This window comes from Vigna unguiculata, chromosome 1, assembly GCF_004118075.2.
Source record: "Vigna unguiculata cultivar IT97K-499-35 chromosome 1, ASM411807v1, whole genome shotgun sequence".
Lineage (NCBI taxonomy): Eukaryota > Viridiplantae > Streptophyta > Magnoliopsida > Fabales > Fabaceae > Vigna > Vigna unguiculata.
In genome coordinates, this window is record NC_040279.1 from 37,465,210 (window position 1) to 37,537,298 (window position 72,089).

General features: G+C 31.1%; 7 protein-coding genes across 10 annotated transcripts in view; 6 read left to right on the plus strand and 1 right to left on the minus strand.

Moving 5' to 3' along the window:
- Positions 1 to 1,029: 1,029 nt before the first annotated feature.
- LOC114184407 (DEAD-box ATP-dependent RNA helicase 24) lies at positions 1,030 to 5,070 on the plus strand. The gene is made up of 5 exons (XM_028071719.1): positions 1,030 to 1,780; positions 2,126 to 3,354; positions 4,174 to 4,213; positions 4,326 to 4,728; positions 4,813 to 5,070. Exons 1-5 carry the CDS (start codon positions 1,198 to 1,200, stop codon positions 4,856 to 4,858), a joined length of 2,301 nt encoding a protein of 766 aa, XP_027927520.1. The 5' UTR covers positions 1,030 to 1,197; the 3' UTR covers positions 4,859 to 5,070.
- A 4,878-nt stretch (positions 5,071 to 9,948) lies between these two features.
- On the plus strand, positions 9,949 to 25,238 carry LOC114182321 (nodal modulator 1). The gene is made up of 27 exons (XM_028069178.1): positions 9,949 to 10,199; positions 10,547 to 10,612; positions 12,147 to 12,233; positions 12,370 to 12,426; positions 12,549 to 12,613; positions 12,815 to 12,984; positions 14,697 to 14,758; positions 14,891 to 14,974; positions 15,348 to 15,507; positions 15,928 to 16,043; positions 16,899 to 17,027; positions 17,342 to 17,413; positions 17,550 to 17,645; positions 17,729 to 17,810; positions 18,497 to 18,624; positions 20,476 to 20,652; positions 20,761 to 20,964; positions 21,048 to 21,161; positions 21,287 to 21,528; positions 22,138 to 22,183; positions 22,263 to 22,511; positions 22,665 to 22,895; positions 23,278 to 23,369; positions 23,858 to 24,086; positions 24,168 to 24,521; positions 24,655 to 24,728; positions 24,830 to 25,238. The coding sequence occupies exons 1-27, from the start codon at positions 10,098 to 10,100 to the stop codon at positions 24,933 to 24,935; spliced, it is 3,594 nt and encodes a 1,197-aa protein (XP_027924979.1). The 5' UTR covers positions 9,949 to 10,097; the 3' UTR covers positions 24,936 to 25,238.
- Positions 25,239 to 28,641: 3,403 nt separating this feature from the next.
- Positions 28,642 to 30,791, plus strand: LOC114181624 (glycine-rich cell wall structural protein 1). Its single transcript, XM_028068131.1, has 2 exons — positions 28,642 to 29,462; positions 29,529 to 30,791. The coding sequence occupies exons 1-2, from the start codon at positions 28,850 to 28,852 to the stop codon at positions 29,858 to 29,860; spliced, it is 945 nt and encodes a 314-aa protein (XP_027923932.1). The 5' UTR covers positions 28,642 to 28,849; the 3' UTR covers positions 29,861 to 30,791.
- On the plus strand, positions 29,885 to 30,588 carry LOC114191069 (glycine-rich cell wall structural protein 1-like). The gene is made up of 2 exons (XM_028080230.1): positions 29,885 to 29,910; positions 29,952 to 30,588. The coding sequence occupies exons 1-2, from the start codon at positions 29,885 to 29,887 to the stop codon at positions 30,586 to 30,588; spliced, it is 663 nt and encodes a 220-aa protein (XP_027936031.1).
- Positions 30,792 to 40,471: 9,680 nt separating the features above from the next.
- LOC114183672 (stachyose synthase) lies at positions 40,472 to 44,063 on the plus strand. The gene is made up of 4 exons (XM_028070774.1): positions 40,472 to 42,430; positions 42,551 to 42,728; positions 42,835 to 43,202; positions 43,282 to 44,063. Exons 1-4 carry the CDS (start codon positions 40,967 to 40,969, stop codon positions 43,846 to 43,848), a joined length of 2,577 nt encoding a protein of 858 aa, XP_027926575.1. The 5' UTR covers positions 40,472 to 40,966; the 3' UTR covers positions 43,849 to 44,063.
- Positions 44,064 to 67,313: 23,250 nt separating this feature from the next.
- On the plus strand, positions 67,314 to 69,129 carry LOC114183609 (WRKY transcription factor 23-like). The gene is made up of 3 exons (XM_028070692.1): positions 67,314 to 67,931; positions 68,282 to 68,425; positions 68,549 to 69,129. Exons 1-3 carry the CDS (start codon positions 67,549 to 67,551, stop codon positions 68,889 to 68,891), a joined length of 870 nt encoding a protein of 289 aa, XP_027926493.1. The 5' UTR covers positions 67,314 to 67,548; the 3' UTR covers positions 68,892 to 69,129.
- A 1,577-nt stretch (positions 69,130 to 70,706) lies between these two features.
- LOC114183583 (flowering time control protein FCA) overlaps positions 70,707 to 72,089 on the minus strand; it is an 8,082-nt gene continuing 6,699 nt past the window's right edge. For all 4 annotated transcript variants that reach the window (XM_028070680.1, XM_028070667.1, XM_028070675.1 and 1 more), the window contains 3 exons: positions 71,383 to 71,547; positions 71,162 to 71,290; positions 70,707 to 71,029 (listed from right to left, as the gene is read on the minus strand). In XM_028070680.1, the coding sequence (XP_027926481.1) occupies positions 70,979 to 71,029; positions 71,162 to 71,290; positions 71,383 to 71,547 (345 nt within the window). In that variant the 3' untranslated portion in view covers positions 70,707 to 70,978. The remainder of the gene's footprint in view (positions 71,030 to 71,161; positions 71,291 to 71,382; positions 71,548 to 72,089) is intronic.

Genomic DNA, 72,089 nt, shown 5'->3' on the forward strand with positions numbered 1-72,089 from the left:
TCACCCCATAAAAGTTGAACTCCTCAAACTATTTTTCATTCAAAATATAATAAAAATTTATACACCTCTTTGTTTTTAATATTTTTCAGATTGGATGTATATTTCAAGATTCAGACAAAATCTAATAAAATATCCAATCCAAAATAATATTTCGGAAGACATTTTGGATCCGAAAATACTTTTTAAATTACTTGTTTTGGAAATTTTTTTGTATCCAAGATATAAAACAAAATCATGGAATAAGTGTTTATGAAGATATTTCCAAATTTGAAAATACATTTCTGTTTTGAAAATAATTTTTTTATAGTTTGAAACTATTGTTTTCAAAGGTATTTATAGGTCTAAAACATTCAATTCAAAACAGAAAAAAATTAAATATATTTTTAATTCTTGAATTTTAATTAAAAATTAGAATTGGTCCATGTCTAAAATTTCGATAGATTTTATTTCTTAAATTTTAAAAACGAATGAATATAATTATTTTAATCCAATTACGTTAACATATCTGAAGATGTATCAAACAATATAAACAACTCCAATTTAGGTAATTTTATTAAAATGACTATATTCATTTATTTTTTAAGTTTAAAACCTAAAATGTATCAAAATTTTGAATAGGGACGAACTCCAATCTTAAATTAAAGTTCAGAAACTAAAATATATTTAATTCTATAAAAAAAATCAAAATAAGTATTCCAAAATATATTTCTGAATGACTTCCAAAACACCCTTATAAATATAATTTGAAATATAAAATTCTATTCCAAACTGTACAAATAAAATATAAATTTATATTTTGAGTCATACATTCTAAGAGTAAATGAACAAGAATTGAAAATGAAAATCTAAACTAGAAAATGATTTTAAAATTTTAAAGTTTGCAGGGGGTGCGGGTTCAAATTATGAAGGTGTATGAAGAAACTTTCTCCCTTGAGATGACCCTGTTGCACACTTCCCAAAGGAATGGGCTTCCTCGGTTCGGGTACCCGTTCACCCATATCTTTAGATCCGTCGTCATCCCCTTCCTCCTTTAACCAGAAATCGACCACGGTGGTGTCTAAATTCACTGGTTGCAACGTTCCACTCGCGGAAGCGCCAAATTCAATACCTACATCACACCTCACTCACCCCTCTTTTCCCAATCCCAAATTCTTTCTTCCACTTTCCCTCACCAGCTAGGGTTTCCTCTTCCCCACCATGTCGAAGAGGAAGTTCGGATTCGAAGGTTTCGGCATAAACCGCCAATCCACCTACAGCTTCGAGCGATCCCAGGCCCCTCAGCGACTCTACGTCCCTCCCTCCTCCCGTCACGGCCACGACAACTACGAGGACACCGACCTCGACAACATTGACTACGACGACAACAACAACGACGAAGGGAACAAGAACAGCAACGATGGCGACGAAATTGACCCTCTCGACGCCTTCATGGAGGGGATTCACGAGGAGATGCGGGCGGCGCCACCGCCCAAGCCGAAGGAGAAGGCTGAGGACCGGTACCGGGACGACGACGACGATCCCATGGAGAGCTTCCTGAAGGCAAAGAAGGATTTAGGGCTGACTCTCGCGTCCGAGGCGCTGCACGCTGGGTACGATTCCGATGAGGAGGTTTATGCTGCTGCCAAAGCCGTGGACGCTGGTATGATTGAGTATGATTCCGACGATAACCCTATTGTTATTGACAAGAAGAAAATTGAGCCCATTCCTGCTCTCGATCACTCTTCCATTGACTACGAACCCTTCAATAAGGATTTTTATGAGGAGACACCTTCAATATCAGGTACTTCCACTATAACCCAGAAATTATATTAGGGCGTGTTTTGATTCATATTGAAATACTAGCTAGCGTGATTTTAAGTAAATATTCACATGTTTGATTATAAACAGAGGAATTGATCGAGTCCATAATTGATTTAGAATGAAAACAACTTTTGGTAGCCTTTTATGCTGAGTTTACTAATAACTTCCATTTAGAATGAAAATATTGAAACTCGATTCAGATAGATCACTTCGGAGTCAAATTTTGCAAACGCTCACACCAATGCAGCTTAATCATTGCCAGTTGGTTCATTTTTCATTTTGGCCGTGGAATGCCTTTGTTATAAGTTATTTTATTTAACTCCAGGTATGAGTGAGCAGGACGTAAGCGAATACCGGAAGAGTTTGGCTATTCGGGTATCTGGTTTTGATGTTCCTAAGCCAATAAAAGCTTTTGAGGAATGTGGGTTTTCGTCTCAGATTATGAATGCTATAAAAAAACAAGGGTACGAGAAGCCTACATCTATACAATGTCAGGCTTTCCCGGTTGTGCTCTCCGGCAGGGATATTATTGGTATAGCTAAAACTGGTTCAGGTAAAACGGCTTCTTTTGTGCTTCCTATGATTGTGCATATCATGGATCAGCCTGAGCTTCAGAAGGAAGAGGGGCCTATAGGGGTTATATGTGCACCTACCAGAGAATTGGCTCATCAGATATACCTGGAGGCCAAGAAATTTGCAAAAGCGTATGGGGTACGTGTATCTGCTGTCTATGGTGGAATGTCAAAACTTGAACAGTTCAAAGAACTCAAAGCTGGATGTGAGATAGTTGTTGCTACCCCTGGCAGACTGATAGACATGCTGAAAATGAAGGCATTGACGATGATGAGAGCAACTTACCTGGTGCTTGATGAAGCGGATCGGATGTTTGATCTTGGGTTTGAACCTCAAGTAAGGTCCATTGTTGGGCAGATTAGGCCAGACCGCCAAACATTACTCTTTTCTGCAACAATGCCTCGTAAAGTTGAAAAGTTGGCCAGGGAAATCCTTACTGATCCTATCAGAGTAACTGTTGGAGAGGTGGGGATGGCAAATGAAGATATTACTCAAGTTGTTTATGTGATTCCTTCTGATACTGAAAAGTTGCCTTGGCTTCTGGAAAAGCTACCTGAAATGATTGATCAAGGTGATACTTTAGTTTTTGCTTCAAAGAAGGCCACTGTGGATGAAATAGAATCGCAGTTGGCTCAAAGAGGCTTTAAAGTTGCTGCCCTGCATGGTGATAAAGATCAAGCTTCTCGGATGGATATTTTGCAGAAGTTTAAATCCGGTCTCTACCATGTGCTCATTGCAACTGATGTTGCAGCCCGTGGTCTTGACATCAAGTCAATTAAGTCAGTGGTAAACTTCGATATTGCAAAGGATATGGACATGCATGTCCATCGCATTGGAAGAACAGGTCGTGCTGGTGACAAGGATGGGGTTGCATACACTCTTATAACTCAGAAAGAAGCACGATTTGCAGGTGAATTGGTCAATAGCTTAGTTGCTGCTGGTCAGAATGTGTCCGTGGAGTTGATGGATCTTGCGATGAAGGTAACAACACCTTCGATTATATTCTTCTATTCATCAATCTGTATCGAGTCTTTTAACTTGTTTAATGCTTGTAGACTCTCTTATCTTTGATCGTTTCTGGTTCATGCAACTGTGGGTTTTTTAGTATCTTTTTCGTCTTCGCATGATGCTTTTGTAGATTTTGTTGGTTTGCTGTAAATATCAACATAATAATGCTCTTTTCGTGGCAAGAATTTAATTAGTAATAAGTTTTAAGCAGAGTTATATGAGCGAGTTAATGCTAGTTGAGATGGTTTAAGAGGCTGAGTACATCAGATGCCAAGGGACTGCTTGTTTCCTAATTTTGGAAACTCTTCTCTAATTTTAAAAACAAGAAGAAAAAAAATCTGAAAATTGTTTGCAAAAGTCATATCTCATTGCTAATTTTTAAACTAAAAAACTTAGAACCTCCTTGACTTGTTTTGGTTTTATAGTTTCAGTTCTCTATTATTGAAGTTCTTGCATCTTAAGATTTGCTTCCCCCTTTATATTCTCTAAAAATTAAACATATGATAAGTTTTCTTGTTTTTTCATGTTTGAAATTAGCTCGTTTTTTGCTATTAGTTTTGAAATAATTTAGTTACTTTTATATATGAAAAGTATTTTGTGAAAAATAAACGGGTAAAGCTTTTTTTTGATGAATTGCATAATAGAATTGAGTTACCTTCATTTTGCTTATGTTGTTGTTGTGAAATTTATGTTTCCAAAAACTTGCCTTTTGATATTTTAAGATGATCTAAAATAAACTCCCCTATATAGGTCTTGAATTTATTTAATGACATTTCTCTTGTAATTCAATAGGATGGGAGATTCAGGTCGAAACGTGATGCAAGAAAAGGAGGTACGAAATGCAACTTACGTTATCATGAGAAATGAAGTAGTAATTTGCTGAGATAAAAAAACTCGTTTTTGCAAGCAATTAAATCTAATCTCTAACGATGTGTACCGTGCAGGTGGGAAAAAAGGCAGAGGTAGAGGTGGTGGGGGAGGTGGCCGTGGTGTGCGTGGAGTGGATTTTGGCTTGGGCATTGGATATAATCCCGAGTCGAACAACGCACCATCTAACCCAGTTCCTACTCGATCTGCCGCAGTAAATTCTCTGCGGACCGGAATGATGTCACAATTTAGGAATAACTTTGTTGCTGCTTCATCAAACTCTCAGAATCAAGGATTCGGTAACAATACAAACATGGCTGCTAATAAGAGACCGGCACTCCCTGGTTTTGTATCTGGTGGATCAATTGGTGGTGACGTGAATACGTATCAGCACACCGCTTCACCCAGTCCTGTTTCCTCAGCGGTAAATTCCAGCACTCAAGGTTCTGGAGTAAATTCTGGTCAGAAGAGCACGAATAGGTTAGTGTTCGGAGATGTATTTGTTGCCATATTTATCTTAATACATAATTTGGTTGCTAATGTTCTAACTTTCTTTGGCTGCAGTTCTAAACCCAAAGAGAGGCGGAGGCCATCAGGTTGGGATAGATAGTCTATCTCATTGAATGACACCACTGTCAATGTATCAATGTTCTTATATTAGGTCAAGTCAAGAATTGATTTTCTTTGTATAATTAATGCTCCAGTTTTCAATCACCTATATTATTTTAGCTTCCAAGTTGTAGAAAGGTTTGAGGTTTGTTTGGTTCTATTTTTTGTTTCTGAAAGCAGTATTGCACAACAAAAAGAGCAATACTTATCACACGAAACCTGATTAATCACATGATAGATCAATCAATAGTATTTTGGGTAAAAAAACGTAGTTAAATTCTTTTTTTCGCGTTTGAATGGATCACACAAAAGGTATAACACAAGGATTTCTAAGGTGGTTATTTATCATGTTATAGATGTTAAGAATACTTTTGTTGGTCATTAATATTCATCAAATAATTTAACTAATATTTTTAGTGAATAATTCTATCTCGATTATGTTTATTTAACCATCAAACTTATTTTGGAAAATTTTAATCTAATAATGCTCTAAATCATCAGAAGGCGAGTTTATAAAAATATAATGTATAGAACGTGGAACATTATTTGAACCCGAACATAACATTTATTCAAAAGCATTATGAGCTATTATGTCATCTTATAATGAAAACATAAAAATTTTATGAACGAATTTTATTTGAACTCTTTTGTCTTTCCCTCGTGTGTGTGTGTGTGTATGAATATTCTTTTACAAAGTTTTTCATTTTTTATTGCAAACATCGACACTCATCCCTTAGGATCCCAATGATTTGTTGTTCGGTAAAATGTTTAGCTCGTAACCTAATAATGAATCGTGTCGATAGGTCGCTTAACACACATGCTATTCAATTTTAGGGCCACATCTTTTTAGCATACAAACTTTCACTCTCAGTGTCATTAGGTCTCTTTAGCACATTTGCTTTCTATTTTAGGATTGTCACACAACTTTAACACGTAGGCTTTCAATTTCAGAGACATTGAAGTTGGTTGCATGATGTTTGTTTAGAGAATCGATTTAAGCGATGTTATTTTCAGAACCAAAAACTTCGATTGACTCATGACTGTTTAGTCTCGCTGATGACTTATTTTCTTGGGTCGCATCAAACGTTCCTTGCACAATTTGTAAGGTTTTTGTGGTTGAGGATCACATGTGGAGAACGATAGGTGGGTTGATTTCAAAAGTAGAGGTTGAGCTTCTGAAGACTATTGAAAAGTCCACTATCCTTTATAGGTTAAGATCATAAAAAGGAAAAAAGGTCTTAAGGGAGTGTTTTATCCGCCACATGGTGCACATAACCAAAACTTATATGATTCTTAAAACATGTAGTTAGAACATTCAAAATCGAGTGAATTTGTTCGTATCAATAGATGTATTTTATAAGTTATAGTTAATCGTTTTCTTATTTTTGAATCTCAACTAACATTGTTAGCTTTTAGAGTTTTGTAATTTTTTTATCAGTTTCAATAATTATAAGTACATATTTTCGTAATTTTTGTCTAAGATTCTTCATAGTTTTATTACATTTTTTTTAGTAATTAAGAACTCCAACTCAAACAAATTATATTATTTTTTAAAAGATTAGTATTTATTTAATAATCAATATTCGATATTTGAAACAATCCATAACTATTAAAAAAAAGAATTAAAGCTTTTATTGAAAATTTTCATATCTTATCTTATGCATATTTAGTGAATCTAATATCATTAAACACAATTTCATATAAAGCAAAAATTTCAAATGAATTTATGTTTGGTGGTTAAAACAAATGAAAACTATTATTTATATCTTTCTTTCATTGGCATGTATATTTTCGCATTAGTAGACTATACTTTTGGGTTAAATGTCTTTTTAGTTAAACTTTGATTTTGGTCATGATATTTTAAAAGTAGATTAAATATAGTAAATTTATTTTTTATATCAAGTTTGTGATGATAAAAGACTGTCACTAAATATTAAATTTAACTATAAATATACTAAAATTATAATATAAATCTAGTCTTTTATCAGTTTTGTAATGGTAAAATTTGTTAATAAATAATGACTTCAAGTATAAAGAACAAGAAAATCTCATATTTTTTAAATTTGGAAAACTAAATTCATCAATTTAAGAAGTGTAAGAATCAAAGATAAAATGAGAAAGAAGCATGGTGAGTTCTTACTCTTTTCATTTTCTTTTATTTATCTCTTATTTGTATTTGTTACAACAATGCACATTACCTAATATTCACGCGAGTTGTTTTTCTTTTTCCTATTGCAATTGTTGAGTTACTATGTGCGTAGGTCTATAAAGATAATTTCATTATTCATGAGCCTTTTTTTTTCATTCTTTATTTTATCGAGTGATTTTACCACCTTGTTGGTTATTATTTAAGTGAATAATTGATCTCTTTTCCATTTATTTTTTATTTACACATGTGTTTTTTCACAGTATATTATTATTTTTTCATGACAACCTTTAGATTTGGTTTATGATTCTGAATTTTTTTGTCCATGTTTTTAATTTTTTTGATGCGAAAATATGACATTATTTAAAAAAAAAACACCATTGTAATTGAAAAAGTAAATTAAACACACAAAAACTTATCATGGTGCCAACTTTCTCAATGTGACCCAACTCTTTTACTTATGTCTCAAATTAAACTCTTTCCACTTTAAGAAAAAAAATTGTTTTTCCCTTCCATTTCTCCTTGCCCCAACAATAACAAAGTTATTTATCTCTCAAAAGTATTTTGTTTCCAATAACACTTCTAACACACAAAGCATAGGTGTTATTCTGTATAGTTTGTAAATCCCTTTTTTCATATTATGGATAAAGTACCAACATATACTAATTTGATTGAAGCAGAATTTGTTTTTATTTTTAAAAATTTCAAATCTCACAAATAAAGAAATATAAAAATTTTGATATAAAGATTAATTATCAATAGTTATCAATACTTTGCTTAATATAAATAGTCACGATTTGTTTTCGTTAATTATGATCCAAAATTGTTTTCAATGATATGATCACCCAAATTATTATATTCTTTATTTTTTTTATCATGAAGGCTTTAGTAATTAAATGGCCATTGCATAATATTCTCTTAAATGCTTAAAAATACATGCAACACATAAAAAAAAAGTATCCGCATCAAATACACAACAACAAAAAATTGAAATTATCGATAGAATTTTACCGACGGATATAGTTTTGTCGGTAAATTTAAATTACCGACGAATTTTATCGACGGATTCTTAAATTTTAATTATCAAAAATTCGCGGTAACACAAATTTTATTTAACGACAGAAATATCCGTCGGTAAAATCCGTCGCTAATTCAAATTTTCTTTACTGATAAATTTACCGACGAATTTTTCTGTCGGTAAAAGAAGCAGAAAATTTCCCGCCCAAATTTGAATTACCGACGGATTTTTCTGTCGGTAAATCTATCGATACTTACATAACTCAAAATTCGTCGGTAAAATTCGTCGATAATTTTTTTTTATCGACAAATTTACCGACGGATTTATCCGTCGGTAAAAGAAGGAGGAATTTTTCCACCCAAATCTCACCTTATAAGAAGACGGGAAGAAGAAGAAAAGAAGAAAAAAAATGAGAAGAAGAAGAAGAAGAAGAAGAAGAAAAGGAGAAGAAGAAGAAAGAGAAAGAGAAAGAGAAGAAGAAGGAGAAGAAGGAGAAGGAGAAGGAGAAAGAGAAGAAGAAGAAGAAGAATAAGAGGAATAAGTGGAAGAAGGAGAAGAAGAAGAGGAAGAAGGAGAAGAAGAAGAAGACGACGGCGGCGGCAGGACGGTAGCGATGATGGCAGCGGCGACGACGGTGGCAGCAACGGCAACAACAATGGCGACCATGAAAAAAAAAACGAAAAAAAAATTTAAAGAGGGAGGAGGAAGAAGATGAACAATGCAACAAATTTACCAACGAATTTTTTAGTAATTACCGACATATTTTTCGGTCGGTAATTACCGATGAATTTTTCGGTCGGTAATTACCGACAAATTTTTCGTCGGTAATTACCGATAGATTTACCGACGGATTTTTTGTCGATAATTACCGACAAATTTACCGACGGAACATGATTTCCATCGGTAAAATTTTACCGACAAGCATTTTAATGATGAATTTTTGATTGTCGATAATCTGTCGGTAATGTTGATTTAGCGACGAATTTTAACCATTACTGACGAATTTTGACCGTTGGTAATATCGATTTATAGGAGATAGGAAATGATATTGAAGATAGATATTCGCGGGTAACGAGTACGAGTATTTTTATACCCGTATGTTAATAGGACGAGGACGTGTATCATGTATCTGTACTCGTGAATATTCGTACCCGCTATACTTTAATTTATTTTTAAAAAATAGTAAAACATCATAATCTGAGTTATTTTTATCAATTAGTTTTTAAAAAATTTGTAAACTGTTTTTCAACACTATTTAAATGAGTTATTTTGTTTGAAATTTACAAGGGTTATAGTATTTCTATTTGAATTTATAGTTAAATTTGTTTATTAAATATTAAAATTTTCTTTTTTAGATATTTGCGGGTACCTGTAAATATTAAAAAATATGCAGATATCCATAAATATTAAAAAAATATGTGAGTGTCTGCATAACATGTACTTGCACAGATATAACAAATGTAAATACAAATATGAGAGAAATATTTATTCAACAAATAAAGTACGGAGAGTTAATATTGTACAAGAGCGTTGACATCCCTATTCAACCCATTTATATTTAAAGAAATAAAAGCGTATATTTAAAGAAAAAAAAGTTAGAAAGTGATATTTTAAACATTTTACTAATTTTTAATGTATATTTAGTAAATCATTATTTACTAAATAACAGATATGCGTGCATTTGTTTCGAACTTGTTTATTTGCATTTGAAGAAAAAATATTGTTCAAATTACTAGGTATATTAAAAAAATCGCAATATTTATATACATTTTTAATTAGTTACAAAATATTTCAACATATATTATTGAAAAATGTAAAAAAAAACATAATAGATAATTCTTAAATATATTTATTTTCTCAAAATTAACCATCACTCCAAATTGTTTTTTGTGATGGAAAATATTTGTTACTGTGGTCGTTTTGGTTTTTGTTTGTTCCAAAATCCCATAAACCCTCTCAGAGCTGAGAGTGAAGTGGCTGTGGCTCCATTAAATAAATAAACACAAATACTCGTATGATTCTCCAGATCTGTCCCTCTAGCTTAGGTTGAATTCATCGCCGAGCTTCAGATCCGAAATGACGATCGGAGATGCTTTTCTATGCTTACTATTCATCGCAACTTGTTGGATTTCAGCTACTTCTGCTGATTCCATCTATGGCTGCGGTGGTTTTGTCGAGGTAAAGTAATGTGCAGTTCTATCAGCCTCTGCAGTGAAAAACGCATTGGAAGAATTGAAACACCGATTTAGTCATTATTAGTATTACTATTGATGCTTAGAAACTGCGATATTGATTTTCAAGCATTTGGATTGGGAAAATAAGTGCACGGATCTGAAATTTTTGCTGTAATTCACTATGCATTGGAAGAATTGAAACGCCGATTTAGTCTGTTTCTTTGTTTCATATCTATCTCTGGTGAATTCGCTTGTTTATTTTGGTGTGATGTTTACTTCTTTTTTTTCTGCCTTTTTTTTTGTAATATTTGCTCAATGTTTATTTTTGCTTACTAAGTCTGGTTATCGCAGGCGAGCTCATCGTTGGTAAAATCGAGAAAACAAACTGATACCAAGTTGGACTATTCCGATGTCACGGTAAGTGCGTGTAATCTGCCCTACTCTTACCAAACGAATAATTTTCCCTTACAAAATGTTTGAAAAGTGTAAGGAACTCAAACTTTTATTGTGAGCAATTCCTTTCATGCCTCCTTCAATATCCAATTCCTTTCTCTTCTACCACTTTTTTCCAGGTTCTACTATCTTAGCAGCAATTTATGTTTTCCCATTGGTAATATTCACTACAAAATTGTAAAAAAAGTAGTATTACTGATAAGCTATCCTTACAATAGACAACCATAGAAAGAAGAATAAGAACATCGTGATATTTGGGTATATTGATAGCGCTTGCATAAATCTCTTGTAATCTCCAAAGCTATATTTGGCGGTCTCATCTTCTTGAAGTTGAGATATAGCTTGTCATCACCTTGTTATGCAAACTTCTCCCAAAGATGGTTTTTGAGGTGGCCATCTTCTTCAGCAACCCTTTCATAAAGACTGGAATTTGGATACCATTTTCAAAATAATCCTTTTTGCCATGACGACATCATATATTCTATTAAATTTTAGTGAACTACGGAATTTGTTCTAAACCATGCTAAACCCTACAAATGGAGTCCTCTCCTATAGTTTAGCAAGGATTGGAATCATGAAAAAGGTGTTAAGGACGCTATCATTGGTATTTATGCATTAGTGGCTAAAGGAGATGACTACACGCCGGACACAGTTATTAGGAGAAGTCTGTGTAACAAGGAGGGTGTCAAGACTGTATAACAGGTTAAGAAAGAAGAAAACTCAAAACATGAAGGTTCGGACCATATTGGAGATTCAAAGAGTTTGTGAAATCATTATCAATATAGCCAAATATCATAAGATTTGTATTAATCTGAAGTACTTATAGGAGAAAACAATAAGTATATTTTTACTTCAGCTTTTGGAAAGGTTGGATGAGACAGCTTTTATGAAAGTTGAGTGCACAAATTGATTTTAACTCATGGGAAAAATTCAATTTATTTTACTTTTCCATTTTTCTTCTAGTATAAGTGTTTGCATAGATGTTTATTCATACAAGACCTAGGTACTTGTTTGCTAAGCTTTAAGTAAACCAGGGCGTATGCCATAGATTTAACTAGGTAGGCATTTCTGCAGAAGTTTATCTTAAACTGGGCCAAAGTGTTATTCAATTAGCTCTTATTACACAAGGCCTTATGTCATCGGTTTGACCTATGAATCTAACTGGAATAAGCTAAAAAGAGATAGGAGAGCGTATGAGAGTCATATGCCATTTTCATAAACTCCAATAAGCTCCCCATAAATTCTTTCAAATGCCCCCTTTACTCTACCACCGGTCCCATTTGATTTAACTAATTATTTTGCACAATAGCTGTAATGATTTTACTGTCTTCAGTTGCTTGTTAAGTTGTTATAGAAAGACAAGACATTCATAAAAAATTCCTATGGCGTCCTTTTTGCCATATACTACACTATTATTGGGTAAAGATGTGGTGTTGCTCATCCAAGTATTCATTTCAATTTGCACCCAACAAACATTTAATTGATCCATTTGTTGTAGGTTGAGCTTCAAACTGTGGATGGACTGGTAAAGGATAGAACCCAATGCGCTCCAAATGGATATTATTTTATTCCGGTATATGACAAGGTAAAATTTACTAGAATTTGTACACATTTAGGCATGTTAGGGCAACTTCTGTCAACATAAATACGAAATAGCGTATCTATGCCATAGAGGCTTATTCACTATTCAGTTCTTCTCAATGCAATTATTTTCATCACAGGGTTCCTTTGTAATTAAAATTAATGGACCTCCAGGATGGACATGGGATCCAGAAAAGGTTAGTTATTTATAAGTTATAATCTGCATGCATGATCACTCTCTCTCTCTTTCTCAATCTTGATGTAATGAGATTATTTTTATGATTCTGACAGTTATTTGTTTCCCCCCTTTGTCCTACAGGTTCCTGTGGTGGTTGACAATAATGGTTGCAATGGCAATGAAGATATAAATTTTCGTTTCACAGGGTAGGCTATTATTCTGATTTTTTAACTTCACATGGTTTTTTATTTCGAAGCATATTATTAAAAATGAAAGGAGTGTCAGGGTGAATGTAACCAATTTCTAGTTGAATTAGGCTATCGTTATTGTTGTTGTATGTCCTGTGCATGCCATGCTTGCTTATGCTCTATATTTTGAAATTATCTTCGAAGTTTTTTATATTTTAGGTTCACTATATCTGGTAGAGTTGTGGGAGCTGTAGGGGGAGAAAGCTGTTCAATTAAAAATGGAGGCCCATCAAATGTAAATGTTGAATTATTGTCCCTTTCTGGGGATCTTGTCTCTTCCGTCTCAACTTCATCATCAGGGAGTTACTTGTTTACAAATATCATTCCAGGTAGGGGAGTCTTTTTAGTTGTTTACTTTGGTTGGAAAGTTATTAGCTTTCAATTCTTTTATTATGTAGGGAGCCTTTCACTAATGGAAATTAATATCATTACTACATATATATAAGTAGTTGTCCAAGACTCATCTATATAGGATTAATATTTATGTGGCATGAAGATATGGTTGTGTTAAAAATATAAACGGTTACTGATATGCAGAATTGGTTTCAAATTTCCACACAAAAAGTATGATTTCATTGGAGGTGAGAACAATTGATGGAGAACTAGTCCAGGATGAACCAGATGAGCTGGTGGTGAATGAGATTGTCTAATTAATATTACGTGATCAGAATTATTTTGAATCCAAAAAAATGAATGAAATTTTAGCTGGGTAATTATGTTTAATGTTTACAAATTATCTATTTCGGCACTTTGAAATGAGTGGTGTTGGAAATAGAGCATTTAATGATTGTTACTAACTACCTTAGACATCGTGTTTACGGAAGTTCTTATCTTTTTGTTGCGTTAAAAGACAAAAAGGAGAGGCACAAAGCTGTTGAATTTGTGTTATTATACATCAGAGTTGATTTGTATAGGTTTATTACAAGAAATACTGATAGTGTGATATAAGAGTCTTGAGATATAAGAGTCCTATGTTTTCTTTTCTCTATCCTATTTTGTTCACTTCTACAACTTCCACGAAAGATCTCTTTGGGTATCTTGTTTGTCCTTGAATAAAACGGGTAAACTTGATCCTATAACTTTAAAGGAAATGATTGGATTGTTAGTGTATGTAGGTGATACTATGGTTATCAGTGATGAGATTGGAAGGAATAAGTCTTGAGTCAACATCTAGCAAAGGATTTTAGGACAAAAATACTTGGGAGGCTGAAACATTTTTTGTGAATTGTAGTGTCTCCCTCTAGGAAGGGTATTTTCATGTCTCAACACAAATATATCACAAATTTGATCTATAAGATAAGTGGGGCAATTTGTATTTGTAAATACTCCCGTCAATTCACCTATATGCAAATGATAGTGCAATAATGGACAAGGAGATATATTAGCATTTAGTTGGAAATTAAATTACCTGGTTTGACACAAGGCGAAATGTTACACTTGTTGCAAGTTTGGTTAGCAAATTTATGCATTGTCCGAGAGAAAGCCACTTGCAATACCTTGTATTTGGATTGAGAATTTTAAAATTTAAGCTTGAAATGCCTGAAATTTTAGCTGATCTGATTTAAATTCCTTATATTTTCAAAATGCTTTGTTAGACCATTAACAATTTTAGATGAAAAATGATTTTTTGTTGATCCAAAATTAATCAATAATAAAAAAGTGATTAATATATCCTTGGATGTAGTGATATTTATACCATTTGTTGGGTGCAGTAGGTCACTCCGTATGCACCCTCCTAAGGCCAGCTTGCAGATATCCATTGTAAATTTTTCGTAGGAAGTAGTGATATTTTAATTGTTCGATTGAAAATCATTGTATTTGTCTTTGTTAACATTATTATTATTATACTGCTTGAGCGAATTCTTAAATAAAATCTCATTATCTCTTCTCACAAGTAATGGTACTGCCTGACCAGAGAGTCCAATTGACTTGTCCATCAGTTTTGTTCAGAATCAATTGTTCTTGCTATTGTTTCATTATTTTCTATTCTTCATCTCCAAATTGTTCAAACAAATGGGCAACACTCTTGATGTGATTGCAGGAAAATATACACTACGTGCTTCAAATCCTGATATGGAAGTTGAAGTTAAAGGTTCAACACAGGTTGGATATTGTATTTGCTTTCAGTGTTTTCCTTCTGTTCCAACCCATTTCTTGGGTGTCACATTTTATTCTCATGATACATTTAATGAGCTAGCATAATGTGCTTACTATTTTTCCGATATTGTGTTACAGATTGAATTGGGCTTTGGAAATGGGGTAGTTGATGATGTTTTCTTTGTCCCTGGATATAGTATCAGTGGATTTGTTGTTGCTCAGGTAATGTTTGTTGAAGGGACAAATCATTTTCAATATTACACTTCCCTTTTGTAATTGTTATATAATATAATTTTCTTTGTAAAATTATTGTATAATCTAGTGAAAAGATCTATGTATCTCAATAACATACGATAACAATAGCAACAAAGCCTTCTCCCACTTTGTGACTGTCTGTGACACAGAGCTAAACAAATATTCTTGTTTGCATTGCTTGCTTCATCTGTTCACATTTTTATGAGTGTTGAAGGATGTTTATGTTCTCAATCAGTTTTTACCTCCAAAACAGTTTAACGTGGTTTATAACTTCACAGTTTAATTGAAACCTTTCTCAATCATATATATATGCTTTCCAATTCGGTTCGTCTGTTTCCAGGGAAATCCGATTGTTGGAGTCCATATTTTCTTATATTCAGATGATGTTTCTGAGGTAGAATGTTTGCAAGGCATTGTTACTGGTCCACGACAAGAAAGAGCTCTCTGTCACGCTACATCAGATGCTGATGGAAAGTTCACATTCAATTCAATACCTTGTGGTAATTACACATTTGCGTTCTTATTCTGTCATATACTCCCTCTTGATGTTTCCATAGGGAGTGTTGAATTTCTGGTGCCTATACATTGATGAAAGGAATATTCTTTCCTGGTGTGTTTTTGTCAGCTTGTTTGTAGTTTGTGCATTTTAATTTTTTAAACAAACACCGATGACTTGCAATTATAGGTGTGCAACTGTGTTTTCAAAATACCTGGAACTTCACCCCTAACATACATACGACAATTAGTCTCCTGGTCATTAATCATATTAAATTTCACTCCAAAATATTTCTTGTATTTACTCTACAGTTGCTATTCCTTTTTGGCGAATTATGTTCTTGCTTTGCTCGAAAATTGCTACTACATGCTGCTAGAACCTATTTTTCTTAATTCAGTGCTTGTACTTTTTTATCAACATGCAGGGAGTTATGAACTTGTTCCCTACTATAAGGGTGAAAATACAGTATTTGATGTTTCGCCACCCAGCGTCTCAGTTAATATCAAGCATCAGCACGTAACAGTGCCTCAAAAATTTCAGGTAGACTATATGGATAAAATGTTTAATATGCTAACCCTCACCACTTTCTGTTTCCTGTGGCATTCAGAAAAATACTAGTGCTACCAATGTGGGGTAAATAAGAAGATTGAATTATGTATTACTATTCAGTTCACGACTGCATGCCTTGTGAATTTTTCATTAAATGAAATAAATGTAAATGCTAGATTATGTTCCAGTATTTCCAAAAATCTTTTATAAATAACTGCTTTTTCACTCCTGTTTCCACATAATTGTTGTATTATTGAACATATGCCATTATGTTCATAGGCATGCTAGCTAAGCTCTATTGCATATTCATCTAGCGCATATCCATTTTTTAAAATTTTAAATAAGGTCACCCTTTCAGAGTGTCCTATTATTTATGTGAAGTACAAATGATGACGATGATGATTATACTTTACTTTTTGATATTTTGGCATCAAACTAACCAAGGATAGCTTAGTCACTGTTTGCCAAAACAGTTAACTGTTGGGTGATGATGGCTTTTGTTAGCGGCTGCAAATGCTGGTGGAAGGAAAACTTTTTTCTGCTAGTTGCATATAGTTCTGGTTATCACTTAATTTATTAAAAATTAGAAGCAAATCTTACAACGGAAAATATACGTAAAACAGTTCTAGAAGAAATTGGAAATTAAGATTGGAATTCCATAATATTTAGGTACCAAATATAGATATGAGTGTTTTGAAAAGTTATAATATTTCCCATTTTGTATGTTGAGAAATGTTTGGTTCAGTCATAACAATTGCACTGTAATTTTACCATATCAATCTATTATTGGGGTTATGTGTATGCTATTTTCTCTCAAGTATGTGCTATCAATGTTAATTCTCTCAGGTAACTGGATTTTCTGTTGGAGGCCGTGTGGTTGATGGAAATGGCATGGGAGTGGAGGGTGTCAAAATCATAGTTGATGGCCATGAAAGGTCTATTACTGATAATCAAGGATACTACAAACTTGATCAGGTATTGGAATTAATATGGGTAAATGATGGAGTTAGGTTGTTCATTGGCAAGAGATTCTATTTTGTTTTAGTTTAAGACACATCTATTTTCTTGTTTATTTGTTGAGTTTGTTTTTTCTATCAATCTGAGTAAGTTTTTTCAATCTACCTGGATTGTGGATATCAATTAGAGCCTAGGCCAGCATACTTTTACCTTTTCTTTATCTTATTTTAGACTGTGCTGATAATTTCTTTCAGTTTATTGTAGTTCCATTCCATCTACGTTTACATTTACATTTTTGTTTTACTCTTTCTTTTCTATGTTATATTTATTAGGTTACATCCAAGCACTATACCATAGAAGCCCAAAAAGAGCATTACAAATTCAAGAATTTGGAGAATTATATGGTAAAACATATTATGACAATCTTATTAGAATTTAAGTTTATTATACTGCTCTCTTAGTAGGATGATGAAAATTCGTAGGTGGTGTAAAAATGCTGCTGTGTGTGTCTCTTGTTTCAAAGTTTGTTTTCTTACTCAGGTATTGCCAAATATGGCTTCAATAGAAGACATCAATGCCATTTCATACAATCTCTGTGGTTTGGTTAGGATGGCTAATGGTGGTCTGAAAGCAAAGGTACGCATATTCTGTACTTTTAATTTTTTTGTAACATTTTCATGTTAAAGTTAATGTTGATCTTTTGGTATCTGTACTACTAGGTAGCTTTGACTCATGGACCTGATAATGTGAAACCACAAAAGAAGCAAACAGATGAAAATGGAAACTTCTGCTTTGAGGTATGTTAGCTTGGTGATAATAAATCAATAAGTTTTTTTCCTTTTCGTAATGTTAACAGTGTCTTAATATAATGTGAATACAAGTAGCTTGCACAGAAAGAGAAGAGGTGGTGTATTTAGATTTTAAATAACAGATTCAACCTTATGCTCTAGTAGTGTTAGCTTATATAAAAAGCAGCATGTTACCATCAAATCTATCTAATTTTATTGTCCTTTTTTATCTGTTGGTGGCAAGCATTGGGAGGACAGTTCTAACCTTTAAACTATTAAATTTGTGACACATTTATGTTTGGTGTTGCTAGTTCTTTTATGAATTGAATTTAGGATCCTAAAATGCATTAACCATACACTAGCAAAAATTGAAACTTGTTGCAGCTTCAAAGCCTATGGTATAATATTTCTCAGGTAGTCTTCTTTAAACAGCTGGAGTGTTATTAAGGAAGGGATTTTCAGTATTTTATATTGAATATTTTTTGTTGAAATGTCAAAAAGGGGCCAATTTTCAGCATCTGCAGTTCATAGGAGAACTTGTGTTTGAAGATGGTTCATAGCTACTGTCCAAATCATGTCTCAAATTATTGTTAAAATAATTTTATTGCTTTTTTCTTTAATGATGTTTATAGAGTATCTGCTGAAATTTGTTTGTTCATTTCTCATTAGTGATATACAGATTGTTTGCTTTATGTCTAGGTTCTTCCCGGGAATATCGCTTGTCAGCCATTGCTGCAACTCCTGAGAATGCTGCTGGACTCATGTTTACTCCATCTTATATCGATGTTGTGGTCAAAAGTCCCCTGTTGAATATTGAATTTTCACAAGTAATTTTTCACCCATATTAGCTATAGGTTATCTTGTATTTTTCTTCTTTTCCCTTTTTTCCTTCAGTTTTTCCTGCATCATGCATGCTGAATTCTGTCAGGGAATCAAAATTGGAGTTCTATATTGATGTAGTCATGGTAGTCAAAATTGAGATCTTACACAAGATCATGAAAGTAAATGTAGATTGTTAATCAAGAGATTGGTACATTATTTGTAATATCCTGCAAAATTATGAAAAGAATGGGTGGGGGAAGCAAAGGAGCGTTTGTAAGATCCTACAGAATTATTAAAGAGATGAAAGCGAGTGTAATATTGAAACAAAAGGGAAAAGAGGGAGTGTTGAAAGGTACAAGAGGAGTATTGGAAGAGACAGTTGAAACTGAAAAAAATAAAAGATGAAATTAAGGAGGTTACTGCTTCTGTGCCCCTCCTTTAAAACATGTTTTAAAACCCTCCTGATGTGTCTCCATTTATAGGTTGCCATTTGGAATTATTTTACACATCATTCTCTTTATTTAATTATCTTTCATAAGGACCCAAATGTAATTAAAGGAGGGGCACAAAAGTAATCGTCAATTTGTTGTGGTTGCTCAAAGGTAACTTTTGGGAAGCTATTTGGTAAGGAAAAAAGAGGGCCGGTAACAAGGCTCTCAGGGGTGGTAAAAGGGGGTTTTATGAGAGGTAACATAGGTTTTTTGGATGGTAAAAGAGGGTTATATGAGAAGTGCATAGGTTTATTTTGGGGTGGCAAAAGGGGGCAGTTACAGAGGTGCTTTGGGTTTAGTTTGGGCGGTAGATGAAACAAAAAAGAGGGCACAGTAAAGTTGTTACTTTTGGGCCTAAAAGTTTGCAGATTATAATATTTAAGAAACTGAAATTTAAGCCTAACTTATGAGGTGAGGTTTGCAATAAATGTGAGCTTGCAATAAGAAAGAGAGCCTAACTTATAAGAAAGTGAGCCTGCAATAAATGTAAAAAAGTAGAAGCAGACAAAGGGATGCGGCTGTGTAGAACCTGTGTAGAACTTGCTGATTCTGCATAGGCCTCAATTTGATTCACTTACCTAGTCTATCAGAAACTTGCTTAGGCAGTTATTTTACTGTTAGCACCACTCAGAGAGATTCGGAATTTGTATCACTATATATAGCACTACCTAAAACAAACATTGCGGAGAACAATGATGTGCAACAGAGTATCAAATGCTTTGATACCTGAATTTTATGAATATTGTGTCTGATGCATTTTCTCTGTATTTCTGCAAAGAGAGATGTCAATACAAGGAAAAGTTATATCCATGACACTGAACCCTTAGGCTAGGTACATACACCCAAAAAGCACCTTTATGGAAGCTGTACAATACAATAACAGTCATAATTTTAACAAGCAACAAAGAAAGAAATGTCATCTTAGGCCTATATTTATTACATATTTGAAAAACTGTGTCTGATTGTGTGCTGTAAATGTAAAAACAGTAGAAGCAGCCAAAGGGATCCAATCATTAGTAATATCTATTGTTGAATATGGAGATTGTAGAACTTTCTTTTTAATTTTATACCAAGAAAGCGATGAAGCCAGGTAGCTCTTACCTCTTGAGAAGATAATTGTCCTAGTTTTTATCATATTCTGGTCATATTGTTGATATGGAATCTCAACATAATGGAATAAATTTTTTAACTTGGATTTTATTTATTTACAGATTTTCTATACTGTTGAGTTATTGTTTGGTTCCTCTAAATATATTTTTCTTTATTTTCTTTAGGAATCCTTTTGACCTTGTCCCCACAAAGACCAGGATAGAGTGGCACTGATTTTATATTGTTGTATTCTGACTATATTCCTTATAATTGTAGGCTCTGGTCAATATTCATGGTGCTGTATCCTGCAAGGAGAAATGTGGTCCATTTGTATATGTTACCCTGGTGAGACAGGTTGAGAAACATAGTGGAGACAGAAAAACAATTAGCTTGACCACTGAAAGTGGTCAATTTCAGTTTTCAAATGTTATTCCTGGAAAATACAGGCTTGAGGTTGATATTTTTTTTGCTTTCCCATTTCATTTGTGGTCCAATGTCAGTTTTTTTCTGGAAAGTTCTGATTCATGTGTGTTTTGGCCACTGTAATAATATTTGTTTTAGGTCAAACACAGTTCCCCTGAATCAGTCACGTTGGAAGATAATTGGTGCTGGGAACAGAACTTCATAGATGTAAATGTTGGTGCTGAGGACGTAGAAGGAATCCTTTTTGTTCAAAAAGGCTACTGGGTCAATGTTATCTCGACTCACAATGTTGATGGTTACCTGACTCAACCAGATGGGTCAATAGTGAATTTGAAAATTCAGGTACAACAAATATCACATCCAAAGATGCCAGTAAGTTGAGGCTTCATAAAATTTCATTTCTGTTCCTTTTTGTCTTTCTGCAGAAAGGTTCCCAGCATATATGTGTAGAACATCCTGGTGTACACGAATTTAGTTTTGTTGACTCGTGTATCTTCTTTGGGAGTTCATCGGTGAAATTTAATACATCTACTCAATTGGTATGGAGCATTCAGATATCCGTGATTACATTCTTCAGTTTTATCCGTGATTACATTCTTCAGTTTTTCATGTATCATATTTGGTTCTTTTTAGGATTTTCTTCCATAATTTTCTTTTTCTGTAGCCCATTCGCCTTACTGGAGAAAAGTATCTTCTTAAAGGACAGATAAATGTGCAGTCTGGCACACTTGATGCATTGCCTGAGAAAATAGTTGTTGATATTAAACATGACGGAGCTGGTGTTATTGATCAAGCCACAGCCACACTGAAGTCCCATGCGAAAGATCAAACAGATACCGCCATATTTGAGTATTCTGTTTGGGCCAATCTAGGAGAAAAACTTACCTTTGTTCCTTGGGACTCTAGGTACATATATTTAATCTAACTGGTTGTTCAAACAATTTCAATGAAATGTCTATTTTAGTTTTAATCGCTTGTGTAGAAGCAGATTGGATCAAGAAAGAAAATTGATGGCATGAATACATAATAGCAACTATCTCATTACATCTTTGCCTATTTATCCGAAAGGATTGACTGTGTATTGCTTGTAAAATAATTCAGTAAAGAGGATTTATAGCATTTTATGCTAACTAGTAATTCCTTTCAAACTATTCAAAAGCTTTATTTTTTACCATTTTTAATTTATGTAGTCACATCCAATATCTTGAAAAAGAAATGATAAATCTTAAAATTGTATTATTTGTGTCCAGTTTTTCTCAAAGGTAAACACTTAAATTAACTTACCTATTTTTTATGATTTCGTGGTGTTTATTAGTGTATTGTGCATATAATGCACACAATTCTGTGATTCTGGGAGGTTGCGTGTAGTTTTCTTGTTTTTTTTAATACTTCAATTACTCATTTCATTTCTCCTTCCTATCCTTTCCCTCCTCTCTGTAGCTTTTGAAATCAAACTTATTCGAGCACTTCTATCTACCCAATTGATACTATTGACTTGTTCTTTTTCGGTTACAGGAATGATGGGCAGAAGAAACTTTTATTTTATCCTAGGGAACATCAAGTAAGTATCAAAATATTAGTTTTTCTACTGATTTTTTATGTGACTAACTGAGTTTTATTTGCAAAATTCTTTTACGTAGGTATCAGTGACAGATGATAATTGTCAAGCTTATATTCCTACATTTTCTTGTGAAGTCGGTGCATACATTGAAGGATCAGTTTCACCTCCTCTTTCTGGCGTCCATATCAGAGTTTTTGCGGCTGGAGACAGCAGCATTACTACACTTAAAAATGGCGAACTAGTTCTTGAAACAACCACTGGTACTGATGGTTCCTATGTGGCAGGACCTCTGCACAATGATATCGGTTACAATGTCGAGGCTTCAAAGGTAGTCTCTTTTCTCTGAACAAACTAAGTAAAATTAATGCTTTATTTAAAGAATATACTAGAATAGATTCATTTTCTCTTCTTATCTTTGGTGTTTCTGTTGCCATCTTGGTTTCTTACATTGTTTGATTATTGTTTTTGTTTATACTTGCAGCCTGGATATCATTTAAAAAAAGTTGCGCCTCATTCCTTTACTTGTCAGAAGCTTAGTCAAATTTTAGTACACATACATCACAAAGATGATGCTGAAGAGCCCATTCCTTCTGTTCTCTTATCTTTGAGTGGTGACAATGGTTATAGAAACAACTCGGTATCAGGGACTGGAGGGACATTCCAGTTTGATAATTTGTTTCCTGGAATGTTCTATTTGCGTCCTGTTTTGAAGGTAATAATACTGTAACTGGAGTACTGGACATAATTGCTATGATGTTGTATACTACTTGTCATGTCCTTCACATGCAACTTTTTATCAATCAACTCCAGTTCACGTGTTACTGCACTTGCAGTTAACGATATACTTGATTTGATTATGAATCCAAAATATCCCTGACTAAATTATTGCGTTTTGTTTGTGTATTCATATAACAATTCTCTGTGAGTAATTTTCTGCTTGTGAGCTATCTAACAAACTTAAGAATAAGAAGTTGCAGTGTTTGTAAATATCAGGCTTATTTAGAAGTTGATGATTAAAATTATACTGGTCATTTCTGAAAGCTACATCTTTGTCCACTTCCTTATTCTGTGTATACTATTGTCTTATTTTCTAGGAGTATGCTTTCTCACCTCCAGCACAGGCAATAGAGCTTGGAGCAGGGGAGTCCAGAGAAGTTATTTTCCAGGCCACGCGTGTAGCCTACAGGTTTTACTTTTTTATTTTCTCGAATGCTGACTTGTTTCTTTAATTCCATTTGATTGGTAGTTTATTTAAGAGATCTATTTCAAGTATGCATGACTTAAGTGTAATGTAGATTGAATCTTATCTATCAAGCGTGTATGATTTAAGTTTAAGGCTCTAAGCGACATTGCATCCGGCTTCAAATGCAAATCAATGCAAGGTGATGTAAAACATGCAGTTTTCCTTGTATATGAAACGACTTAAAACAAATAAATTATGCTGGTGAGTAGGACAGACAATATAGAACTATTATCAGTGTAATCACATACAACCAAACTGCAGAGCAAATTGTGAATCAACATGTTACTTCTTTTTTATTTTATATTTTATTACCAAGTAATTATATTCAATTGCTGTACATGCCATAGCCTTCTCTTTCTTTTTCTGGCTTGCACTTTTCTGCTTGGGCATACATTACTCTGGAAGATGCTGAAGTAAATAAACTCTTACAGTGCTACTGGTGTTGTCACTTTGTTGTCTGGACAACCCAAAGGAGAAGTTTCAGTTGAAGCCCGGTCAGAGTCAAAAGGCTATTTTGAGGAAACAGTGACAGATTCCAATGGAAATTATCGTCTGAGAGGACTACAGCCTGATACTGTCTATGTTGTCAAAGTGGCTAGAAGGGATGCTGTAGGCAGTTCTAATATAGAACGTGCATCTCCAGATTCAATTGCTGTGAAGGTTAGTTTTCGGTAGCTATGGGGTTTAGATTTGTTGTCATTGTTGTGATCCTGTAGTAAGCTTGTTGGTTGATGTTCTCAGGTTGGAACAGAAGATATCAAGGGTTTGGATTTTATAGTTTTCGAGGAGCCGGAAATGACAATTATAAGTTGCCACGTTGAAGGAAACGGTACAAATGAACTACGTAAACATCTGATGGTAGAAATTAGGTCAGCCAGTGACCTTAACAAGATAGAGTCAGTCTTCCCCCTTCCAATTTCTAACTTCTTCCAAGTGAAGGGCTTATCAAAGGGAAGACACCTTCTACAGCTTCAATCTGGTCTCCCACAAAGCTCGCTTAAGTTTGAATCTGATATCATTGAGGTCGACTTGGAAAAAAATGTTCAAATCCATGTGGGTCCGCTGATATACAGGATCGAAGATCAACTGAAACAGGTTTTTTCTTGTCTCCACTCTTTCTATTTTTGCCTGCCTTTGCTTTTCAAAGCTTGTCGTTAACTATTTTCTGTTTTCTTATGTTGCTTTTGTGTGGTACATATTTTTAATTTTAATTTCTTATACAATGCAGGAGTTGACCCCTGCACCAGTATTCCCTCTTATAGTTGGATTCCTAGTTGTTTCACTGTTTATTAGCATGCCAAGGTAAGATTGATATTGTCCCTTTTCACCTTAACTACAACTAGTTTGGAATTTGTATGGTCATGTATCCTTATTTGATCTCATTCCCCTATCACTATATGAAGATTGAAGGATTTGTATCAAGCCACAGTAGACATACCCACTCCAGGACTCAATGCGGCTTCAAGAAAAGACGTGAAGAAGCCAATGTTGCGAAAGAAGACTTATTAAAGCTCCTGTCCCTGTCCGATCATTGACGCATATGGTAGTATAACTGCTCTTTTAGAGTCTTTTTTAGAGTCTTAGTTAGGTTACTTTATTAGCATTCACGTTCACTGATAGGTTTGGATGCTTTTCTTTATGATCCCGGTGGGGGAAAATGCAAAATAGAGTGTATAATAAATTTTTCCTTTTTTTGTTAGTATAATAGTATTATTTTTGGCTGAAGCAGCTCGAATTTGTTGCTTCTGAATTTTTGTTATTTTATTTTTTCAGCCAATGCATCGAGCTCGAATGTTTCGACCCTTGTTGGAACTGTCTGATTTGTTTATCATATGGTTCTGTTCGGTTATAGGAAAAAGTTTTAGTTTGTCGGTTAAACATAGAATGGTATTACAATCTAGTTCTACCTTTGGTCACGATTGGGGGTGGAAGCATGGATCTATGGAATGAATAAGTGGGATGAGATTTAAAATGACTAAATAAACTTCCATTCTAATTTGTGAGACTGCACGCTGAGTTTTTATTTATTAAATGACGCCACTTTTACTATAAGTTAATTATTTTTGTTGCAAGATTATAAGTTTAAGATGAAAGTCTTAAAAAAAATTTATTGAAATATGTTTATATTATAAGAAGAAAATACTTTTTTATTTTAGGAACATTAATAACCAAATAAAATATTAACGTGGGAGGTTTTATTTATTTGTTTTTTATGAAAGTTAACTGTAAGAAATTTTAGTAAATGTTATGTAAGATAAATCAAAATCTCGTAATAAATGCTGTAACAAGAAATTTCCAACGAGTATTGATTACTTTAGTTCTTGAATAACAATATTTTATTTTAGTAGATGATTTAATAAAAAGAAGCAATTTATTTCTATCTATTAAATTATACAATCTATTATAAATTTTTTAATGAAATATTTTTATTTCTAAATAACTACCTTGCAAATAGAAGAGTATAACTTGTACAGTCCCTTATTCACTTAAGCCGTTTTATTTTCTTAAATAAGATTAAATCAATGCACTTTGTGCACACAGTCTAGCAAGCAGAGAACATGTTTTTTACACTCCATTTTCATTGCTTTGAAGAAGCAAAAATGTAGTCATTTTCTGGTCAAAATTAAAATTTTAGTAAGATTTTATTTTAAAGTTTTTTTAATTATACCAAACTGAATAACTAAAATTGTAATTTTGTTAGACATAAAGTGAAAAATAGGTCTTGCTCCTAACTTACTTTTTCAAAGCTTTTAACTATTTTCTTTCTTCTATTGTTAAGGTCAATGTTGACACCTGTTTTTCATTGCATTTTGTTGGTTTGCAGGTGTCGAAAGTAGGGTTGATATATCATTCCTAGAACCTTCCAGTTATGTGCCTACAATGCTTATTCCAGTATTGTATAAGACGAAGTGGACGATATAGTGCGAACCAAAGTATAAATCAATCATTACGTCTTTAGTTGATTCGTTATTTGTACCACAAATTTAATTCTGTAACCTTTCACATTAAAACATGAATAAAGTAAAATACAATAAAATAAGAAATATTATGTATATTAAATGTTCTTATTATAATAGTTATAGTACATGAATATCACTTAAGAGATTTTAAACCATTTTATAATTATAATTTTTATTTAATTAGTAAAAGTAATATTAAGTTTGTTTTACATTCTTATTTTGATCCCTAATCAATTGCATACCATTAATTGATTAATTAATTAATTAAAAATTAAGAAATTAAAATAAGCATAAAAAGAATAAAATTGAGAGTTCAAAATAATAGACTTAATGTCATCACATGTTCACGTTCTTGTTATAAAGTAGTGTTCTCAAAAAAACCTCTTGTATAATATTAATGACTAAAAGTATAAAATTATTAACACGCTTGATTAAAAAAAGGAGCATACTTTAAAATGAAAAAAATAAAAATAAAAATTACCAAAGTTTACAACTTATAAAATCAAACAATGAAGTGTCCCTTCAAATCAAACTTTAGTGTTGTGTTTGCTTTGAAGGATTTATTGTTCAGAGTGAGTAGACACAGAAAGATTGTGGTTCCATATGATTATATGACATTAGTCTTACACACTTATAAGACATTTGACACCAAAACCTTATGGGTCTTTATTCTTATATAGTGTTTAACTTTGTCTTTTCTATCCAATGTCCCTTCAAGTGTATGAGTGACCCCTTTTTGGTTATGGTTATGCAGTAGTCACTCCGAACCATCGACTCTGATACCATTGATGAGTTTATATTTATAGTCATGGTTATTGAGAGATTGTGGTCATATATGGTTATATGACATTAGTCTTACACTTATAAGACATTTGACATCAGTTTTACACCAAAACCTTAAGGCAATAGTGTTATGGGTCTTTATTCTTATATAGTGTTTAACTTTGTCTTTTCTATCAAATGTAGGACTTTTTGACTCACACTTGGACTATTTCTAACAAGAGTGACTATCGTGTTCGGTTCCTAGGATTTGTTCCTAGAATTTGAGAACAAATGAAAGAAAAAAATTGCAGAATTACGCTATGTCCCGTCTATGCTCATATGAAATGATTTGATGATAATTCATAATAAAAGATGCATGTAATTTGGACTGATTTTCACTTTTAAAATTACGCTTTTAATAATAATTAATATCCCAAATTTTTAAAATGTTTATAAAAAAAATTTCGATATATAAATATATTGTATTTATAATATTTATTTATTAAAATAATTATTTTTTCAATTTATTCATTTAAATATTTTTTATAAAATAAATTTAACTTATCTGAATATGATTTTAGATTCCTTCATTTAATTAAACTGAGAGTATAAAATAATTTTAAACCGTCATTTAATTACATAATTATCGTTGGTATATAATTATATATGTTAATAAACTAATTATACTCGTTTTTATTTTGCATTTGAATGATAATGTATAACTTCTTTTTGAGTAGTTTTTTCTTTGTATTAGTTTTTTTAATATATTCCCTTTTAATATTTAAAGAAATATTAGTTTAAAATGTTAATCATTGAAATTAAAGCAAACACGTAACTAAATATATATTTCAACAGAAAACTATTTAAATATGTATTAATATCAGTAGTTGTTTATATATAACTTGATAAATATTTACATAGTATATGGTTAGAAATTTTATTTTGATCAATAAAGATATTTTAAGACAATAGAGGAGGTATTGTGGAAAGTCTCAATAAGCAAGATATCATCATTTACATCTTGTACAATTTTGCATGTTGCCAGATATTGTATGAATAAGTTTATATTATAAATATTAAAAAGTATTTTTTAAACAATAGTAAAGCTTCAAATAAGTGTTAATGAAGAGTTTTAAACTATTTCATTAAAAGTTAAAAAACTAAAAGAAAATAAAGTTTAAAATTACATTAGTGATAATTTAATTTTTAATTCTTGAATAAGTGGTGTTGAATTACCATAAACAAATCCTTATTTCTAAAGAAAGAAAAAGATAATAGGAGGGTGAACGTTTTATTTGGTAATTTGCTGAAGCTTATAGTGGAGAAATAAGATTCGTAATCAAGGGCATGAAAGAATGAGTTAAAAATTTATGCAGAGATAAAGCAGAAGCAACTATACATGCATAGTTAAGGGCGTATTTACACGTATTTTTTTGGTGTGGCGGCAGATGCACTATGTCTGGTTCAGAATCTTTGTGCAATGAGAGATACCACGCGTGGCCATCAACAATATTCATAAAGGAAAGTAGAAATTTCGGGCATCTTTAGTGGTAGTAGCCACATCATTAACATCTTATTCCAAACTCATGCTATAAATACACTGAAACTAACCCATATCCAACTACAACCTTTAATCAAACTGCATATTTTCTTTTCTCCCAGCGAACATAAGCACTCTCATATTTTCACCGTTGAACAATTATGGCCATATTTTCACGTAAAGTTATAATGCGTATCATTTTACTCGTTATAATAATCATTGGGACAGTCGACGGGCGAAAAGTTCAAAATTGTGGTGGTTTTGGAAATGGTCGATCAGCAGATGGAGGTTTCGGAAGTGCAGGTACCGGCACGGGAAGCAATATAGGTAGTGGTGGAGGAGCCAAAATTGGTGAAGGAGGCAGCATAGGTGCCGGTGCCGGAGGTGGTGTTGGTGCAAGTGGAGGTGCAAGTGGAAGCAATAATGTTGGCGGTGGAGGCAACATAGGTGGTGGTGTAGGTGGAGGAGGTAGTATAGGTGCACCTGCAGGAGGTGGTGTAGTTGTTGGTGGTGGTGCAAGTGGAGGAGGTAATATAGGTGGTGGTGTTGGAGGAGGTGGAAGTGTTGGTGTAGGTGGAGGAGGTAACATAGGTGGTGATGGGAATGTTGGTGCAGGTGGACGAGGTAGCATAGGTGGTGGTATAGGAGGCGGAGGTGCAGGTGGAAGCAGTAATGTTGGAGGAGGAGGCAACATAGGTGGTGGTTCAGGAAGAGGTGGAAATGTTGGTGTGGGTGGAACAGGTAGCGTAGGTGCAGGAGGTGGGGTAGGTGTTGGTGGTGGTGCAAGTGGAGGAGCCAATGTAGGTGGTGGTATCGGAGGAGGTGGAAGTGTTGGCATAGGTGGTGGTGCAGCTGGAGATGGAAATGTTGGTGGAGGTGGAGGAGGAAGTGTAGGTGCGGGAGGTGGTGGAGTAAGTGGAGGAGGTAATATAGGCAGTGGTGTGGCTGCTGGTGGAAATGTTGGTGCTGGTGGAAGTGGTAGCATAGGTGGTGTTGGTGGAGGTGGAGGCAGTAATGTTGGGGGAGGAGGCAGCATAGGTGGTGGTGCAGGAGGTAGTGTAGGTGTTGGTGGTAGTGCAAGTGGAAGAGGTAATGTAGGTGGTGGTATTGGAGGTGGTGGTGCAACTGGAGGTGGAGGTGGAAGCAGTAACGTTGGGGAGGAGGTAGCATAGGGGGTGGTGCAAGAGGAGGTGGGAATGTTGGGGTTGGTGGAGGAGGTAATGTAGGTGCGGGAGGTGGTGTAGGTGTTGGTGGTGGAGCAAGTGGAAAAGGTAATGTAGGTGGTGGTGCAGCTGCAGGTGGAAATGTTGGTGCTGGTGGAAGTGGTAGCATAAGTGGTGGTGTTGGTGGAGTTGGAGGTGCAAGTGAAAGCGGTAATGTTGGGGGAGGAGGTAGCATAGGTGGTGGTGCAGGAGGAAGTGGAAATGTTGGTATTGGTGGAGGAGGTAGTGTAGGTGTTGGTGGTGGTGGTGGTATTGGAGGAGGCAATGTAGGTGGTGGTATTGGAGGAGGTGGAAATGTTGGTGGTGGTGGAGGTGTAGGTGGAAGCGATAACGTTGGGGGAGGAGGTAGCATAAGGGGTGGTGTAGGAGGAGGTGGAAATGTTGGTGTTGGTGGAAGAGGTAGTGTAGGTGCGAGAGGTGGTGGAGATGTTGGTGGTGGAGCAAGTGGAGGAGGTAATATAGGTGGTGGTGCAGCTGGAGGTGGAAATGTTGATGCAGGTGGAAGAGGTAGTCTAGGTAATGATGTCGGTGGAAGTGCAGGAGGTAATGCAGGTGGTGGTGTTGAAGGAGGTGGAAGTGTTGGCATAGGTAGAGGGGGTAAGGTAGGTTGTGGTCCAAGTGGAAGAGGTAACATGGGTGGTAGTGGTGATGTTGGTGGAAGTAAGTGGAGGAAGTAAGATAAGTGGTGGTGGGAGAGATAATGCAGACATTGATATACTAGTATTATAAGAAGGTAGCATAAGAAATTATGTTAAATAAGGAGGTAGTATAAGTAATGGTCATTAGAAAAATAATACACTAAGAGTAAGTTATACTAGTATTATAATTCTAGTGATTGAAAGAAGGAATGGATGTGCTATAACTATTCCTATATGTATAATAGTAATGGCAATTACTTGTAACTTTTCACACTTAAAGTTTTAGTATTTATGTACAAGAGAAATAAAATTATGTCATGATATATTAAATGAAATGTTATGTATATTATATCTATTGAATCATAAAAATAATTTCAGCGTGATTTTATATTTAATGAAGTGTCATATTGTTTATATATATATATATATATATATATATATATATATATAAGCAATGTAATAAGGCAAATATGTAAGGGTGGAAAAAAATTTGATTAATGCAATTTTGATTGAACTCATCCATTAAAATTTTATTTTTTAAAATATGTTTTCTTGATAAAATATATATTTCACAATTTTTTAGATCAAATTTCTATTTTATTTATATGATCTTAAAATCCGGATAATCCAAATCTCAAATCTATATTATGTTTATATCCAAACATTATTTGAACTGATTCAATCCCAAAGTCTCAATTAACTAAACCCTAAATCTTCTCCCCTCTTTTTCCTTATAATTGATTCAAGGTAAATCCAAATACTATTACGAATAGATCCGATTCTCCTTTCTTTCCTTCTTCGAGTTTGAAATTTTTATTATTATAATACTATGATTGTAATAATTTTTTTATTATAATTTTCATATATTTCAAAACGATTATAATTATTTCGAAAATATTTTTTCTAATATGCATATTTCAAATATTTTTATAATATGCATATTTCAAATATTATAATTTTTAGTTATAATTAAATTATTTCAAATGCATATTTCAAATATTATCATTATTTTGAAAATATTTTTTCAAATATTTAATTTTAATATTTCGAATGCATATTTTAAATATTATTATAATTTAAATTTTATTATAATATGCATATTTAAAAACAATATTTCTTTATATTTTGAAATATGCATTTGAAAATAAATTATTAAACGATTATAATTATAATGAAATGATTAAAAAAATAAAAAAACATATTTAAAAATTATAATAAAAATATATTTGAAATATGCATAAAGATATATGTTAACTAATTAGTTGTTAACTTGTAAGTTTTGAGATGATAACTTAGTTTAATGGATTAGAAATATTTTAATAAAGAGTGAATGTAATTTGTGTTTTTAAGTAAAAATATATCATTATGAAATAATAATTTTAAATATTTTTAAATAATGAAATTCATCTTAACGATTTTAATACTTTTACTTGTTTTTAAAATTATATATATTTTTCATCTGAACAAGATATTTTATTTAAATGAATTAATTTAATGAATATCAATTAAATTTAAATTTTATTTATTTATTAAAAAAATTATTTTACATTTTTCAATTTAAATTGTTGATACATTGAATTTGCTAATTACTATTTTATTTTGATCAATTTTCAAATATCATAATCTAATGTTACTTCAATTGTGATGTCAAATATTTTTAATTTGAATTGCATGATAAATTAACAAAAAAAAAATAAGATAGATCAAAAATTAATTATCTTCATAATATTTCAATAGAGTTAATAAAAAATATATTAAAATATAAGAGATAAGATTAAAAAGTAAATAAATAAACTGCAAGTTATAAACTACAAAGTACTTTGAAATAACTTATAGTTTATACACTAGAAATTTTTTAAAGTAAATTATTTTGAATTCCTTTTAAATGTTTTTGTATTTGTCAAATTAAGGCATAAGCTAGTCAGATAAACTAATAATTAACTTATTAACCGTATCTAATCAACTCATAATATGTTTATATTGTGTAGATAATCTATCTATAACAATAAAAGAGATTCCTCTTTTTTGTCTACTGTATCTAATCAACTCATAATATGTTTATATTGTGTAGATAATCTATCTATAATAATAAAGGAGATTCCTCTTTTTTGTCTACATTTCATAATACCCATTTTACCCTTAGTTATACCCGTTTTATCTTTAGTTATTTTAAAAATTAATTATTTTTTAAATAATTTACTTTTAATTATTTTTCTACACATCTTTTTTGTCTTAAATCATTATTTAAATTTTCTATTTATATATATATTTTATAATTTTTTATTTAACAATTATTTTAAAAAATTTCTTAAAAATTAAAAAATGCGAATACATCAGCGCATGTGTATTCGCTAGTAATAATAATAATAATAATAAATACATAAATAATAGTAATTAATTAAAAGCCAACTTAAATTTTGTTAAATTTGGGAAATTATTTCGGTGAATTCTAAACTTATTGCGTGTAATAATATGGAAAGAGTTATGAATAATTAAGAGACCAATATTTCACTCATTTAAATGACAAAAAATCCAAATAATAAATAATTGAAATATTATTCCCTGATTTTGGTGATACATGAAGTCTATACTTGCTGATAAGAAAAGGGTTTATGTTTATATTCCCTAAAGTTATTCTGATTTTAGTATGTTTTTAATTTTAGGGTTAAATATGTTTTTATCTCTTAACTTTCAGTAAATTTTGGAATTAGTCCATTTTGAAACTTTGGACCAATTTAGTCATTCATCTTTCGAAATACTTAGATTTAGTTCTTTTAATCAAATTTTGTTAAGTTTATTTGATGTTTCGTACGCATTTCAGGAATTGTTTATATTGTTTGACACATTTTTGCTTTAATGTTAAGTCAAATATTATTGTGAAACGCGCTTAAAATTTATAATATGGAATTTAACACGTTTTTCATTTTACATAAAAGTTGTATAAGTTAGATGGATATATTATTATTATTATTATTATGAAATATCTTTGGTTTTAAAAGAGTGTTAGGAATATCATGCTGGACAACTTCAGTCCTACAGATTGTTAAGTTAAATGTGTATTGTATAAGACTTTAAAATCGTTAATTTTTATTTTAAGAAAACATGATTTTACCGTACTGATACGTTGATGTAAATATAAATATAATATATATATATATATATATATATATATATATATATATATATATATATATATATATATATATATATATATATATATATTAATACAAACTAATGAGGTGAGAAGATAGAGAGAAAATATAAAATAATCAATTATACAAAATGACTTATTGTGATGATTATTGGTCAACAAGAAAAAAAACATTTTAATTATTGAAGAAATCGGTTGTTAAAGGAGTCAAATTGAGGACTAACATATTTAGTCGTTGAATTAGCATTGAACATAAACAGTAACGAAAATTTTAATTGCAAAATAATTAATTATCAATTTAAAAATTAGTAGTTAAAGAGTCACCAAAATTGTAATTGTTAATCGATTTTTAAAAATTTGGTCAGCTTAAAATATTAGAGATTAATCTAATTCAATCATAAATAAGAACTCATTTTAATTTAACAAAATAATTTTAATCGCTAATCAATCATAAATAAGTAAGTTTTTTAATTTAATTAAAATAGAATCGATGGTAAAATCAATAACTAAATCAACAGTTAAATTGTTGACTAAATCAACTTGGTTTTATTCAATTTTCTACATATCTATAAGTACTACATTTTTAGTTATACTAAATAACAAAAAATTCTAATATATAATAATATAGTAAAATATAGCTTAATACATGATATGATCCAACATAAAATAAAAATGAAATTTATTCTAAATATATATATATAAATTTTAAAAATCATCACAAAATGGAGTCTTACTAAGGTTAACGTGGATTACCATATTAGTGTTAAGTGAAAACACCACATATAATTAATTATATTTATATTTAACTTAATTTCACTTGGCAGGACAATAGTTAAAGATGCGTTTAAACTTATGCTTGGATAACGAGTGTAGGATTTATCAGTGAAAATGGTGCAAGTTTGGCTTGTATGACGTTTTGGTGGAGCGTGAATGATGGTTTATATCATCATATTTCACCAAAATCGTTACAGTGTCGGATAAATATATTTGAAAATTTTGGTTTTGAATATATATAAATATATATATATATATATATATATATTAAATAATTAATTTTTTAATTTTTTCCTATTTTAAATAAATTTTAATTTTTTATATAAAATTGAATATTATTTTTATATTAGTTTTTTATTTTGAAATAATATCAATAAAATAAATTAAATTTATATAACAGTGTAAAATTATATTAAAATTTTAATTATTTTTTAAATTTTTTCAATATTTTTATAATTTATTATATTATTTAATTAATTAAATCTATTATAACTTTTCAATCCAAATAATTTTATTTTTCAGTCATTTCTTTCTCCATTCCTTTGTTTCGCTCATTCCGGTGACAAGCTTAAACATAGGATTGGCTCCTTCGTGAACTCCTATTTATGAGTGGGCTTTCTTTGCCGTAACTCACTTCACTTGGGCCAAAGTTGTAACCTCAAGGTTATTGCTTCTTATACTTCTTCAATTATTAACTGCACTCTTAGAAAAATATTCAAATACCTCCTACCACTGCACATCATTCTCATTGTTGCAGTTACCACTTCTACCATTACGGCCACTGGAGAGAAAAAAAGAAAAATAAAAAGAGGAAGGAGATAACGCTGTAATGGAAAAGAAAAAATTACGAGAAATGAAACTCTTCCTCCTGAAAATTATTTTCAGAATATATTTGAGCGTATTTTGGAAGTCTCTTTTCCAAATATATTTTATTTAGGAGTGTTTTGAAAACTTTTCTTTCTGAATCATATTTAAAAAAAAACTATCTAATTAATATTTATAATTTTTTAAAATAATTTAATTGAGTTAATTCTTTAAAAATAGAAATTCAATTGAAACAAAAATAAAAGAATTAAAACAAAAAGTTAAATAGAGATCGATTTAAAATTTTATAACTAAAATTGGAACCAACCGAACAATTAAATCTTGATTAAACTAAATTTCCATTTAGACCTTTGATAGATGTAAATTTTATTAAGAACAAAAAGGAAGAATCTAGCTAGTTCGGAATATTCTTCCTTGAATAAACTAGATTTATGTGGAACCTCGGTAGGTAGAGAAAGTAAAGAAGAACTTTTGGTGTAACAAACGCGTCAACATTGGGCCCTTAAAAGGAACTTTAAAACTATAATCATAACCGTCATAGAAAAACTGATCCACTTACAACTATAGTGATTGGCCCATCTGTAAATTGCTCATTTCTTTCCTTAATTAACAATACAACACTTTCCACACACACAAAAAGGATCAAAGTTTATCTCTTTCAATATTATCTCTACTTCCAGAACAAATGAAATAGTTTAAGAGTTTATTAGGATTTTTCTTTTGTTAAACACTTACTATCAAACATGACAAATCACAAAATCATAAACTAAAATTAATATCTAACTTAATTCTTAAGACTTATCTCATTATATGTTTCAAAAAATGTTAACTTTTCTTTTTATAAAAAAAAAATTTAAAGAAAAATTCTAGATAACATTATATATAAAGAAGAATTAAATTATATTATTGCATCCTTAATAATTTTGTATAAGTGTTAAACTTTATTAATTAATTTTCTATTTTGATATATTATTTATTATGGTTATTTTCATCCAATATAAAATTGGTATACTAATTTTCATCCAATAATATAAGAGATCTATAAATATAGGATTTATAATATCGATAAAATGCTCAATAATTGATCAACTATATCTATAGCATATTATATATAATGTTATGACATGGATACACTTCATTATATGGTGACTTTTTTTCTTCTCCATATACATGTATGTAGTACTTTTGGCTACCTATAATTTTCTATGTTAACCTATTCAAGACTTTCAACTTAAGCAACCATAATAAATCAATCAATTATTTATTCTTTAGTTGTTGATCACCAATATACCAAAACACTTCGAATTACAGTGTTAATAATATATTTATTTGCAATAATATTTTAACATTACTACTAATTTTACACATTTATTAATATAAATTAAGTTATTTTATAGTAATAAAATAAATTTAACAAATCTTTTACCTTGATATATATTTTTTAATTTTAATTTTACTTTTAAATTCTTCATCTGTATTTCAAATATTATTTTTTGTATTTAAAATTAGTATTTTTCGCATCTAAATATATACATAAATTTGTAATTATATACTCGTTTAAGATAAGTTTTAATCAATCATTTAAAAATTAATAAATTTTAAATAATTACATAAATAGTTATAATTTATTTATTAATAATTACTTTATACTTTAAAATACTTAATACAACTTTATGTGTGAAGCACATGCATTAAATTTTGTTTAACATCTTATATAAAATGTATAAATCACATTTATTAATAAAAATAATAATAATCATAATGACATTATTGTCTATGAGTTAGAAAGCTTTTTGGTCAGACAATGTTACTAATTATAATTTGGTAACTCTAAATTACTTATACGATACTACTATTCATACACAGAATTACGTTTGAATGTGATCATTCGATCAATTTTTCAGTAATGAATTATTTCTAATTTCCTATAAATGAATATTTATGTGAATAACTTCCTGACACCAACCTATATCTATTTTGTTACCCAAAAATATTTATTCTCAAGAAAGAAGCAACACAACAAAATTTATCTTTTAAACCTCAACAATTTGATTAAAATTTCAATGATTGTCAAATTTTGAAATAAAAATAAATATACATAAATATTTTGAAATAAAAATAAATGTTGATGTTCGGAAAATGATTTTTGTTGGTTTAAGACAAGATAATGCTCACTAATTATCTTCACTTGAAAATGGAAAGGAAAAACTATACTATTTGCTCGTATAATATGACAAAGAAAAGAAATGATTGTTCATATTTTTCAAGTTTCTAGAGTCATTTTCAATTACAGGTATATGATAATTATATTTTGTTTTATTGCATAATTTATCTGTTGTACATGTCTTTTAATATTTGTTTAAATAATTAACTTTATTAAATTAAGTTTCATATTAATTAATAAAACAATTAATTACACAAAAATTCAAATTACAGTAATAATCTTAAATTAATTTTAAATCTACACACTTAAAATTAACACTTTCACGAAATTTAAATTTTAGTCGAATAATTAATTATTTATATATATTTTTTTAACTATTCTCTTTTTCATTTTTTTTAAAACCTCCTTTTTAAAAAAAGAAAAATCGGCTCACGATTCCATTTCTGATTGAGTAATTTGAGGTTCATATTTTGGACCAAGGACTCGAATTATGACCGAGATAATATGGAAAAAAATTGTATGGATGACCCGAAAAAGGACAGGGGAGAAAAATGAAGAAAACCCATTAATAAAGTAGTTTCCATGTTCACGTCAAATTTATTTTGTAATTGATTTATTTAACTTTTGTTGTTATTGTGTTATTTATGCGATCGATAGTATAATTTATAGTCATATTTTTCATCATAATCTTTCGATCCTTGCATGAATAGTTAAATTTTTCACCTTTTCGATAGTCAACTATTTTGATGGTTGACATGTTTTTTATTTGGCTTAATTATTCGGATCATGCCCATTTTGGTTCAAAAATTTTAAAATGATACTCACTTTGAACTTTGTCTCAATTTAGTACCCAATTTTGATTATTGCATCAATGTAGTACTCTCCGTTAAGTCTTCACAAACGGCGTTAACTACCTTGTCACGTGTCAGCCTCTGGATTTTTTAATTTTTTTTATTTTTATTTTTAATTTTTTTAATTTTTAATTTTTTTTAACTTTTTTTTAGAATTTGTCACGTGTCAAATCCTTGATGTGACACGTGATATCGCCACGTGTCAAGGTACCTGACAAGTGTCATTATCTTCATTTCAACTTAGTCCCCACATGTATCTATTTGTTTCAATTTAGTACCCATATATATTTATTGGTTTCAATTTAGTACCCAATTTATTTATTTTAATTTTGTCTGAATATTTTTTTACAAAATAGAGAAATATTATGTCTCCTGAAGACCAAATTTATTATTTATATAAATGTTATATTTATATTTGTTATTAAAAATGACTTACAAATATAAATTTCAATAAGCCCTTAATTTTATAACTCATTTTTAGTAACAAATATCAATATAATATTTATATAAATAATAAATTTTGTCTTAAAAGAGATACAATATTTCTCCATTTTTTTAAAAAAAAATATTTGAATAAAATTCAAACAAATAAATTGGGTACTAAATTGAAACAAATAAACATATATGGGTACTAAATTGAAACAAATAGACACATGTGGAGACTAAGTTGAGATGAAGACAATGACACTTGCCAAGTACCTTGACACGTGGCGATACCTTGCCACGTGTCACTGACAATGTCATATGTCACATCAAGGGATTTGACACGTGGCAATTTTTTTTAAATTAAAAAAAATTAAAAAAAATTAAAAAATCCAGAGGCTAACACGTGGCAATGTAGTTAATGCCGTTTGTGAAGACTTAACGGAGAATACTACATTGATGCAATAATCAAAATTGGGTACTAAATTGAGACAAAGTTCAAAGTGGGTACCATTTTGAAATTTTCGAACCAAAATGGGTATGATCCGAGTAATTAACCCTTTTTATTTTTACATTGACAAACTTGTTATTTGTTTTTTCTTTTATTTTGCTCTGGTTCTCTGCCTCAAGTGTTTTGAGTCTTTTCTTTCATTTGGAATATTGATTAAGTGACTCATCCTTTTTCTTCTTATGTTGCTCGTGAGACTCACGGAATCTAACAACTCTTCAATTAAGTTATCAAGTCTTTGGATTTCTTAATCGCGCAACACATTGTCAAAGTCTATGGTTAGCAACCTCAAGATCTTATTCACAACTCGGCTAGCGGACAACATCTCTCCATTTTTATTGGGTTGGTTCACTACGATTTCAACCTGAGTTATGTACAGAGGCCCTTCTTTAGTTTCCTTCATATTCATGTTCTCCAACTCTCCCCGAATATTTGAAGCCAAACCAACTTCACTCCATCATTCCCCTTATACACCTTATGTAATATATTTCACATCTCTTTTAAAGAAAACCTGACTCATCAAGAACTTGGTATAATTTTTAAAGAAATGCCTTGTCCTTTATGCACAGTACTTTCAATGCATTATTTTAGACATTGGTAAAATCATGAATGCTTTTGAAAAATTATCTCTGATAATTTTTTTTTTTTACAAATTTGACAAAGTTTCTATAAATAAAATTAAAATAAATTATTTTATTATTTTTTAACTAAAATAAAGTAATAAGTAGTACTTTTATTTTTACCTAAATAGATAATTTATCAAAATTTGTAAAAAAGAAAACTTCATTAACCTATCATTTTCCGATACATTTTGGTTCTACAAAGTCATCCTCAACTACTCTCAATTCTTTTGGACACCAAAAAAAGCTTTCATTTCATTTCAAGATTTCAATCGACATAATTGACAACTTATGTCACCAAATCGGTCATCTCATTCAAACTTCTCAAAAAATACTCAAACATTCAAACTCTCTATGTGAATGTCGATTTATAATAGAAAACAAATTTAGTTTGTGAATTAACTGATTCACATATGTTATTAATGTGTAATTCATATAATACTCACAATTAAGATTATTCCAAACCCGACAATGAGAACTATCAGAATGTGTACTTAATAATTTTTTGTTATCTGGTAAGATAGAATTTTTGTAGCGGCGAAGATAAATAGTGCTACGAATGAAAGACGTTATCAGGTTGAGAAAATGAGTCACGGGAAGAAGGAAACAAAAAGAACAAAAAGGAATAGAGATTAGACAAGAACTTTGAACTCACACTCCACCACTCCCCACGACCCCACTTACAGCTATTATTCTCTGCCTCTTCCTGTTATTGCTGAATGCACTCCTTCTTTCGGTGCCACACTTCAAATCAAATGTTGCTTACTGCACTATATACTAACCATCTCAGACACTCTCCATTCAACAACTTCCCACAATTACTCTCATCTTCTTCGTATCTTCTTCAATCTCTCACCTCTGTATCCAAAAGCCTAAAGTCTCTTTCTCTTCTTGCCTCTAATCTCTCAACCATCACTTATTATTTCTCTTTTTCATTCCTTTGATTGTGTCTTCAGTCACCAAATTGGTATATATATGCTACTAGTTAGCTAGCTTTCTTCTCTAATTCTCAAAGTAAGGTTTCTTGTCTTTGTTTTTTTTAGTTTTGAATCATTTTGTCCTCTGTTCTTCTTCTTTCTTGTTGTTCGTTGTTCATTCTCCATGGCTCCTCCGAACGATCCAGTGAATGCCACGTTAGGACTGGAGCCACCGGAAAAAGTTTTCGACTTGTCTGACGGGAAACTCTCCGTGGGAGGTGTGCCGTTACTCTCTCAAGTACCCGAGAACGTCACGTTCAATTCCTTCTCCTCAATCTGTGAACCTCGTGATGCCCCACCTTCCATCCTTCAACGTGTCATTGCCGTGTCACACAAAGGTGGCTTCCTAGGATTCTCCCATGTTTCACCCTCCGACAGATTGTTAAACTCCCTGGGAAGTTTCAGCGGTAGAAACTTCCTTAGCATCTTCAGGTTCAAAACATGGTGGTCTACCCAGTGGGTGGGAAATTCCGGTTCAGACTTACAAATGGAAACCCAGTGGGTCCTCTTAGAGGTCCCCGAAACAGAATCCTATGTCGTAATCATTCCCATTATAGAAAAAAGTTTCAGGTCCGCACTTCACCCTGGCTCTGATGACCATGTCATGATTTGCGCGGAGAGCGGTTCTACTCAAGTGAGAGCATCGAGTTTCGGTGCAATTGCATATGTCCACGTGGCTGAAAACCCTTACAACTTGATGAGAGAGGCCTATAGTGCTCTCAGGGTCCACCTTAACTCGTTTAGGTTGTTGGAGGAGAAAACGGTGCCAAGAATTGTTGATAAATTCGGGTGGTGCACATGGGATGCGTTTTACTTAACAGTGAACCCCGTTGGGGTTTGGCATGGGCTTAAGGATTTCAGTGAGGGTGGCGTGGCTCCGAGGTATGTTATCATCGATGATGGTTGGCAAAGTGTGAATTTTGATGATGAGGACCCCAACGAGGATGCTAAGAATCTTGTTCTTGGTGGGGAACAAATGACCGCGAGGCTTCATAGGTTTGAAGAAGGTGAGAAGTTTAGAAAATACCAAAAGGGGCTTCTTTTGGGTCCTAATGCTCCTTCTTTCAACCCGGAGACGGTAAAGCAGTTGATTTCGAAGGGGATTGAAGCTGAGCATTTGGGGAAGAAACGTGCTGCAGCTATTTCAGCTGGGGGTTCGGATTTGGCCGAGATAGAGTTGATGATTGTGAAGGTGAGAAAGGAAATTGATGATCTCTTTGGAGGGAAGGGAAAGGAGAGCAACGAAAGTGGAGGGTGTTGTTGCAAAGCATCGGAGTGTGGTGGGATGAAGGATTTCACAAGGGATTTGAGGACTGAATTCAAAGGTTTGGATGATGTTTATGTGTGGCATGCGCTCTGTGGCGGATGGGGTGGTGTGAGGCCAGGAACTACACATCTTGATTCGAAAATAATACCATGCAAACTCTCTCCTGGTCTTGATGGGACAATGCAGGATCTTGCAGTGGATAAACTAGTGGAAGGTTCCATAGGGCTTGTTCATCCTCATCAAGCTAACGACTTCTACGATTCCATGCACTCTTATCTTGCTCAAGCCGGTGTTACTGGAGTTAAAATTGACGTCATTCACGTGAGTTTGCTTTTTCTATTTTTAGTCTATTTTAACTTTGACTCTTTTAGCTTATTAAGGAGGGTGGTGTTTAGCATGACTCTTTTATCAATTACTCGTTAACTTTGACTCTACATGCAGAGTCTTGAATACGTATGCGAGGAATATGGAGGCAGAGTGGAGATTGCCAAGGCTTATTACGATGGGGTGGGAAACTCCATTATCAAGAACTTCAATGGAAGCGGAATCATCGCTAGCATGCAACAGTGCAACGATTTCTTCTTCCTTGGAACTAAACAAATTCCCTTTGGAAGAGTTGGTAAGCGTTATTCTATCTACTTTTGATGATTTTTATCGCTCTATTCACAAGATATGCAAGGAAAATGAAATTAAACGAGTTTTAAGAGAAAAAAAATTGACTACAGGGGATGACTTTTGGTTCCAAGATCCCAATGGGGACCCAATGGGAGTGTTCTGGTTACAGGGGGTGCACATGATTCACTGTTCCTACAACAGCTTATGGATGGGACAGATAATTCAACCCGATTGGGACATGTTTCAATCGGATCATGAGTGTGCCAAATTTCACGCTGGTTCAAGGGCTATTTGTGGTGGTCCTGTCTATGTGAGTGATAGAGTTGGCTCTCATGATTTTGATCTCATTAAGAAGCTTGTCTTCCCTGATGGCACCGTGCCCAGATGCATTTATTTTCCCCTTCCAACAAGAGACTGCCTTTTTAGGAACCCTCTCTTTGACCAAAAAACCGTTCTCAAAATTTGGAACTTCAATAAGGTATGCATTTTTTTACATTGCATTTGCATCATTTAGTATTATAAGGTATAATCTAACAACAATTTTGTTCATTTAATAGTATGGAGGAGTTATTGGTGCTTTCAACTGTCAAGGAGCTGGTTGGGACCCAAAGGCGAAGAAATTCAAGGGTTTCCCAGAGTGTTACAAACCAATATCATGCACTGTTCATGTAACTGAGGTTGAGTGGGATCAAAAGAAAGAAGCAGCACGTATGGGTAAGGCAGAGGAGTATGTTGTGTACCTCAATCAGGCTGAGGTACTGCATTTCATGACCCCCATGTCTGAACCACTGCAATTAACTATTCAACCTTCCACATTTGAGCTTTACAACTTTGTCCCAGTTGAAAAGCTTGGTAGTAGCAACATAAAATTTGCACCCATTGGGCTGACAAACATGTTTAACAGTGGAGGGACAATTCAAGAATTGGAGTATACTGAGAAGGGTGTTAAGGTTAAGGTTAAGGGTGGTGGGAGATTCCTTGCTTACTCAAGTGAATCTCCAAAGAAGTTCCAACTGAATGGTTCTGATGCTGCTTTCCAGTGGCTGCCTGATGGCAAACTGGTTCTCGACCTCGCTTGGGTTGAAGAGAATGGCGGGGTTTCTGATTTGGCAATTTTTTTCTAGGTTTAATCTTGTGTTTCTCATGTTCGTAGGCTTCAATGTTGTGTAACATCAATGTTGTGTAACCTAAAGTGATTTCCCTTAAAATGCTGATCGTATTACAAACTGTTCTCCATCATCTCAGTTTACTACTGTATTTAAAGATGTGATTGTAATTTTAGCAGAGAAAATGTTTCATAAATGTGTAAATACACTCGAGTGCATTGATTTTTAAAATATCGTGTGGTTATGATTAACATAATTGAACCTGTCAAACTGTACATAAGTGGTCTGGTTTTGTTTTCCACACTAGCATAGATAAAACTGTGATTTCACATGCGAATGCTTTGATTCAGAATCTTATTTAGCATTAAATGATCCAAGTGATTCCATCTCAGGCATTCCAACTTGGAATGAGAGTGACCGTACAACTACAATATATTTATTATATTTTTACGACCAAGATGAATTGAGACAGAAAACAAGAGTACTAGGAAAAATGGGACAGCTTCATTGATCTGTTGCCAATTGTCATGGTGATTGGACTACGTGTTGCAGTGAGATAGCAGATAGAAGTGCCATGCAAGTTCGAGAGTATTGTGGAAATCTCCTCTAAGTCTGGTTTCTTGTAGTTCACGACGATTTGATATTTGAAGCAAGCAACACCTGTGACTTTATAGTGATGTGGACAATAATAGGTGTGTGGATGAACCGATTTTGAAAAAAGTTTTATATTTGTCGGTGCATTTGTCTCCAATGTTCCCCAGAGGAAGCAACCAGAAGGCCTTATAAGACTTGTTCTTCTAAAGTTGCAATTATGTTATTAAAATACCTATTACTCTGTTTTCCACTCCCCCAACCCCTACCACCAACTATTGAATGGAAAAGAAACCAATTGATTTATTAAAGGTAAGATACTAATCCCAACTAGTTTATTTAATACATTTTTAATTGTAACTTTAAAATAAATATATGTTTGTTTATGTAAAATTGAATATATATATATATATATATATATATATATATATATAATAGTAGATAAAAATATAAATTAATTAATTAAAATATTGGGAACGGTAATTAAAGAAAATTAAATATTACGCATTATGACAAGTTAACTGGAATAACATATGACTAAAATTCAAAAATTGTTAAAATAAAAAATTTTAAGCTAGCTTAATAAAACAATTTATAAATATCAAACTAATTGATAAAGTAGTTGAATAAATTAGTAATAATAAACATATATCAAATAATTGTTTTAAAACAGTTTAATTCATAAAATGACTGTAATTGGATGAAGAAACAACAAAGCCCTTGAGCCTATAGAATAAGGGTTGGGCCTGATGTAAGGCCTGCGCCTGGATTTTCAGGTAACTAAAAACTTCCAGGCAACTAAAAACGGGCTCTTTCTTCCTGCACCCCCATCATTTTCAGTATTTTCATTTTTACCCAACAATTTTTTTAATGAAATTGTGCTGCACTTCCATCCTATACTTCCTCATATCATTCTCGAGGTAGGGGCACACATCTCCCCCAATCTTCTTTTCCAATTCTTCTCTTGCCGAAAGTTTTACCTCTGCCAAGTAAAATAGACAAAAACTAACATATTTGCAGGAACCTATGCTCTGCAGATAATTCTTGGATCTAAATTTAAAACATAATTTAATAATTTTTTATAATTTAGATGTGACATTGAAATAATTTATTGCCAAAATATTATGAATATAATCTTATAAAATAAATATGTTTACCATGTACAAACTAAAATTTACATGTTAAATGGAAAAAATGGAAGCTGGGTAGTACAAGTGCACATGCATGCTTTTCTAAAAAGATGACACTAAGACCATTGGCCTCAACTGATGTCAGAAGAAGATATCAAGTTTGTTGAATTTCTTGTTGTCAAAGCATTTGTCTGACACGCGTACGTTCGTACAGCACAGCCAAATGTTAATTTAAATTTAATAATATAGAAAAATTTATTTTTAAATACCTGTATACCATAAGTTTTAGAATAGTGATATATGTTTCAAGAAACTTGTACTTTTTTTTATAAAGAAAGTATTAAACAAAAATAAATAATATTAATATCTTAAAAATATAAAATATACTCCATGTTTGCTAATGTACAAAGAAAACAAATAAATGTTATGAAACATTTAATTAAAATTTTCTCACTGTCCCCTACGTGACTGCATCAACCTGTCTATGGTCATAGTTTGAGAAAATTGTAAAATATATTATTCTTTTTATTTCTTTTTCTGTAGGCTGGTAAAACAGTTCGGTCTTACTCGTTTCGTTCTGATTTAGTGTGTCAATTTTTCTTTTTAAACTTTTTTTCAAATTTTGTAGTTTTTAAAATTTATATATATATGTATATATATAAATATTAAAAATATATTTAATTGGTGAATATTTTTAATAAATAAATTAAAATAATTATTATATTAATATATTAATTAAAATTTAATTTGTAAATATTAATAATTTAAATTACAATACTATTATATATTTATATCTTTAAAAATATAATATAAAATATTAACTTTTTTATTATATTAATTTTACTTTATTTTTATAAACAGATCCATAGATTAGACTGATCCATATTTTGATCATAAACTAATAAATTGGACATATCAAATTAAATAGATTGAGAAATTAAAATCTTCAACATAATGTATCCTTTTAACATAAACTATTAAATTCACATGTAAGATTCAACTCATTTTATCGCTCCAAAATTCCACAACAAGCACAAATAATGGATTATATGGAACAGACAAAGCAACTGTGATCAAATTTAAATGAGAAAATATACCGACACACTTTTACATTTGTTTGAAACATTAACTTTCACTCCTCTTTTATTAAAGGCCATGTCAAATAAATGTATGTGTGTCAACCTGTCATTGCCCAGATTAAATATCTACTTAAATATTTTACAGTGCATCAGCATTTAGTATTTCATTAGGAGCTCAAAGTGCTTTAGCCAACACTGATAACTCAATATTTTAATACTTACCTCGCTGACCACTATTCTATTACTATTATTCAAGAAACTTTTTTATTTTTGTGTTAAAAACATTTAACATAAAATGTAAAGAATAATATTTATCCATGGAATAAAATATTAATTCATTTGTGCGACAACTATTTTAGTTGTGCCTCTCCTTGAGATCTGAATATTATATTATCTATGCCATTTCGTATTATATATAATTTATTTATTATTTAAATCCAGACCTTTTGTAACCAAATAATTGAAAACTCTTTTTTTTTTTTTCTCATGCATAACATTAGTCTTTAAGTTTCTTTTACCGAATTAACATTTGTTTACACAGACACTTTGTATTGGTAATTTTTAAGTCATGTCGGAGACGTTTATTTGGTTGACATATGCTGTAATTGTTTAATATAAAGTTGATCTTAGCCCAATGAATGTATTAGCTTCATAATATTGATACGAGTATTATAAGAGTGCTTGCATTTCACTAAATATTTAAACTATCTTTTAACTTTTAGTAATATTGATAATAATTTTCACATTTTTTTACTAAGTTAAAATCTTTAAAGTCCAATTGACTTCAAATTTATCATTCAATATAACGTGTATATTCGATTTTTTAAGTCTAAAGTACGAGAAGTATATATTATTTAAATTATCATTAATTTAACATGGAATTTTAGGATATATATGATATTATTTTAAAAATATTTTTTTAAATATTAAGTAAGAGTGATTATATTAATTTTTAGAAAAATTGTTCGTGCTCTTATGATATTTGCATATTTAAATTGGTTTGATTTTTTTTATTTTGACATAATAAGGTTATATTTTATTCGTTTAGTCTGAAGAAGTAACTTTTCTTCTACGTGGAATAATAATTTCTTTCATTTGTTTTGTTTTTTTATTGTTTTATTGCTATATAATCGTAGGAAAAGAATGAGATTTAAAAGATTTGTAATTTTTTTTAAAAAAAATTTGATTGTCATTAACAATAATTAATTTATTCTAATGATAATATCTCCACTAGTTACTTCCGATTTTTAAATATACTCATTACAGGAAAAAGTGAAAAAAAAAAAGTTATTTTTTTCCAATAAGTAATTAAATGAAACCAAGAGAGACATGGGAATGACAATGTCACATGAATTTGTGTCCATCTCTCCGTGATGAATGTTAGTGTGTTAGAATTGTCTAATCTGTGACTAATATTGGAACATTTCCAACGCCATTTCACATTTCAAGTGGGACTCATATGTACCACACAATTCAATCACAAGTCAAACCAATCAATCACCTGAATCAACTTATTACATGTTCTTTTGTGCCATCAAAATAAGACATAAGAACATTACATATATTTCTACACTTCTAGTCAATAATTACAAAGTTAGTTAAAAACGAAAAACTATTAAAAACAAAAAGTTCAATTAAATGGTGCATGTAATAGAAGGATATAAAACAAATAAATGTAACATATTTATTGAAAAAATATTCCAAATTAAAATTTAATGATATTTAAAAAAATGCTAAGTACATGCTTATAATTTATTAAAATTGAGGGTAATAATTAAGAGATGATAAAAAGTTGTCATTTTTTATATTCACTAACGCAACTTTGATTAAAATATGTGTAATTCGTGACTTATAAGTTCTACGTTTTTTTTTTGTCTATTACTATAAGAAATTTTTTAAATATTAATTAATTTTAATAGAAAAAAAATAGTTTATAGTGATAAAATTAGATATTAATTTATAAATTAAAAATTATTGATAATTAAAATAATAATTTATAAATTGATATCTAAATTAATTATTATGGTGATTAATTATTTTTATTATTAAAATTAATTATTACTTAGAGATTTTTTTAGTGATATATGAGCTAACAACCTTTTCTTTTAAAGAAAACCGATGAAATACAGTGCCTTCCTATTATTAGTCAATTAGTATGTGGTCTAAGTTTATTTGTCTTGAAAATTAATTATTTCAATTTGGAAGTTCTTTTTGGACAAAAATTAAAATACATTATCCGTTAGTTCTTGTTGGCATAGCGAACTTTAGGGTACGTAGCATTTTTGTTTAAATGATTTTTAATTCTTAAAGTTGGAGGTATTGTTTTTTTTTTATCAAATATTTATCTTTAGTATTTTTTATTTTGTGCAATGTTATTTTTAGTTTTACGGATTAGATAATGTTAATAACATTGATCATATGGTAAAAGTGGTCAACTCAACATTTACGAAATGAATTTGATTCAATAATATGATTTTTTTTCAAAATTTATTGAAGATTTAAATATATATTCTTAGCTATAAGTACATGACTTTACTTTGGTCTTCTGATTAAAAATTTTCATTTTTTAATCTTTGTAATTAGATGACATCAATAATGATAAAAAAAAGTTATAATAGTAATAATAATAATTGTTAAATGATAATAATAATAATAATTTTAGAAATTTTAAAAAAATCATATTAATTAAAAATGAGTAAAATTATTAAGATCACCGGTTTATAGGAAGACGTTTCAAAGTATAAAAATGATACCACTGATAGGTTATAATCATGTGTTATATGGTTATTGAGAGATTGTGATTCTATATATATGACATTAGTATTACACACATAAGGTATTTAACACCACTTTTATCCCAAAACCTTAAAACAATAGTATTATGAGTCTTTATTCTTCTATACTATTTATACTATTAGGGTTGCCTTTCAAATTTCAAAGAAGACAGTTCCCGATTTCCTTATGCTTTGCAATGACAATTAACAAAAGTCAAGGACAAACACTTTCTAGAGTGGGCCTTTATCTTCCACAACCTGTCTCACACATGGACAACTATATGTTGCTATTTCTAGAGTGAAAACCAAAAGAGGATTGAAAATACTTATACTGGATGAAGATGGAAATGTCACCAACACAACTAAAAACGTTGTGTACAAAGAAATTTTTGAAACTCTTTGACAAAGAAGACATAATAGGTATGTAATTTATAATTTTGTTTTAATTTGAAAGTTTGTATAAATATAGATGGACTTATTTATGTTATGTTCTGCAATGCAGGATCTATTGCCTAAAATCCAAGACTTACAAGGAACATCATGCTAAAACAAAGGTTGAATTAAGAAGTAATAAAAGTTGTATACAAAAAGAATTTATGAAGTTGATTAACAAAAAAGACATTATAGGTATATAATTTAGACTTCTTTTATTGTTATTTTTTTAAAGACATTATATTATCATCATATAGATTATTAAATATCCCAAAACCACTTGTTATTACCAAAAATATTACATTTAACAAAACTCGTGCGTTGTACGGGTAGAAAAAGACTAGTATTTTATCATATGTGAAACTTTTTAATTCACACATGATCTATTCTGAATACCCATGGTTCATAATGAGGACTATATGGAAGTGTAAAATTTACCACCAAAGTGAATACATATTCTAATAGTATCTTCACATTCCTTTCGAACAGTTAAAAATGGAACTCTAATGTAAAATGCTTATGCAATTTCACATAACGTAAACATTACATTGTTATGTAATAAAAGGTGTGATATTGTTAAAAGTCTTTTTTTTTTTTGACTTGTGTATTAGAATCTATCTATCGACAAAGAAAACGAACGAATGAAATTTGAACGAGCTTGGTTTTTCCACTAGAAGAAGGTTGGTATAGAGGGTGGATACGATGATCCTGTGGCTAATTCCAAATTGGTTTTGGTAAGATTTTCCAAGCCACGCGGAAGGGAAGAACGATGGTGGCGTGTGATGATTCCATTTCAAATATTTAATAAGAAATAAGATATAATAATGTTGGGATGTTTGTTTTATTCTATCTGACTCCCACCAAGGACTCACCGTTTACAAAATAGACATTTAGTATTGTATTAATGGGTTGAGATATGTGTGTAGTACAAATTTGAACACGTACACACACCAAACAAATGCTTTCTCTCTATGTTCTTGCTGTCATCTCCATGTGCAGCTAGCGTCCTCGTTTCAACTTTATTATTAGCTTTGGAATATTATCATTCAAAGCCCAATGGGGTGACCAAATCATTATTCACAACAAACCCTCAAAAACATCAATTTTTCATTTATGCTAAGTGTCGTGGTTTCTGCTCCCTTAATTTGTGCCAATCTTCTAGAACCTTTTCCCATGATCTGAGACAATGGAACACAGGATTTAAAACCGTTGTTAAAAGAGTGTAAATCAAAATCACACATCGAATAAAAAAAATAAAATTAAATATTATACAAATTTAAAAAATTCATAATTTTATTACTTTAAAATTTTAAATTAAAAATATTGTTAATTGTGTTATATATATATATAAAATCACAAACTCTCAATAACTCTAATATGAAATATATATATATATATATATATATATATATATATATATATATATATATATATAAACCCAACAAAAACATCATTATATTTAAGAACAATCTTAATAATAATATACTTTGTAATCACTTTTCTTTAATTCAGGCATTAAATGGTTAGGCGGGGTAAGAAATATCGTAGAAAATATTTAAAATAAATAACCATTCAATAATATGGTTAAGGAATACGTACAATAGTGAGGTTACTAAAAAAACATGAATATGAAATGTGTACGCTACTTTTACATATTGTGGAAGATTAACTAATGCCAAACACAGTGATTTACACTATGATTAGCTATAACTAGACCAGACATTGCATATTTGACAAATTCAAAATCAAGTTCAATAACGTTTATAGATGACCAAGTCAATGTTTTTCTTTTTCAAGTTTTGCTTTTTCTCAAAAAAGTGAACATAATATGTGTTTAATAAACTAAATCATAGAACAATAATGGTGATGTAGGTGTGGTTATTGACAACACAAACTTGGTTGTCCATTCTGATTTGTTTTGGTTAATTAATTAATATTAATATATACACGAGTTATTATGAACTAGTGATAGGAGCGGATTTGCTTCATGATTGATTAGGTGTCCAATTTTATCCAAACAACAATAAATAGAGCATTATTATGTAGAACAAAGAAATTGTATTTTAAACCCTCCATGCTATAGTGTTTTAATATACGGGTAAAATTAAATTTATTTGAGTAATTTTCTTAAGTATAGTTTATTTATGAAAAAAAAAATAGAGAGGACGGGCGATAAACTAAAGTAAATCTGATTTTTCAAATATTGGTTTCGTATTTACTTAAACACTTTTTCTTCTTTTTTTAAAATTTTTTTACATGATACACGTAGCAAGAGATGACAAACGTTTCTTTAAAATAAAATAGAAAAGTATTTGAAATAAATAAATAAATAAAATTGACCATACGATCAGAGGCAGAAATAACGGATAAGGAGCGTGGACTGGACGCAGGTCAATTCTTGGGGCGCGGGACCCATGTAAAGTTGGATTTGTACACATATGACGACGACGTTTCGTATCAAGACAAAACAAACACACCTTTTCCATTTTTTAAGGGAGAAAGCTTTGCCTAGCATGAAACTGTTCTATATTAACTCAAAATTAATTATTAATTTTAAAAGTAAAAAAAGTTTTTATTGAATTAAACCGTTTTATTACATAATTACATAATTGCAACGATTGAATCTATAATAAGCTTCAATAAAGAAACAATACCAAAAATCGATTAAGAGGCATGAGCTCTTCCGATAAAAGTGAAAATATGATTAAGAATCTTTAAACTACTGCGATTTTAATTTGAGACAATTTTATGAATCGTATTTCACAATTAATTATTAATTTACAATAACAAAATGGAGACAAAAAAGGTCAAGGTCAATGACTGCAATAGTTTAGATTAAAAATTATATATTTTTGTAGAGAGACTAACGTGGCTTATTGTTCTTTTAGGAGATTCGTGGTTTTATTTTTAAATGTCGTGTGAAGTAAAATTCGAAAGATATCTCACTGGTAAATGGAAAACAGATCCCCCAAAATAGGGTTGAAAAAAAATTCAAGACTCATGATCTTAATTTAAAAAAAAAAAAAAGTCTTCTTTTCTGGCTTTCAGCGTTTTTAATGGCCATGCATGTCTTAAGAAATAGAGCAAGCTGAAAGTTCCAACCATTCAAAAAGTTATGATCGTGTGCAGGTAAAGTTTGAAAAACTCACACCATATTCAACAAAAGAAAAAAAAAACTCTTATATTGAATTGAGCTTATTCCTATATTACTTTTATTAGATTTTCGGTCTCATAAATTCAAGTTGAATTAAGTTAAATTAACTAGTCACAAGTTTTTAAAATAATTGCTGATTGTAGTTTTAAAAATCATTATTAGATCTTTCAAAAAATGTATGTAATTATATAAGTAATTAATTACTTAGATTGGGTCGGATTCAACAACCCATCACATTATTATTGTTATAATATGATTAGAAAGTTCAGATTAGATTGAATGCAAGCAAAACTTTATCTAATTTATTTGAGTTGGATTAAGTTGAATTGGATTATTACTGTTTGATTCATAAATAAAAAAGAACATAAATATTAATTTTGTTATTTTTTTCCTTCAAGTACATCTATTGAATTGTATTACGGTGAGATTGTTTTCATATAAACTTGCAAATTAAATTGTATTATGACTATATATTACTTGTTACAAAAGGTGGAAAATTAAATTGATTCTTTTATGTCAGAAAAAATAAATTTAATTAAATAAAGGTTATGGAATGTAAAAGAGGCCGCCTTACTTGAAGAAATGAGAAGTTAATGCAACAGCATATCAAAATTCAATGCTTTTGGCTTCACTGATAAGCTTTCACATATGCTTTCTTACTTTGTTATTATGATTATATTTTAATATCTTATTGATAAATTTTGCTAAATAAGGACAGTAATCTGCGTGAGGTTATTCTTTTAATTTAATTATCTGTATTTTTTTTTTTACTGAAAAGACTTTGGAATTTTCCTTTGACAAAAATGTTATTTTTCAGAATTTATGAAAAAATCTATTATATATTTTCTAAGCTGGTAGCTGTTAAAAAAATATTTTATAGTTTTAAATTTATTATGCTAAATTATTTTTAATATTTCTTTTAACTTCTACTTAATATAAAGATTATAAGAATCGAAAATATGTTTCCAAGACTCAACCTTTGAAGTTTTTTTTGTTTTAATTTCATTGTATAAATTCTTAAGAATGGAATTATAATTATTTTTTTCGGTATTCAAGTGATACATCTTCCTTTATATCATAGTATTTTAGATATAGTTGAGAAATGATTATGGTTTTAGTCAAAAGCGCATTAGAGTCTTTAAATTAGAGTATTCAATATCTTAGTATTATTTTTTATGAGCATTATTTGTTTGGTTTAAAGTTTCTACTTATAACTCATGGTTACAATTAATTTTCAAAATTGAAAGTTTGTATTATTTAATTTGTTCTTTTTGTTTTACTACTATATTTATTTAACTACTTTTAAAATTAGTGTATTAAACGATGTTATGGTAACATTTACTAATAAATAAGAATTTGCATAATTATACAGAAAATAGAGAGAAATGACTCAAAAATTCATAATTATTTTTTTATAGTGGTGAAAAGTCTATTCATCATATTTATAATATATTAATTGATACACAATTACCTAATTTTAAGTATAATCGAGTATTGAATCATTTTAACCATCAAAGTTATTAAGAATGTCCACCTTGGATATTGTTAGGCAATAATGGAGATTACCGATTTAAAATAGATCAACTATAAGAGAGCAGTAAGCTCTATATTGACCATTGAGAATATTAGATTATACTAAGATTATATTAGTATCTTGTATTTCAAACTGTAGGATACGTGGAATTTTCCTCTTAATTTTCTTTTTTGACGGAGAGGAAAAGAAAAGAACATGAATAAATGTACGTGTTGTGCTCACTATCATAATCTTTATGTAACTTCTGTCAATTATTTATTTAATAATGTCTATAATTTGACCCTTCATAAATTAAAATATTATTGATATCCTTGCAGTCAATATATATATATATATATATATATATATATATATATATATATATATATACTCAAATTGCTATCGAATAAAAATTGAGGACTCACAAAAATAAATATATTTATATAACTCATGCATTAAATAATAATATGATGATACTATAGTAAAATATTATCTGAAAATAAACTCAAATTCTGCATTACTACTATATGTTTCCTTCAATGATATTGACAAAAAAATTGGTTAATTAATTTTTTTAAACTTTTGTTTGTTAAGAGAACATGACAATGAGCAAATACAAAGTAAAAACTAAAGAATCCAAAATTTAAATGATAATGACATGGTTGATAACTGTGATACTAATGATTGTTTGATAAACCATTATTTCAGAACTTGCAATAAATAATAAAAGAAACATTTTTATCACAATCAAATTAACAACACATATACGAGATGAAAACATTAGTATAAATAAAAAATACTTTTGCAAACGAGAGAAACTAAAACATGCTACATTAGGATCATGATACATTCACACGTAATAAATTTTTATATAAACTTTATATTCACTATTTTATTTTTATTTTTTTATAAATACAATAGGTTTTCAAATAGTTGATGGAGTGTAAAAGATCATTTTTCATCAAGATATTACAACTATAATATTTAGACAAGCAAAAGTATAATTAAGTACAAAAGTGGAAAATAAACAATAATAAATCATATAAAATCAATAAACAACACTAATACACAATCATTCTTTCTTGAAATAAAAGTTAAATTTAGTTCAAAGAGTAAGTATTATTATTTTTTTTTCGAAAAAAAAGAAGAAAATACTATTCAAAATTGTGCTAATACTTAGTTATAATATTCGACCAAACCGTACTAACACAAAAAAGTCCTATAACGTCACCCATATAACGTCTGTCCAGAAAAAGTTCCACGTTAAAAATGACCGGTGGCATTTTTGTAAATTATTTGACTTTTTTAACGTCTGCCCATTCCAACACAGACGTAATTTAACGTCTGACCCACAGTACCCCGACGTTATGTAAAAATTAACGTTTGAGCTCTCTGCCCCCGACTTAATTTAACGTCTGACCCACTCTGCCCCGACTTAATTTAACGTCTGACCCCCTCTGCACCGACGTTAAGTAACGTCTGACCACGCAACCCCGATGTCAATTTTTTGGTTTTCTCTACGCGAAACGCATAAACCCTAATTGTTTCATCGCGCCACCAATTTTTCGCGAAGCTTCTCCGTCGACAACCACCATTTTGAGCTCCTTCAGATAATTTTTGAACGTTTTTCACCACCAAACTTGTTGGGATTTGATTATGGATTGATTTTAGGCGCTTTGAACCGAATATTTTCCGTTTTCATCCTCATTTGCAGTGTTTCGCGATCCTTCCCGTCGGTGACCATTATTCCGACCTCCTCTAGGTGAGTTTCGAACATTTTTCACCACCAAACTAGTTGGTATTTGATTGTGGATTGATTTTAGGCGTTTTCAACCGAATATTATGTGTTTTCATCCCTATTTGCATCGTTTTGAGATTATTTTGCTTGTTATCTCTTTTTCATTGTATGTATGTAATTGATTGTATTTTTTTTATTTGCAATTATAATTTTTATCTTAGACTATTTTTGTTTAGTTTTTTTGGCCTATTTCTTTTTTTAATTGAATTTTTATAATAATATTTGTAAAATTACGAAATAAAAATATATTTATTTTTATTTGTAAAATTGGACTAATTGTATTTGATTTTTTAATATTATTGTTGCATTAATTTTTATTTTATGTATGTAGATTTATTATAGATTCATTGTGGACCAAGGTCGATCTTCCGTATATGGATTCATTGAACCTCAAACCATTCAACCTTCGGGAAACTCACATGACCACATCAAACTTTATTTGCAAACATGGATGGTTGAGTCAAATAGAGAGATCTACTTTGCGCCATACATTGATGCTTATGTTTTTTTTCTAGTAATATTTTATGAAGTATTATTAATTATTTCTGCTAAGTACTTGTGATTGACGGTAGGTATCATTGACAATTATGTGTCATCATTCCAAGACAATGCACAGTTGTATGGTTTTATTTATGCCATAGGAAGATTCCATCTACTTTGAAAAACATGTTACAAGAGTAAGTATTAATTTTTTTCAATCATAACCTATGTATCTACTTAGTTATAAAAACTAACATATGTTTTATGTTTCCAAAATTTCATTAGAATTGTGAGTAAGCCTAGAGGCCAACAACTTAAAGTATTATATTCAAAGGTTAGAACTCATTTCGTTTAAAGATATTAATTTTTGTATGTCAACTTATGACTTTGATATGTGTTTATTTTATTTGTAATGTTTAGTGTAACAAGCAAGAAGATTAATGGGAATTGTGTATATTAGTTTAGAATATATGTTGAAACTTAAGTGTTATTAGATATAACTGTAACTCTATAATTGTGCTGAAATTATTATGAAACTGTTCTGGGAATTTGCTGATTTTCAGGTGTGGGAATGTTGTAAAAACTACCAAATTAAAAAAAAAAACAGAGCAGATTGACGTCTGGTGGTGCTCTGACAGACGTTATTTAACGTCTGAGCTTACTGTGGCTGACATTATTTAACGTCTGTCAGAGCCCAACAGAAGTCAAATTGCTCTGTTTTTTTGTTCCATTTAGCGCGAAAATTGACGTCTACTGCTTTTGGCCCTAACGTTAAGTGACGTCTGTTTTGTTTTCCGACATTATTTTAACGTCACCCCGTACGACGTCGGTGTTTAGACAGACATCAAAAGTCGAAAACATCGGACGTTAAAAGACTTTTTTATGTTAGTATAAGTATAATGGTCTTATTATACAAAGAATATTATGAAAGTAAAAGGAAATTCCATTCTTGTATGACTGATATAGTTAAAACTATTGTTGAATTTACCTCCTTGACATCATTAGTTGCATAATTAATAACACAGCCATAGAGTAATAGTATCTTGGTAATGACAATTTAGGGTGCTAATTATATTTTAAGCTTAAATTTTTTTTTGATAATAACAGGTGCCAGATTGGATCACTTGTGGACTTGTAGACAAGCAACAATATGTTTGATTGGATGAATTAGTTCCAAAACCCAAACAAAGTTGGCAAGATGTCACTGTTTTTAGGTTTGTCAAACTTGCCACACGATGTGCATAATTAATGGCCAGGGCTATCTCATTTAAGTTAAATGAATAAAACTACGACAGTAAGTCTTGTTTAACACATTTAATTACGATTATAGTATGCAGGCTTCTTAATTTCAAACTAAAAAATATATATTTATTACTCGCATTTTAAAAGATAAATTTTAAAATCTGAATTCAAATTACAAGGAGATCTTCTTAGTTTAATTACTTTAACGAGATTAGTCGACCCAAATTAATATAAGGATTAAAATTTTTTTCTCCGATTTTAGTGAAAATTATAATTAATAAGTTATTTTTCGAAATTTTTATTCAATTTAGTCTCCTAACTTTAGAATTGTGTAAATTTAGTTCTTTCAATCAAATTTTGTTAAGTTTATTTAATGTTTCAAATGTATTTTATGGTAACATTTGAGTTATTTACACATGTATGACACATTTTAGTTTTAATGTTAACTAACGAGCTATCATGAAACGCATTTAAAACGTTAAATAAATTTAATAAATTTTGATTAAAAAAATTAAAATCACATCATTTTAAAATTAGAAGACTAAATGGAGTTAAAGTTTAAAAAAAAACTAATTTCAGTTTTTCTTGAAAATTGAGAGACCAAAATATTCAACCCTTAATATAACGTAGGAAGTTAATTACATAGGTAGAAATACAAGTGTAACTTACTAGTGTCTTAATTTTCTTTTTACAAGAACAATATATTACAATTAAATATTTTAAACATACAACTGTTATCGTAAAATACAAAACTAGATATTAAAAAAATTAAAATTGTAAAAAAATATACAAAATAGAATTTTCTTTATTAACTTGTTATAAATAGCTAAAAACTTAAAAGTGGAACTTCTTTACAAAAATTACGGAGTCCTTAGAAGAAATAACATGATTTTTCAAGTCATAAGAACAAAAGCATCTATTCTTCAAAATATAAGACAAAAGCACATACAAATATAAATGACATTTTTTTTTGTCTTAAACTTTTAGTATAAAGTAATAATAATATTGAGTATAGCCATTTTACTGTTTCAATGTTTTTTACCATGTCGTACTTTTTCAGAAAAAATTGACTGGTTGATATTATTTACCCATAAACATTAATGGCGTTAGATGAAAGGAGACACTCGGCATTTCCTTTCTTATAGGCAAGATTTGTCCAACTTTTTTAAATGAAAAATAATATAAGTAGTTAGTTTTTCGGAAAAGAAAAAATAAAAAACTGGAATTATATACTATGTATAATATATCGGTATTTGTTCTTCCAATCAAATAAAAACAGTAATTAATACGATTTAAAAGAAGTTAGGCAACCAAATCCTATTTACTACAGTTGAGGAAATTTCTTGTAAAGCACCTGCTATTACAATAAATAAAAATGATATCATAAATATGATATATATATATTTATGGTGGGCTAAAATAGGCAATAAATTTTGATGCAGATCATGAACCCACCTTTAATAGCACAATTGTTTTTCCTTTTTTTTTTCTTTTCTTTTTCTGGTGTCACTGTCATTTTCAATATTTTTAAAAAGATCTTTATAGGTGTGAACGTGCATGACCAGAGGGGGACCCATAAGGTTAATGAATTCGAAACAGGGGACCATATGGTGAGGCTATTTTTCCGGCCTTTTACACACACCAGGTACCACTCTCGTTCCTATGTGAGGTTACTTCCTTATTTTATCAACCAATTTTATTTTTTCAAAAAACTATATATTTATAACATCATGGCAATTCTATTATTTTCTTAAATAAATTTTTAAATTACTAAATTATACATCAAATAAATGATATGAAGCTTCCTTCCACCGACTGCCCCAAAAAAGTGTTCCACGAAAAAGAGAAGTTAGATAGCCTAAAAAAAAGTGCAGAGTACGAGCCTAACCAAGACAATAAATAAAGAGAGAAAATATTCCTCGGTTTACGAGTTTTTTTCATTTTTGTATATACGTATTTTTTGCTACGAAAATAAATGCGTATTACCCGTGTATTTATACATGTATCGTAATAAATTAGTAACGAAATTATTGAAGGGTACTAGCCAGTAGCAAATAGCAAAGTACCAGATCAAGTCTTGCACGGAACTACGTGTGTCAGCATGCATCACGTGGCTCGCTAAAAACCACACGTGCATGAATGTGTCATTCCTTTGGCATGAAATTGCGGAAAAGGTAGCACAGAACAGAACATTAACCTTGTATGTTGTTTTCTTTGCAGTGTTAAAGGTTTTAATTCCATGGTGATTTCAGTGGTGTGATGTGTGTAGGTGGCATTGACGAAGAAACGTACGTATCTAGGAATGTAATCTGACAGAGAAGTGATTAAAAAAAGGAAACTCTTCACCGACTCCAGATTGTGCTAGATTTGGTGTGTAATTCACGGTTTAAAACTAACTATTTTAGACGCTAATTATTTTGATGTTGGTACGATTGATGGAAAATAATTTAATTGTTGTGTTTAATTTCTGTAAATTAATAGGAGCTAGAAAATGAGAGTGGAGAATACAGGAAAAAAAACAGTAGGAGGCACAGTTTTTGGTGTGAATTTAACATGTGAATTGAAAGAAGAAATATGAAAAATGTGTTGACGCAAATGCATCCATGAGCAATGAATCTAAGACAAGGATGAAGCAACTTTTCAATAATAAAAACATTGGCTGCTCAATAGAATCTCTATTTCGACAATTTTTGTCCAGCTGTAACTTAACTGTCATTTTTGTAAAGCCCCTTTTAGTACAACCCCATTTTCATATTACCCATATTAAATATATAATTTGATGTTTTATTTTATACTTTTTAATTAATTTTTTTTATTGTGGAGTTAAATATTAATATTTCTTAATGGAGAATCATGTCCAAATTTTTAAAAAATTTCATTACATATCGATTTTAAATTTAAGACTTAGCGCCTTAAATGAAATCATTAAAAATAAATTTATTTTTATTAAAAAATTAACTCTTACAATACTATGTAAAAAAATCATTCACAATATGAATAATGAATGATAAAGTTAGAATTAAACAAAATTTTATAAAATTCCTATATTACATAAAAAGCAAATTTGTGATAAAAATAAAATAAGATAATGATATCTATGAAACTTAAAAGTAAAACCTGGATTGAAAAATACCTTAATATTATAAATAATTATTGTGGCTTGTGTAGAACTGCAATTGATTAAATTGATTATGTAGTGTAAATCAGTGTGCGTTTCACTTTTATTAAAAATATAAAGTTTAAATATCATCTATTCAGCTCAGACATTTTTTTAAGGTCTGACCTAATTTGTATGAAAGTCCAACTTTTTTTTAAGGTCTAATTATCAATGTGTTATGAAGTATTAAGATATTTAAAAATACATGTGAGTTTAGTTTATTACTCAGTTAATTATTTTTTATTAATAATTAAAATTTTATACTCTTATGTAATATATGTATGAATAGGGATGTCAACGGGACGGGGTAGGGTACGGGTAGTAGCTCCCTCGTACCCTACCCGCTTGATAAATATTCGTCCCGTATCAGTATCTATATCCGTTATGCGGGTACCTGCCTATTTTTTTCATATTTGCGAGTATCCACGGGTACCCGCGGGTATTTACAAAAATATTTTAAAAAATAAATATTTAACCCTAATTATTGTTTGGATCAACAAGTCTCCTTTCTCCGATTGATTATTGAAAAACAAACAAATAAAAAATCACTGACAATTTATATTGTAATTTATTTTTGAATAAAATATTAAATAAATTACTAACTTCATCAATGTCCATCTCTTGCAACATTGTCTAAAGTTTCATGTTGTCCAATTTTAATTTAGAAGAGCCTGAAAACACAAGAAGTTCATTAAAAATTTCTAACAATCACTTAATTAAAATATCTAAGTACAAGTATTAATTTCATTTCCTTCCATGTTGGTTCATAACCAGTATTAGAGACACATCAATGCCTCTACAGTATCTAGAAGTAATCTACTCCGTTGTGGAATAAGAATCCGATCACCATTATTGAATGAAGACTCATAATGTTTTTTACTAATATATATATATATATATGGGTATTTTTCTGAATTAAAGTTTAGCGAGTATGGATATCCATGAATACGAATACTATGATACCCGTACTCGCCCCGTTAACATGCGGGTATAAAAAATACTCGTACCCGCGGGTACCAGATATCCATTTTTATATCCATTTCCTATCCGTTGTGGGTTTAATCCATGAATATCCACAAATACAAATTTTTTTGACATTCCTATAAATATACATTGTATCAGAATACATTAATTATTTAAAAGCTATAATTTACTAAGATTTATAAACAGAGTATAAAATCGTATTTTATTGGTTTTATACATTTGACTTTTTTGCCTCAGTCAAAATGCTTTCCTTTTTCACGTAGGTAGGCCAACGAGTATAATAATCAAGAAAGACAAATAAATTTGTAAGTTTTATATATTTTAAAAGAAATATAACTTAAAAAATGCTTTTAATCCTTTGAATTTGATTTTTTTTTTTACTTTTATAATTTAGAAGTTGTTTTTTCTGTACCAAAATTTCAGATATTACTCTTCTTTTCCCTTGTCATTATGTACATTACACCGGAATGACAACGCTATATCATAAAGATATTTCAGCAACTAAAATAATTAAGTGGAAAATAATTTTTTAACCTTTTTTATTAAAACACGGTTTTAAGTAGGATAGCAAAAATATCTATGCTTCATAGTATAAAAAGATAGAATCTCTAATGGATAATTAATATTCACAAATATTTATTATCTGTAAATAATAAGTAACCAATATTTTAATATCTTTTATAGACAGATTGAATATGAATATTATATTATCTGTATATGGTATAGATTATCTGTAAAAAGTTTAATTTATAATTTATTAAACTAAATTTAATTAAAATTGAAATTAAAAATATAATTTATTAGATTAAATTTAATTAAAATTATATTTTAATATATATTTATTTTATTTAAATATTCGTGGATATCCACGATTATCTGTGAGTTTTAAAATACTCGTATGTGTTGACGAGTAAACCAACATGTTACAAATAATTTTTTTGTTACAAGTCAAATTAGAAGTAACATTATCTATGTCCTACTATCATGTTATCATCCTTAGTTTTAAGTTCATGGAAGTTAAATTTTATTTCTGTTTCTGAATTTAAAATTGATTTATAGTTCCTCAAATTTAAAATTGATTTTTTAATTTCAGAAACTGAAAATATTTTTTATTCGTTCTGATCTAAATGTAATCTTTTAGTCCCCTCTTAAATTTAATCATTATTTCCCTTTAATTTACTAAAACTACTGAGGATTTTAATTGATATTGATTCATTATTTCTAATTTAAAAATTTCAATTTAATTGATTCATTAAAACTAATAAAATTGTAAAAAATAAAGAAAAGTTAATTACAATTTGACTTACACACACCGTAAGATCCTAGAAAATGGCGTTTTAAAAGTGATAGTGGTTTAAAAATAGTGAGACTCGATTATTTTAATATTAAAAGGTTTTAGTATAAATAGAATTGTTATAAACGAGTTTCATTATTTTAAAACACACCATCTCTCTAGAAACTACTTTTCTAGAGTTCTCTGACTTCTCTTTAGAGGTTTTGTCTCTCTGGTCATCTGATTGAAGAACCGAGACCGTAGGATTGATCCTCTCGGCAAGCTCTTCAAATTGGACCAATCAGTTTCTCCGTTCGCGTAAGTTGAGTTTCCGCTCTCTTTTTAGTCTTTTTTTGTTTTCTGTTGCATGTAAGCCCTCTTCCGCTTGCATGCGACGTTTTAATTATCAGTATGAGTCTCTGTTGATCAGTGATGTTTCTATGTGTAGATAGAGCATCCTGTGGAGTTAGAGGTGTTGACGTTTTTAAGGCGTTGACGTTTATAAAGCTGTCTAAACATGATAACAGGTAACGGAAGCTAACCACTCTTCTTAATTTGAATAGAAAATTCGTAGATGAGCTTGAATTACGTGTTTGATAGATGAATTAGTGTTTGAATTGCATGATTTGGTGAATAATTGCTTTGTGCTTGAGGCAAACTGATCCACTGCATGTGGGAACAGGTTCGTGACCTGGTATTTTTGCCTAGGCGAGTGACGCTCGCCTGAGCGAAAACACTAGGAGACGCACTTCTGTTCCTGCGCGAAGTCTCGCCTAGGCGAGTTGGGGTCGCTTGAGCGAGAGACGATCTCGCCTAGGCGGACCAGCCTAGCCTGAGCGAGAGTTCGCCCAGGTTTTCTCTTTTTGCCACTGTTAGTGTCTCGCCTAGGCGAGACTGGCTCGCCTGAGCGAGATGACCTATCGCCTAGGCTAGACTTTTTAGCCTGAGCGAGAGCTACTGTAGTAGTAGTGCTCTAATTCTGTTTTCTTTGGTGGAAATGTATGTTTTTATGTATCCTTGTGCAACTTAGGCCCTGTATGGTTGGAATGCTACCATTGATGTATCGTATGATTAAATTGGATGGATACAAATTATGAGAAGATGAGGTTGAAATGGAATTTCAAGGGAAATCCAAGTGGAATTGTAGTGTGTGTAAGGATGTAAGGAATCTATAATGGTTGGTATCCTGAAACTCCAATAATCATTCAAGCTCATATAGAGCAGAATGGATTATGTCGTGAGGAGTAGCAGGAGGTCCTCGTCGTTGGACTTGATCCAGTCTAGACGTGGAGGGGACTTACCCTGGGAACGGTCGGGTGAATACTCCATGTGTCCAAACTCTGCAGAGTTTGGGAACCGTCACAGGTGCAAGCCACCAAGAGATCCGATGTCGCTTACATAATCCGGATATTGAGTCTAGAGTCATGTATATGTGTTGTGGTGGTCTATATGATTCTGGTGATAATGAGAAAGATTGCATGGTCTCTGTTTATAAATGAACTGCATGATTCCTTAATCAGATTAACTTACCCTTGCTTTTTGTGTTCCTGTCTTGTGTTGTATGTTTCCTTTTGCGATGATCACCTATTTCGGTGGGAGCAGATGTGGTTGCAGTGTCAAAGGCACTTCTGGAGGATGAAGAGCCATCGTGTTAGTGTTGAAGAGGAGGTTTCCAGTGGGAGCTTTAGCAGTGGTCAGTAGTACAGAGTTTATTAGTTTAGTTTAAGTGTATAAGTGATATATTTTTATAGTCATACCTTTTGTAAGACTGTATTAATATATTGTGTACACTGGATTATCTGTTTTGGAACTATTATGAAACTTCCTATTTTTATTAGTTTTAAGCTGCTAAAATTGGGATGTTACACACACACACACACACATATATATATATATATATATATATATATATATATATATATATATATATATATATTTCTGACAACAACAAAAAACTATAAGAAAACCATTCTTTCTTACTTCTGGCTTGATTGGGTTAAATTGATTAAAAACAATCTTGATGTGTTCACTAAATTAGTATCTGTTAAGAAAGGCAAAGTAATTAGTTTGTGTTTTATTATATCATTCCCTACACTTATAGCATGTAATTCTAGAAATAAGAATTTACCTCACTTTCAACATTCGAACATACTTTAAGAGATTGATTGATTCCTTATTTATCTAAGTGGCAAATCTTTTCCAAACCGAAAAATCCTCCAAACAATTCTACCCTACCTCGGATATGGTCGGTTTACCAAGAAAACTCCTTTCTCTTCAAAATTAACTCTCTCTTTCATTGTCAATTATATTCATCTAATTGCTTCTTAAATTAAACATAAACAAATGTACTATTCTCAATTTTTTTTATTTTCAAGTTTAAGAAAATGTGAAGTCCCAGTTACAGTAATAGAAACATTTTTGCAGACACATTAAAAAGCAGAAGACTTTCAATATATTCTCTTGCTTCTAGATCGGTAATAGGGTATAATCTCATTTACTTGTGAACCCTCGCTTTGGTATAAATTCTCGGTTTAACCAGAAACGAATCACTCAATTTGTATCTGATTGTCGTATTCCTTCTATGCATGTCGTTCCAAGAGTTGGTTTAACTTTTTTTTTTCTCATTATTTTTAATATTTTTACTTGTAAATATGCATTTTATCTATTAATCTGTTTTCTCTCTTCATTTTTAAATCTGAAATTTTAGGTTGAGATCACCAATTTAGATATTGCTTTTTTATGATAATTTTCAAGATTTTCTTTAAGATATATATAATTGAAATACGTTAAAAAAAATATAAAGATGTATACGTTTTTTAATCACGTTTTTACAAAAAATTAACTATGATAACACACGTGCATCCTTCTTTTTCCCTTCATTAACTTTGTACAGTCATTTTTCCTTTAAAGATCGTAAAGCTCAAAAAGAAAAAAGAATACTAAAGAAATAGGACTTAGGAGGATGTAGCTAGTTCACTTTATATATACACACTAGACCAAAACTATGTGGTGTTTAATTTGCATAACACCGTCGCAGACGTGTGCGTATGTAGATTCTTTAATTATATACTTCGTATTATCCAATTTAATTAACTTTATCTCTACACTATGTCTTAATCTCACCGTATAATCCAAATATAAAATAACGTGTCTTTATATACATGTAAATTAAAGGTAGTTTTATAGTTTTAAAAGACAAAGCAAGAATACTTTCTCTATCATTTGCAAAAAAAAAAAAAAAATTATTATCTTAGGCACAAAAATACTCCTTTTTTGGCAAGGGGGGGAGGGGAGGGAGTAACAAAAGTGTCAAGCATTTTCGAAAATCAATTTGTGGTTGCTAGTATGAACTTTTTATACTGTTATTGAATTAAAATTAAAATTTATCTTAAGTGCTTAAGTAATAAAATTCCACATTAATTAATATAAACATTTACATGAACTAGTTAGATTGTAATAAACTCAGTAGTTAATTACAGCCTTAATCTTTCACATTATAATATGCGAATGAAAATGTTAGTCCAGAAGAGCAAAATGAATAAGAAAAAGAAAAGAAGTGTTTTTGTTTTGAGTATTTTGCACCGAAATTTTGTAGTTACGTCCTTTCCCCCGTAAAGAGGATTAGAATCCATAACGTGTTTGGTTCCGTAAGAGAAGGAGGTAGCGTAACCCCGTTCACACACAGAAACAGAAAACACGCCCACAATGAATCAATGATGCGCTACGTATGAAAACGTCGACCATGCATTGAATGCCACCGGCTGCCACGTTGTCCGTACCACCCACTAACCTACAATTGCCGGTGACCTCTTTGGTGTCACTGTTTTTGGCTTTAACTATGGAACTTATGTATGTATATGTATTCATATTCATTCATTACTACTTGCTTCTTTCACTTCCAACTCATTTCCACAATCACCTTTCACTTTCTTCCAACCCACAAAGCTCCGCTATCAATCTTTCTTTCTTTCTTTCTTTCTCTCTTCTTTCATCCACCTAACCAGATCGATCATATATTTATCGTATCTATCTCACTGCTCTTGTAGCTTTTTGAATGAAGGATTATTTCAGATTGGGCATTTGAGAGATAAGTATATATATATATATATATATGGATAATAATACGGTGATGATGACGATGGGTGTGAAGAAGAAGGAGGATTATGCCATAGGGTCATCGTCCTTCCACTTTAATTATCCATTGCTTGATTTCTCTGATGACAAGAGCTCTTTAGGGTTTATGGAGTTGTTGGGTGTGCAAGAATACAGTCCTCTGCTTGATTTGCCTTTAGGGTCCAACGTGGAACTGCTTCCAACCTCTGATGTTAAGGAACTACCTCAGACTAAGAAAGATTGGTCCGAGGTAACCAACCAGCAACCTGCGACTCCGAACTCTTCATCCATTTCCTCCGCGTCCAGTGAGGCTCTCAACGATGAACAAAAGAATAGAACTGTAGACCAAACACATGATGAGCACAAAAAGACAAAGGAACAGTACGTTTCTTTCTCTAATGTTCTAATTCTCTCTCGCCTTTTTAAAATTCTTTTGTTTACTTCATTTTGTGTAGTTATTTGGTTATTTAAGCCTAGGATTCGCATTTTGAAAAAAAAAAAAAAAAAAAAACATCTTTGGTGTTTGAATGATCGGAGGAACAAAAACCTTGGGGGAGGTTGAGTGTGAATTACGCATTTGATAATCTAATTAGGGTAGGGGATGATGAATAAGATGGGGGCTGGGTATTTGTTTTTTATAATATTTTTGTGATGAGGAATAGTTGTACGTTGATTTATTTAATGTTTGGAAGATTCTAATAAGATTTGATGGTTTTCTGGGATGGTTTTAGGTTGAAGGCTAAGAAGACAAATCAGAAGAGACAGAGAGAACCGAGATTCGCGTTCATGACGAAAAGCGAGGTGGATCATCTGGAAGATGGGTACAGATGGAGAAAGTACGGTCAAAAAGCTGTGAAAAACAGCCCTTTTCCCAGGTAACAACACTTTATCTCATTCTGCAATACACCTTTTGCTTCCTTCACTTCTTCACTTTCGGTTCCATTTTGTTTCGTTTAAACCACCCAAAAATAAATTAAACGCTCTCAACATTTGAACAGGAGCTACTATCGTTGCACCAGTGTTTCGTGTAATGTGAAGAAACGCGTGGAGCGATCTTTCAGCGACCCAAGCATTGTGGTGACAACCTACGAAGGCCAACACACTCATCCAAGCCCGGTTATGGGTCGCTCCAATAATTTTTGTTCGCTAATGTCTGGATCTGAGAACTACATGTCCCAATATTATCAGCAGCAGCACCAACAACCACTCCATGTCGATGCATTGTCTTCTCTGGGTTTCCTCTCTCCAAAGAATGTCACTTTTCCTCAAGAGACAGCGTTGTTGAGTGACTATGGGCGTCTTCAAGATGTTGTTCCTTCACTTATGTTCAAACAAGACTAGATGACAATTCCATTGCTGTTACTATGTGATTTCTTATTATTACTTTTTGTAGGAGAGTATAGATGAGAACTCCATTGCTGCACTGGAACATATATATATATATATATATATATATATATATATATATATATATATATTTAAGTTTTAGTTTTCCTTGATGGCTGGGATCAATCATGCTTGTGTAACCCACTTTATCTTTATGCACGTATATAATATACAGATAGGACCTTGGCATGAATATCGGCGTAGCATAGATAGATTTTGATCCGGTGCAGGCACTGCTTTCTCGTTGAAGTGTCTTGGGATCTAGTTTCCTGTTTCGATCCGATATCTGATATTTAATGGATAGAAAATAAATAAAAGGACAAATAAGAGTATCCGTTGGTGGATTGGACTGTGAGTGAAAATGATAACAAAACAAAATAAAAATAAGGCAAATAGGGTTCTATCCTCTTTTTAATCGTGAGATTCTGACCCGTCGTTTGTCTTGTGTTTTTGTTTCTTTTTGTTGAGGGAATGTGCGTTTACCACTGGCACGACAATACAGATTATTAGGTTTAGGCTTTCAAAAGGGAATAATCGGGGTGCAAGTTTGCTTGCTTTGTCAGGTCCCTGTAGTCCAGCGAAAAGGAAATTGTAGGGAAATTTTCTTGTAATTTTTAAGATACATTGGTGAAAGATCGAACCCAATATGGTAACGGGGTAATAAATAGGAAGAGTAGTTCAACCATTGACAATCCGATCAAACTTTGCCATGTATTCCATTGATGGAATTGATTCATTGAAGATGTGAAAGAGGGTGAAATTAAAAGCACGAGAAGTGAAGAAAAGAAAAGTGGAACAAGGATTACATTTAAAGCGTGATCTGGCTTGGACGATGGAATAGATCTTCATAATGACTAGTTTTAGCTTAATCTGTGAAAGCACCATAATAGCTGGTGTCGTATTCTTTCATAAGTTTGGTTATATAGAGCAGGTGAGGATGTGGTCTAAGAGAATAATTGTAAGTTAATATAGGCATAGACCAACGCGCACTAAGAGGATGCATATGATACGCCACCATCAAAGAGCCACTGGGGCCCCGCTATTCCTTCCCATTATACGCTCCCTCTCCATTAAGTGGCAAATACATTGCATCGAATTAGAACTCTTCAATTCAGAAAGAACAGGGAATAATTACCAACCCATATTGAATTGCTCAGCCACTTATTGTCTTTTAATTTACCTATCTTCTATTACTTTACTCCCAGACAAATAAATGACTGCAAAACGATCCTGCCGGCTTGCGAACCATTATCAAACTTTGATAAAAATACAATTTCAAAAGTTATCCATTTGACTTAAATGTCATTATTTCTGGGTACTCCACAGGAACCTCTACAGTCAACAGAATCCAGGACAACGATGAAAGGTAACACGGAGTGAATGAGACGGGCATTTGGGTACACCATTTAGCACATGGCACCACTGCAGCAGAAAAGGCCATCATATTCATCTTCAATTCCAATATCAACAATAATTATTAGTACGCGTTGAAAACTTACACGTAAACTATATGTGGGTACCGTTCTGAACTTTGCAGACCATACAGTGGCAGTGGAGCCACATTTCTTATCAAGCTCCCTGATAGGCTTTAATCGATCTCCCGTTCCTCTCACTCAACCAATACAGGGACATAAAACGCCATCCCACAAACACAAGACTGAAGGGTATCATTAACATTTCAGACTATGTCTCGTTCTGGTAGTAAGTTTTAGAGTCATGAGATATTCCAGCTCCCATGAGTTAAAAGCTCAACCTACCTTGCCTCTCAAAAAAATCAAAGACATTTTTATAATCTAGATATATCCGAGAATTACTTACCATGATTGTATCCCTTTAAGACGCACTGTATACTGAGCTGTTAGGAAACTAGCAAATTTCCAATTTACAGACTAGCAATAGCCATTGAAATAAATAAATGAGGCAATAAGAATACGTACAACCTCGTGATAAACCGTTAGGCTTGGTTTCTAGGAATTTGAAGGTCAATATAGTAATTGTGAACAACATGTGCTTTCAGTAGCCTAAAAACAATAACATCACATCTATGCAACAACAGGACTTGTATTTGACTGTCTGTGGTCATGATTTGTTTCCTGCAAAACTACAGAATGTTAGATTACTTTTCAAACAATTAGGGCTTGAAATATAACCATGTTTATTGGTCAGGTAGTTATTTTATTTATTTTGCTGAACTTTTTATGGGAGAAATACATCTGAGAATGCACCTGGTGTTTTTCAGCAACTTGTTGGGAGGAACATGACGACAATTGTGAAAGACTGCAGCAATTATCCTCCAGCTCCGGCTGCTTCTGAGATTCTTTCTCGTACAAGGCATACTCTTCAGGCTTCTCCCACTGCTCCAAGAGTAATAACCATCACACACCAAAGTGACAGAAATCCAAAAAACAGATTGTATGAACAAAAGATCAAACAGTTGAAACATTACTCTGCTTTCACAAGTGACACAGTTGTAGTAGTACTTAACACCATCGGGGCAGTAGTGTTCACTCCAGTCACACTCTGGAAATTCTTCATCTTGGGGACTTGAAGGCATATCAGGTGGGGTATTGCCAGCAGCTGTACTAGGGTTGCTTCCAGTCTGACTAGCCAGCTGGGAGAACAATAAAGTGAGAAAACTATTGTAGTCTTCCAATAAAGGTGCTTCAACAGTAATTTGTCACATTAAATAATCCATTTAAACATTTCCAATGTATTTAATGGTCAGAGGTGCATAAAAAAAAGAATGGCCTCTTCAGTATTTTGCCATTACTTATACCAAATAAACTGAACTCTTCTAATACCATTCCTCTATTAGATAAATAGCCATTATACTTTTTGTTGGAGATCCCAAATCTATCCTAACAAGGTTTGTTGGACCAATCATGCCACTCACTAAGTCCCCAACATTAAGGGGATCGGAGATCTAAAATATACCAAAGATATTAGTCAAATTATAGTATATAGGTGAGTGCAATCCGCACTTTATTAATTGATTATGTGAGATTGAGTTATAATTAAATCTAATTTCCAAGACTTATCTTCCCAGGTAAGGTTGGTAACATGAATTGCTCGATGTAATGGGTTTCAATTACAGACCAAACTTTTCAGAGATACTATTGACCATGAGATCCCTCTGAACAATTTTCTCTTACA

Bases quoted from the DNA above. Each gene is read 5' to 3' on its own strand.
- LOC114184407 (XM_028071719.1), top strand. From the start codon at position 1,198: ATGTCGAAGAGGAAGTTCGGATTCGAAGGTTTCGGCATAAACCGCCAA. The intron at 4,214-4,325 runs GTACGAAATGCA...TGTACCGTGCAG, and splicing joins ACGTGATGCAAGAAAAGGAG to GTGGGAAAAAAGGCAGAGGT. The intron at 4,729-4,812 runs GTTAGTGTTCGG...CTTTGGCTGCAG, and splicing joins GGTCAGAAGAGCACGAATAG to TTCTAAACCCAAAGAGAGGC.
- LOC114182321 (XM_028069178.1), top strand. From the start codon at position 10,098: ATGACGATCGGAGATGCTTTTCTATGCTTACTATTCATCGCAACTTGT. The intron at 15,508-15,927 runs GTAATTACACAT...ATCAACATGCAG, and splicing joins ATTCAATTCAATACCTTGTG to GGAGTTATGAACTTGTTCCC. The intron at 17,028-17,341 runs GTATTGGAATTA...TATATTTATTAG, and splicing joins GATACTACAAACTTGATCAG to GTTACATCCAAGCACTATAC.
- LOC114181624 (XM_028068131.1), top strand. From the start codon at position 28,850: ATGGCCATATTTTCACGTAAAGTTATAATGCGTATCATTTTACTCGTT. The intron at 29,463-29,528 runs GTGGTGGTGCAA...GTGTTGGCATAG, and splicing joins AGGAGGTGGGGTAGGTGTTG to GTGGTGGTGCAGCTGGAGAT.
- LOC114191069 (XM_028080230.1), top strand. From the start codon at position 29,885: ATGTTGGGGTTGGTGGAGGAGGTAAT. The intron at 29,911-29,951 runs GTAGGTGCGGGA...TGGTGGAGCAAG, and splicing joins GGGTTGGTGGAGGAGGTAAT to TGGAAAAGGTAATGTAGGTG.
- LOC114183672 (XM_028070774.1), top strand. From the start codon at position 40,967: ATGGCTCCTCCGAACGATCCAGTGAATGCCACGTTAGGACTGGAGCCA. The intron at 42,431-42,550 runs GTGAGTTTGCTT...CTCTACATGCAG, and splicing joins TTAAAATTGACGTCATTCAC to AGTCTTGAATACGTATGCGA. The intron at 43,203-43,281 runs GTATGCATTTTT...TTCATTTAATAG, and splicing joins AAATTTGGAACTTCAATAAG to TATGGAGGAGTTATTGGTGC.
- LOC114183609 (XM_028070692.1), top strand. From the start codon at position 67,549: ATGGATAATAATACGGTGATGATGACGATGGGTGTGAAGAAGAAGGAG. The intron at 67,932-68,281 runs GTACGTTTCTTT...GGATGGTTTTAG, and splicing joins CACAAAAAGACAAAGGAACA to GTTGAAGGCTAAGAAGACAA. The intron at 68,426-68,548 runs GTAACAACACTT...ACATTTGAACAG, and splicing joins AAAAACAGCCCTTTTCCCAG to GAGCTACTATCGTTGCACCA.